We start from the raw sequence: 72,089 nt of genomic DNA on the forward strand, positions 1-72,089 counted from the left end.
GTTTAAGAGACTACTAGACAGGTATATGGAGGAATTTAAGGTGGGGGGTTATATGGGAAGCAGGTTGAGGATCGGCACAACATTGTGGGCTGAAGGGCCTGTAATATGCTATACTATTCTCTGTTCTATGTTCTATACTCAGAAGTATGTCTTCCTAGAGAGTGAGTTTAAAAGTTTGAGAAGGAGGAAGATGAAAGGAAAAGAGTGAAGTTGGGTACTGAAAGAGAAATAAAAACACTGCATTAAGAGAAAGAAGGGAAAAAGGAAAAACATATAAAATGAAAGCTAAAGATTGAAATTTGTTATCTACTGCATGGTTAAATGTGATATTAAGTAGCCCGCGTGGCCTTACAGAGGAGTTTGAAATCATGTAGGGCATAAGCACCCAGTCTTTTTCCCAGGCAAGGTGAATCAAAACTAAAGGCATATGTTTATGGCAAGAGGGGAAAGATTTAAAAAGGAACCTGAAGGAAGCTTCTGATAAAGATGGAATTCAATCTGGAAAAGTGTGAAGTGATACACTTTGGAAGATCAAATTCGTGTTTGCTCTCAGTAAGTCCTTAGGTTGTGTTGGTTGTTAATGTAAGCAACATATTTTACTGTGTGTTTCAATACACACATGATAAATAAATGAACCTGCATCTGAATCTGAAGGCAGAGTATAAGCCTAATGGTTGCATTCTTAGCGACGCGGAGGAACGGAAGGAAGTCTGAATCCATGAATCTCTCAAAGTTGTTGCACAAGTTGATTGGGTGGCCTTCATTCATTGGGAAACTGAACTCAAGAGCTGAGAGGCAATGTTGCAGCTCTATAAAACCCTGGTTAAACCACAGTTGGAGTATTGTGTTCAGTTCTTCATAATAGGAAGAATGTGGAAGCTTTAGAGAGGGTGCAGAGGAGATTCACCACATGCTGCCTGGATTAGCAAATATGTCTTATGTGGAAAGGTTGAGCAAGCAAGGACTTTTCTCTTTGAATTGAAGGAGGATGAGAGAAGACTTGATAGAGGTGTATACGATTATAAGAGAGATAGGCAGAATGGACAGCCAGTGACTTACTCCCAGGGCAACAAAGGCTATCACCAGAGGACATCCTTTCAAGGTGAGTGGAGGAAGATTTAGCAGGGACGTCAGAGGCAGTTTTTTTTACACAGAGAGTGGTAAGTTCCTCGAATACACTGTTGAGAGTGGTGGTACAGTCAGATTAATTAGGAGCATTTACGAGACTCTTAAATAGGCACATGATGAAAAGTAAAATGGAGGGCCCTGGGCTGTGTAGAGGGAAGGGTTTATACAGATCATGGTGTAGTTTTACGTAAGTCGCTACAACATTATGGGCTGAAGGGCCCGTACTGCTCTTTATGGAGAGGGTAATGTGTGCATGGAGTGAGCTGCCAGCAGAAGCAGGTACAATAACAACATATAAAAGACATTTGAACTGGTACATGGATAGGAAAGGTTTAGGTCCAGGGTTCCCAACCTAGGGTCAATGGACCCCTTGCCTAGTGCTATTGGTCCACGGCAAGGCCCAAGGTTGGGAGCCCCTGGTTTCAATCGATATGGTCCAAACACAAGATAATGGGACTAAATTAAATGGGCATCTTGGTTGGGAGGGCAAAGTTGAGCCAAGTTTTGTGTTCCCATGCCGTGGAGTACTCTGCCTCTGCTGGTATTCATCTCTTCTTTTGAAAATTACTAATGGCAACACACTTCAGACAAAGCTGCAATGTGCAACTATTACTGTATCATGATCTGGTAGAAAATTCTGAAGATAGATTTTTTGATTTATACTTTTAAAATCTCCAAGAACAATGTAGTATTTGAAGGAGAGAAACATCACAGATGTGATTGCTTTATTCTACGGAAAATGCACAAAAATTTAAAAAAGGAACTTAGGCTCATCCAGCTTCCTGTGCTTAGATAATGGACATCTTTGTGAAAATATAATAATTTCTTGAAACATAAATATCTCCCTACATCATACAGTGAGCTTCAATATATAAAGAATCTCATCCTTGCAGAATTGCTGAATAATTTTTACATTAATAGTTTTCAGCACTTTTAAATTTTCCATTATTTTGCTAGTAAGCTTGTTGATAAGTGTGCCAACATATAGACATGGTTGTGCCAACCATCCACTTAAGGTTAATGGAATCTTGATATCTACACATTCACACGTAGGCTCATCCAATTAACTGGAACAGACGCAAGGAATTTGTTCCCTATGTCGTAGCACAGAACTATTCCCAATGTTGCCATTCCTTGCATGAAAGCATTTTCCTGTCTTTCTCGAAACTTGGTCTTGCATCATGGCTGAAAGTCAATTGTCATAAGCAGACCAAATTTCTTATGAAGTGAAGCTTCTGTCTGCAGTACATAGTCAAGATGAAAGAAAAACGTAAGAGTCTGGCACAGCATAATAATTAGACTAGTGTATTAAGCGAGCTTCTAAGTATCTGCAAGTGTTCTTGCAATTCTGCTTGGTACTTTCTTCAGTGGAATTTTATATGGGGACATTTATTCATCGAGAACTCTTGTAAAATTTCCTGAAGGTTAATTTGCAGGTTGAGTTAGAAGTAAAGAAAGCAAGTGCAATGTCTCCAAGATGACTAGAATATAAAAACAAGGATGCATTGCTGAGGCGTTAGAAGGCATTGCCAGACTGCACTTGAAGTAGTGCAAGCAGATTGGAGCCCCTTTATCTCAGTAAGCATGTGCTGGTCAAAGGGCAGTCATGAGAATTATTCCTTCAATGAAAGAGTTAATGTATGAGGAAAGTGTGGTGGCCCTGGGCCTGAACTCATTGGAGTTTAGAGGAATGAGTGGGGACCTCATTGAAACCTATCAAATATTAAAAGGCCTAGATAGAGTACATGTGGAGAGGATGTTTCCTATAGTTGGGAAGTCTAGGACCAGAGGGCACAGCCTCAGAATTGAAGGATCCCTTTAGAACAGAGATGAGGAAGCATTTCTTTAGCGGAGGGTGGCGAATCTGTGGAATTCATTTCTACAGGTGGCGGTGGAGGCCAAGTTATATTTAAAGTTGAGGCTGCTAGGTTCTTGATGAGTAAAGGTGTCAAAGGTTACAGAGAGAAGGCAGGAGAATAAGTTTGAGAGGGGTAATAAATCTAGATGGATTGCATGGCCTAATTCTGCACATATGTCTTACGGTCTAAAAGTTGGAGAGGGAAAAGGAAGATGAAAGGTCAGTGGATGGATTGTCAGTTGCATTTCCTTTTCGAGTCATGCAGCCTAGAATAAATCTATCTGGCCCATTATAGTTGTTCTAGCTACTGGAAGAAACTAATGCATTAGAACAATACACCCACAGCCTTTCACGTTTCTCTTTTCTCTTTCTTTTTTGAAATAATTGCTCTACATTCCCAGAATGATCCATCTCATTTTTTTTATCTACCAATTATTTTAAAGCTATGTCCTTGCAAACGCAATATTTCTATTTCTATTTCTGGAAATGAACTGAAACTCTTCGTAATTACTCTGTCACAAGTTCATCATTAGAGAGTAGCTTTATTTGTTGCGTGCATACTGAAACATCGGAACATACAGTGAACTGTGTCGTTTGTGTCAACTCAAAGCAGTGAGGATGCTCACAAGTGCTGTCATACTTCTGGCATCAACATAACATGTAAACAACTCACTAATCATGACTGTTCACCTTTAGAACGTGGGAGGAAACTGGAGCATCCAGAGGTCATTGGAAGAACATGCAAACTCCTTACAGGCAGTGGTGGGACTTGAACCATGATTAGTTATTGCTGGTGCTGCTAACTGCTGCATTACCATGCTGCTCATTTTTAACCCCTTAATGAGAGCATTTTCAGGTTACCACGCACTTGGTGCCATGTAAACCACTGCATCTCCTCGGAGAACTTGACTTCATTTCCAAGGCCTTTGAGCACTAAACTTCTCAGTTGAGGTTTAACCAGTGATTTATAAAGATTTCATGAAAGGACCTTACATTTGTGCTCTGTGGGAAGCTTGTCTTTGGTGACCATTGTGTTGGCTATTGCTTGCCTTCTCCCTCTTACATTTGGTTTTCTTGTCTTTAATGACAACTGTTAAAGTGCAGGTGATATCTCTGATGCCCAGAGCATTTGCAGCTCTTCATCACTGGGAACCAAAGGTAGATTTCTCTCCATACCTTAATCTTAAATTCAAAATTTCCAAATGTGTTTCTAAAAACCTTTGAAGATGTCTTTCCACCTTCAAATATTTGTGTATCTGAACTCTCAGTTCAACATTTGAAGAATGTAAATTTATTATCAAGGTTCACCAAATAGTACGCAGAGATTCATTTTCTTGCAGGCATTCACAGAGGAACAAAGAAATAGAATAGAGTCAATGAAAAACTACACACAAACAAAATTGCTGACAAATAACCAATGCGCAAAAGAAGACACTGTGCAAACTCAAAAAATAATAATAGTAATATGTAAGTAAATAGTACTGAGAACATGAGTTGTAGAGTTCTTGAAAGTGAGTCCATAGGTTGTGTTCAGTGATCAGTTCAATGGTGAGGTGAGTTAAGTTGTTCTCAGATTCCAGTGTGATCCCTTACTCCCTAAAAAATGATACCACTTAGCCTCTTCTCTTTCTTTTTCCCCACAATGTACCATTCCAAGTAAAGAAATCTTGCCACATTAGTCAATCGGAAGACCCAATGAATCAATAACAGCTGGACATCCCAAATGAACTTAGAGTTTGTGGATATGATTCCCAGTGCACTGCATTCTACCAGGCGTCCATCATGGCTAGGTTATTTTATTAGGCAAACAAACAAGAGGAACTCATCAGGTGGAGCAGCAGCTGTGGGGGAAAGGAATAGTTGACATGTTGGGGCAAAAGCTTGCACCAATCTTGATTTCATCTTGGTTCAGGCAATGAAGCCAGCTTCATAGAAGTGACAGCTAGAAGATTGTGTAACTCCTGGTTGTTATATCACCTGCTTGAGTTTACATGAAAGGTTGTTGACCAGTCTGTCAGCCCGCATGTCAATTTACCACCCGTTTGTGGTGTTTATGTCAAAGATTAAAGATAAAGAATACCTTTTTTTATCATATGTATGTTGAAACATACAGTTAAAATGTGTTGTTTACATCAAATCAGATCGGTAAGGATGGTGTTGGGACAGTCCACAAGTGTCACCACACTTCCAGCGCCCATAATACATTACTGTATGTCTTTGGAATATGGGAATCTGGAGCACCCGGAGGACAAGTCACAGGGAGAATATGCAAACTCCTTACAGACAGCAGCAGGCTTCAAACCCTGATCTTAGAGTCGGCGCTGTAAGAGCATCACACTAATCGCTACGCTACCATGACACCATGTTCAAAGGATGGCCACCATTTCATAATCATTCTCTCCTATTGCTGTAACCCTGAAGAAGTCTTATCTGGTCCTTGCTGGCATGCCAGTCTCATTGCTTGATGGTTGTTATGTTCGATATTGAGGGATAGTGCAGAGCATACCAAGATGCCAGCTTGCAGGATATTGACCTGAACTTTATTGACAACCCTGCTTGTACAATATGGGAAGAATATGTGGGAGTTGCTAACTTGACGCTCAACCCAGCCTGGATGGAAAGCGGCCAGATTCGAACTCGGGACCATTTGCCTCGAAGTCCGGTGCTGATGCTTTAAATTTGAAAATAAAGTAGCATTAATCTTGCTTCATTCCCATTGACTTACTGTGGCCTGCTGCCTACTGCCTCACATTTCTGCTTCCCACAAACATGCTGTTTGTAAACTTGCTCAAGTGGTACCAGCACAATGAAAATGAAAGGAGAATTAAGGATGGACACATTTCAAATAAACTGATTTCTTTTCCCACATGTTGGCAATGCTTAATAGCTTACTGTATCAATTTGTCTCTCTCATCCTGTTTGCCACAGCAGCTGATCAAAGAGCTGCTAAATCTGTTCTCAGACAGCACAGGGGTTTGCTTGAACAATATTTAATTCAACTTCAAAAGGTTCTATAACAATGATTTATACTTGCAGTCTTTTAATATCAATTCATTTCCTGCAATGTCTTTGTTAAAAGTGACGGAACAGGACTGTGCTGGTGGATTTGAATGCTAGTAATTCCTTGATTGGCGTGCGTTGTAACTAATATCCATAGCAAGGAAATGTATTGTAAAGCCCAGAAGTAGGTATGAGAGGCAATAAGTTGATTTTTACACAACAAAACACTATAATTCAGAGAAGAAATCAGTAGCTTTGGCAAAATCTGAATATTGCCACAAAACATGTCATGTGTCATGGTTATCATGGCCTGTTGCTTCTGAGTCTACTCTGAGCAGACAAGATGTAACCATAAGAAAACCACATTGCTTTGATGTTAGGTTTGTGTGAAGACAGTAGCATGCAATTCCAGTTCCGGACCATCGCATGCAACAACTGGTGCATTCCCAAAACAGAATTTGGAGCTTTGGATCTGTGCCCACATCCCCCTCTTCCTCTCATTCTTTGGACAGTTTCCAACGATCAAGTGAGACTTTCTTCCACTGCAGTTATGTGGGTTCTAGGGTGGCCAGGGCTGCAAACGGTTAAAGGGCAGGTGGAAGACTGTACATTATTTCCATTGTTTACTCTGGGCTTCTGTACTCTCCTGAACTCAATGTTCTTCTGAATGCTTCTTCTCCACTTTAAATAATCAAGGGCTAGGGATTCCCATAAGTCCATGGGGAACTTACACTCTGAGAATATCCTTGGATCATTCCTCCTGTCCAACTAGTAATCTCTGCAGTGATGGAACTTGGAATAGGGAGTCTGGTGTAAATGAAGTGCTCTGCCCATTGGAGACAATTGAGTGTAAAGCCTTTATTTTGGAAATGTCAGTTGACTATAACTTAATTTATTTTACGAGAGTATTTGAAGGATAATGTTGGTGGTACCTTTCCAGAGCTCTGAGGTGTGTTCTGTAGGTAACACATGCAGGTAGGTGTGGATAGCCTTATGCTTTATAGCACGATGATCACAATTGGGTTTCAGTTCCTGCCAGTGGCTGTAAGGAGTTTGTATGGTCACCCTGTGACCATGGGGATTTCCTATAGGTGATCAGGATTCCTCCCACATTTCAAAGATGTATGAGTTAGTAGGCTCTTGAGAGTAATTGGGCTGTATGGGCTCATTGGGTCAGAAGGGCCTGCGACTGAGTTAAATCTCTAAAAAATAAAAAAATTATAACTTTGCTGATAGAACACAAGCTTTGTGCCCAGTCTGAGGCCGTGATACATGGGGGAATAATTTTAAGGTGATTGGAGCAAAGTAAAGGGTACGTTTTTTACACAGAGCGGCGGGTATGTGGATTATACTGCCAGAGGTAGTGGTTGAGGCAGCAATTTTAGGGACATTTAAGAGACTTTCAGAAAGGCACATGGATGAAAGAAAAGGGGAGAGATATGGATTGATCTTAGAGTGGGTTAGAAGGTCAGCACAACATCAGGAGCCGAAGAGCCTGTACTGGCTGTATTATCCACATTCTACCTTCTTGATTTTCAACAACTCTGTTGTTTAAGTGCTTAAAGCCTGCACTTGTACACTAAAGGAGATGGTGATGTCTGCCTTTGTAGAATGTTGGCTGTGATATGAAAAATTGCCCATGTTTCATACCTTAGCATGGGTCTTTATGCATGTTGCAGTGGCCACACTTTGGTTGACGATCTTTGCTTAGTGGATGTTTAATGTAAGGCCCATTCCCTCATATAAACGAGGAGCCTAAGCTTCAAACACGCAGAAGTTATCAGTGCGCGCCTCGTTGACTGAGATCATACTGAATGTTGTTCTGGGCCGAAGCCAGCAAAGATTGAATTGTTTCCCATTTGTCTTGTCTTGCCTGTTAGAGCTGAGGGCAAGCGTCACAGCAAAACTGTTGGAAAAAGTATCGGTAGATGGAGCTGACTTGTTTAACAACAGCTTACATGAGGTTGGCTTTGTGGGTGATCTAGTCATCAAGAGCTGAGTATGTTCTCAGTCAAAGGATCTGCCACATGGCAGGGTATGAGCAGGTCTGAGAGGAGCTACGTTTGAGAAGGATATTCTGTCGTCCTTTGTCAGAAAAGGAGGCAAAGGCTCTAGTAGAACTCAAGACACCAAGAAGCATGATAGCAGCTCATATTTTGCCTAGGTAGTGTTCAACCTGGCAGCATGAGAGCATCAGAGATTCCCACCACCCAGGTCATGTGCTTTTCTTGCTGCTGCCATCAGGTAGAAGGTACAAGAGCCTCAGGATTCACACTACAAGGTTCAAGAACAGTTACAATCCCTGAGCTGTCAGGCTCCTGAATAAAAGGTGATAACTACACTCAACTTTACTTGCCTCATCTTTGAAATGTTCCCACTACCATTGATCTCACTTTCAAAGATCTCATTATGTCATGTTCTCATTATTTATTGTCATTTATTTATATTTGCATTTGGACAGTTTGTTGTCTTCTGCTCTCTGGCTGATCTTTCACTGATCCTGTTATAGTTACTATTCTATAGATTTGCTGCATGTGTCCACAGGAAAATGAATCTCAGGGCTGTATATGGTGACAGATATGTACTTTGCTAATAAAATTTACTTTGAACACTGAATTCTCCAACTTCTGGTAAAATGCACTGTCTCTCTGTCCCTTTTCACTCTCCCCCTGATCTACCTATTTCTTCCTGCAGTCACATCAACTAGCATATCCTTTTTCTTTTCCCTCCTCCGACCCACACACTCTTCTCACTGGTTATCCTCCCTCTCTGTTCCCATCCACACGCCCCACACACCTGACAATTCCACGCTCCAATTTCTTCTCCTATCAGATTCTGCCATCTTCCACCCTTTGTCACCTCCACCTATCACCTCTGACCTTCTATCCCTGTTTTCACTCCACCCTCCACCCTATTACCTCTCATCACCTGCATGCACCTACCACCTGGCATCTCTTGGTCTACCCCTTCCCTTCATCTTTTCATTCTGGCTATCTCCTTTCTGCCTTTTAGTCCAGATGAAGGATCTCAGCCTGAAATGTTGACCACTCATTTCCCATCATAGATATTACCTGACCCTTTGCATTTCCCACCATAGATACTACTTGACCCTTTGCATTTCCCACCATAGATATTACCTGACCCTTTGCATCTCCCACCATAGATATTACCTGACCCTTTGCATTCCTCCAGGTTCTTTGTGTGTAACTCTTGAGACTCCTCTTGTATTGTGTCTCCAGATTCCAGCATCTGTAGTTTCTTGAGTGTCTAAGAATCATACCTCATGGTATTACAGGAAAGATTCTAGCATAGATAAAGCAGTGGCTGACAGGCAGGAGGCAAAGAGGCCCTTTCTCTGGTTGGCTGCTGGTGTTCCACAGGGGTTTGTGTTGGGACTGATTCTTTTTACATTATTTGTTAATGATTTGGATGATGGAATTGATGGCTTTGTTGCCAAGTTTGCAGACGCTATGAAGTTAGATAGAGGGGCAGGTAGTTTTGAGGAAGTAGAGAGGCTACAGAAGGACTTAGATAGACTGGGCAAGGAAGTGGCATTTGGAATGCTGTCAGGAAGACAATAGAATTGATTAAGGAGGCATTTATCATGAACTATGTTCACTTCTGTCTTGCTGAGTTTATGAACAAATTTGCCTTTGGAGAGGTTTGTCAACATGACTCTACCTGTAAACTCAGCTTTGAGAGTAATGCTTTCCTTGTATGGTCATGCACTTTGGTGGAAGAAATGAAAGGGTTGACTATTTTTAAATGGAGAGAAAATACTAGAAACTGAGGTGCAAAGGGGCTTGGAAATTTTTGTGTGGGGTTCCCTGAAGGAAGTTTGAGTCTGTGGTGATGAAGGCAAATTCAATGTTAAAATTCATTTCAGGAGACGAGAATATAAAAGTAAGGATGTAATGTTGAGACTTTATAAAGCACTAGTGAGGCCTCATTTGGAGTATTGCGAGCAGTTTTGGGCCCCTTATCTTAGAAAGGATGTGACTGAATGGGAGAGGGTTCAAAGTAGGTTCACGAAACTGATTCCAGGATTAAGTAGCTTGTCACATGAAGAGCATTTGATGGCTCTGGGCCTTTATTCACTGGAATTCAGAAGAATGAGTGGTGACCTCATTGAAACTTATTGAATGCTGAAAGGCCTTGATAGAGTCGATATGGAGAAGATGTTTTCTGCGGTGGGAGAGTCCAAGACCAGAGGACATAGCCTTAGAATAGAAGGGCATCCTTTTAGAATGGAGATGAGAAGGAATTTCTTTAGCCAGAGAGTGGTGAATCTGTGGAATTTTTCGCCACAGGCAGCTGTGGAGGCCAAGTCTGTATGTATATTTAAGGCAGAGGTTGATAGATTATTGATTACCAGGGCATACAGAGAGATAGCAGGAGACTGTGGCTGAGAGGAAAATTGGATCAGCCATGATGAAATAACAGAGCAGACTCGATGGGACAAATGGCCTAATTCTGCTCCTATGTCTTAAGGTCTTATTTCCCTTCGGTAAGGGTAATTTTCATATACAGCTAAATATGAACTAATCTTTGGAATGTGGGACAAAATTGGAGCACCCAGAACTAACATAGTTAGTCATGGGAGAACATATAGCATCTTCTCCCTTCTGTTTCTGTCCTGAGGAAGGGTCCTAGCCTGAAACGTCAACTGTTTATTCATTTCCATGGATACTGCTTGACGTGCTGATTTTTTACAGCATCTTGTGTACGTTGCATGGAAGATGACTATGCTGAAGTTAGAATCAAACCCAGTTCACTGGAACTGTAAGACCAGTGTGCTACCTGGACCATCTCTGCTGCCAGGATCAGAATGGTTAAACAGAGGTATTTCTGTATTTTTCCAAGGAATATCACGTCACCAGCCTGAGCAAGAAATGCACAAACAATACTGAACCATGCAAATGAAACAGCTTTGCTTTTCCATTCGGAACATATTCCAACAAAATCCATAAATCAGATATGAATGAGCATGGAAAACTCAGAGCCCTATAGGGGATTTATTGCATACATTTGTGACTGCTAGGAAATGGGCCAAGCAAAGAATTGTGCAAACAAAGAAGGGAACCTTGATATAGAAACAGTCTATTGAAAGTGCACTGAAAATAAGTCATATTTCCAAGCATACCACCGCATTGTCCAGCATGCTAACCGACAAAAGTGAGTTCATTTATATAATATTAGAATATTTCATCAGTTGCCCTAAGATCAAGGACATGTTGAATAATGTTATTTTCCCCTCACAAATAAGCAGCTGCTAATTTTCCATGAAATACTTACCTTTAGTTCCCAAATATATGTGTGACATCACTCTTTATTTTTGCTGCCTGTAAACACTAAGTAATTTCAAAACAAAAAAACAAGCCTGAATAGTCATGATATAAATAAGCATCTTTGGGATTAGAAATCAGTTGGAACAATGGGCAAAGATATTACCACTTGTTGCTTAGGGACCATTTTATTCATGCGATGTTGGTAGAAGCTTTGGGCACAGCGGTCAGGACAATGCTGTTATAGCTCAGGGCATTTCAGAGTTTGTTCAACTCCGGCAACGTCTGTAAGGAGTTTGTATGTTCTCCCCTCTGTACCACACGGGTCCAACATTCCAAGGACGTACCAGCTAGTTGGTCATTGTAAGTTGTCCTGTATTAAAGAAGTGGGTTGCTAGGTGATGAGGCTATTTGAGCCAGAAGGGCCTGTTCTGAGTTGTATCTGTGAATAGAAATAAATAAAATAAATAGCACAAGTTACAGAACCAACATCCGGAGACATTGACCATTGATTGAGAGACGTGAGTTTGAATCCTGTCACTACAACCGGACCATTAATTGTTGGGAATGAAAGCTAGTCTGAAATGCAAGGGAAGATTGGTAGCTCAGGTTGGCTGCTTGCTTTTAAGGTTGTTCATCGAGCTTGGAGGTAGTTTGCACACGTTTCGTCACCAGTCGAGGTGACAACATCAGCACGCAATTGAGTGTTGTTTCTGCAGAGTGCTTGCGTTTATATCGGTCTGACTCATTGTTCTGATCGGTTGGCTTGTCACACTGGCCATTAGTCTCCAATCGATCATTCATCTATATTGTTGGCTGCGACCCAGCAGAGACTAGCAGACAGTGAGGTGGCCAACCAATCAGAACAACACGATAGACCAATAGAGATGTGAGCGCTTTGCAGAAACAACACTCAAAGAGATGACGAAACATTTGCAATCTTATTCCAGGCTCAGTGAATAACACTATAAAAGTTAGCACCAGTAATGGTGACCATGCAAATACTGGATTGTTTGATGAAAATACTCATTTACTTAACTAATGTCTTTCAGGGAAAGAAAACTACCATCTGTATACACTCTTATATAACTCCAGACCAAGCAATGTCATTAATTCATAACTCCCTTTCTAATTTTGATAAAGGATGGTTCATAAATACTGGCACTTCCAATGATATCTATATCCCATGACAACATCAAAGCAAAAGGAACAGAGGATTAATAACAAAAGCTTGCATTCCTTTAACTGTAGAACACTGAGGGGGGAGTTTAGAAGAATGAGGGAGGATTCGCATTGAAAACTATCGGATATTGAAAGGCCTAGATAGAGTGGACGTGAAGGGGATGTTTCCTGTGCAGTGAGAGTCTAGGACCAGAGGGCACAGCCTCGGACTAGAAGTACATCCTTTTAGAACAGAGATGAGGAAGTTCTTTCGTCAGTGAGTGGTGAATCTATTGAATTCATTGCCAAAGGCGGCTGTGGAGGCCAAGTCATCAGCTACATTTAAAGCAGAGGTTGATAGGTCCTTGATGAGTAAAAGGTTACGAGAAGGCAGGAGAGTGGGGTTGAGATGGAAAATAAATCAGCCATGATGGAATGGCAGAGCAGACTCGGAGTCAGAATCAGGTTTAATATCACTGGCATATGTCGTGAAATTAGTTGTTTTGCTGCAGCAGTACATTGCGATACATAATAACAAAATTTTTTAAAGTGCAATAAATATATATATAAATTAAATTAAATAAGCAGCACAAAAAGAGACCCAAAAAAGAAAAAAAATAGTGAGGTCATGTTCATGTGAGGTCATGTACATTCAGAAATCTGATGGTGGAGGGATAGAAGTTGTTCCTGAAATGTAGAGTGCATGTCTTCAGGTTCCTATTCCTCCTCCTCGATGGTTACAATGAGAAGAGAGCATGTCCTGGGTGATGGGGGGGAGGGTCATTCATGATGGACAGAATGGTCTAATTCAGCTCCTGCAATACTGTGCATAAGTCTTAGGGAGCCTATGACCACTGCATGGTACTGTAGCAATGTTATGTATTGTACCATACTGCTACCACTAAATCAAACCACTTCCATGACCTATGTGAGTGATGATAAACCTGATTCTGAGTTGGGTCTCTGTTGTGGACTGAGAGTGGGAAGGGGCAGGGAGAGGGGAATCATGGTTGGGAAAAGGGGAAGAGAGAGGGGATGGAGCAGGAAGCACCAGAGAGACATTCTGTAATGATCACTAAACCAATTGTTTGGAATCAAATGACCCTGCCTCGTGTCTTAGGGCTGGGTATGTCTGCGCCCACACCAACCTCTGTCCTGGCATTCCTTCTCTGCCACCTGTCCCACACACCTACTGCCATGCTCCACTCTCTCCATTCCCAGCATCCTTTGCTCCCACTATGTTGGAAAACTTGCTCTCCATTCCATGTTGACAAACTCAGTACTGTGCAAGATTCTTAAGCACATTAGCCTTAGATATATATTTAAAGTTGAAAGTAAATTTATTATTAAACTACATACAGTATATGTTACCAAATACAGTACTACCTTGAGATTACTCTTCATGCAGGTATTTACAGGACAAAAAGAAATACAGTAGAATTTTACAAAAAAGATAGTCATAAACAGACAAAGACTGACAAACAACCAATGTGCAAAAGAAGACAAAATGAGTAAATAAAAACAATACTGAGAACATGCGATGTAAAAGATCCTTTCAAGTAAGTCACAGAATCAGTGCTTTATAAAGGCCTTTTCAAGTAAATCACAGAATTGATGTGCGTGAAGTTATCCATTTAGAAGCATGATAGTTGTAGTGTAATAACCATTCCTGAACATGGTGGACAGGGCCCCAAGGTTTATGTGCCTATTGCCCAATGGTAGTAGGAAGAAGGGAGCGCACGTTTTGTTGACATCTTTGATGATGGATGCTTGTGACAGTGCTCCATGTCAGTGGGCTCAATGGTGGGGAAAGCTGAGATGGTCTGGGCTGCATCCACCACTTTCTGTGGCCTTTACCATCCTGGGCATCGACAGCAAGCAAAACATATTGGAAGTCAGAATCCAGTGACTCTAATAGGCCAGGATATCTGGAACATTTGAGACTGAGATATCAAAGGATAGCTCTTCTTTGATAGCTTGTCTTAAATATACAATGCGATAGCAGCTGCAGGTTTGTAGCACTTGTGAAATACCACTCACTGACGATATATGAATGGATTTTCTGCGAGTGGGACAGATACAATCATGTTGTGCACTGAATGCAAGCAGCTGAGAGTGAACTGTTGCTGAAACAAAAGGAAGAACTGCCGACAAGAGGGAATCTGCAGATGCTGGAGATCCGAGCATCACACACAAAATGCTGGAGGAACTCTGCAGGCCAGGCAGCATCTATGGAAAAGAGTACAGTCGATGTTTCTGGCCAAGACCCTTCGCAGAGACTGCAGATCAGCTTTGAAAACTAATAAATGAAGACACACACTCAACTTTTCAGGACCAGCTTCTTCCCCTCTGTCATCAGTTTTCTGAACAGACAATGAACCCATAAACACCACCTCATTATTTTTGCTTTCTTTACACACTACATATTTAATTATATATATATCTGATTCTTATTCTGTAAACTTCATATTCAGGTGCTGGAAATCTGAATCAAAAAACCAAAAAATGCTGGAAATACTCGGGCTTTCAGAGTAGATATCTTTCCTGCTTGCCTATCCCCAAAAGTTGCCTGAACTGCTGAACATTTATAAGGAGAAGCACTGTTGACGTTTCGGGCCGAGACCCTGCATCAGGACTAACTGAAAGGAAAGATAGTAAGAGATTTGAAAGGAGGAGGGAGAGGGGAAAATGCAAAATGATAGGAGAAGACTGGAGGGGGTGGGGTGAAGCTAGGAACTGGAAAGGTGATTGGCAAAAGGGATACAGAGCTAGAGAAGGGAAAGGATCATGGAATGGGAGGCCCAGGGAGAAAGAAAGGGGGAGGGGAGCACCAGAGGGAGATGGAGAACAGGCACAGTGATGGGCAGAAAGAGAGAGACAAAAAAGGAGGAAGGGGGAAAAAGCTAAATATTTCAGGGATGGGGTAAGAAGGGGAGGAGGGGCATTAATGGAAGTTAGAGGTCTCCAACCTGATGGCATGAACATTGACTTCTCTAACTTCCGTTTATGCCCCTCCTCCCCTTCTTATCCTATCCCTGATACGTTTAGTGCTTTCCCCCCTCCATTTTTTCTCTCTCTCTTTCTGCCCATCACTCTGCCTGTTCTCCATCTCCCTCTGGTGCTCCCCTCACCCTTTCTTTCTCCCTATGCCTCCCGTCCCATGATCCTTTCCCTTCTCCAGCTCTGTATCCCTTTTGCCAATCACCTTTTCAGCTCTCAGCTTCACTCCACCCCCTCCAGTCTTCTCCTATCATTTCACATTTTCCCCTCCCCCTCCTACTTTCAAATCTCTTACTATCTTTCCTTTCAGTTAGTCCTGACGAAGGGTCTCAGCCCGAAACATCAACAGTGCTTCTCCTTATAGATGCTGTCTGGCCTGCTGCGTTCCACCAGCATCTTGTGTGTGTTGCTTGAATTTCCAGCATCTGCAGATTTCCTCGTGTTTACTGCTGAATATTTTCTGCTTTTGTTTTAGATCTAATTGAGCAGTAGAATAGATTCCAGGGTCTGAATGACTTATCCTTCGTTCCATGTTAACGACCTGATAGCTAACCTGTCATGAATACTTCATGGAGAGAATTACGTAGTTTTATTTTGAGAAGCTATAAATGTAATTAAAGAAACACAAATGTTGAGAAACATTATGCATGTCTTGAAAGTAATTCTGTTAAAATTATCTAGAACTATACAGAAAATGGCATGGAATAAACTGTCAGTAAATGGAAAGAATAGCATTGATTATCGATTGCTAGAATTTAACATCAGCATGTGTTTAAATACTGGTGCTTAATGTTTCAGAAACAGAATAGGGTTTAATATCATTGGTATATGAAGTGAAATTTGTTGTTTTGTGGCAGCAGTTGAATGCAAACAATAAAAAAACCGTAAATTACAGTAAGGAATATATAGAGTATGTATGTAAATTAAATAACTGGTCCAAAAAGAGAGGCAAAGAATAAACACAAGAGATTCTTCAGATGCTGAAAGTAACACACACAAAATGCTGGAGGAACTCAGCAGGTCAGGCAGTATCTACGGAAATGAATAAACAGTTGCCATATCGAGCTGAGACCCTTCTTCAGGGCTGGAAAGGAAGGGGGAAGAACCCAGAGTAAAATGATGGGTGGAGGGGAAGGAGAATAGCTAGAGGGTGATAGGTGAAGCCAAGTGGCTAGGAAAGGTAAAGGGCTGTAGAGGAAGAAGTCTGATAGGAGAGAAGAGTGGACAATGTGAGAAAGGAAAAAAGGAGGGGCACCAGCAGGAGGTGATAGGCAGGTAAGGGGATGAGGTAAGAGGCCAGAGTTGAGAATAGAAGAAGAGGGAAGGGTTGGAAATCAATGTTCTTGCCATCAAGTTGGAGGCTACCCAGATGGAATATGAGGTGTTGCTCCTCCACTCTGAGAGTAGCCTCATCATTGGCAAAAGAGGAAACCATGAACCACTATGTTGGAATGGGAATGGGGATAGGAATTAAAATGGTTGGCCACCGTGAAACTCTACTCTTGGCAGATGAAGCGGAGGTGCTGCATCCACCAAGGGAAAAGATAGTGAGGTAGTGTACACAGGTTCTTTGGCCTCTCAGAAATCTGATGCCAGAGGGGAATAAGCTGATCCTAAAATGCTGAGTGTGTGTCTTTGCACTCCTGTACCTCCTCCTTCATGGTAGCAATGAGAAAAGAGCAGGTCCTAAGTGATGGGGATTCTAAATGATGGATTCTGCCTTTTTGAGGCATTGCCTTTTGAAGATGTCCTTGATGCCAGGGAGGCTAGTACCCATTTTTTTTCTGATCCTCCATCCTCTGATGCCACCAGTGAGAATGCTCTCCACAGTGTATCTGCAGAAATTTGCTAGAGTCTTTGATGCAATCATGTGGCACACAATGATACCACGTGGTTTTTTTGAAGTATTTTGCTGCATGGTGAGTTCCTAGTCTCGGCCATGCTGTCTACGATTGTGTGGGAAACTTGGGGAAGAAAAATGATTTGCTTGATCCTCCATGTGATTCACAGCAGATAGCGAAATGTTGACTGGAAGCTGTGGATGAGCAAAGTGGTGGAAAGTAGGAGCAAAGGCTAACGGAATGCAGAGGCACAAAATGAAATAGCAATAATTTCCTGGGCATCAGCTGTCTGGAAAAGTAACAAAACAGTTCACTTTCTCTTTTGATCAGAGCAGTGACTTCATTTAAAAATACAAATCAACATTCTCCAGCTGATTGTCTGAGAAGAACGATATATGCATTGCTGAGAATATGACTGACACGTTGGAATAATTCTGATTATTATAGAATAAATTATTTTCTTTTCTTTCTTCTATCTCTTTCTCTCTCCCTCTCTTATTCTCTTTATCACTTTCTCTCTTAACCATATAGCCATATAACAATTACAGCACGGAAACAGGCCATCTCGGCCCTTCTAGTCCGTGCCGAACGCTTACTCTCACCTAGTCCCACTGACCTGCACTCAGCCCATAACCCTTCATTCCTTTCCTGTCCATATACCTACTCAATTTTATTTTTAAATGACAATATCGAACTTGCCTCTACCACTTTTACTGGAAGCTCGTTCCACACAGCTGCCACTCTCTGAGTAAAGAAGTTCCCCCCGTGTTACCCCTAAACTTTTGCCCCTTAACTCAACTCATGTCCTCTTGTTTGAATCTCCCCTACTCTCAATGGAAAAAGCCTATCAACGTCAACTCTGTCTATCCCCCTCATAATTTTAAATATCTCTATCAAGTCCCCCCTCAACCTTCTACGCTCCAAAGAATAAAGACCTAACTTAAGGTCTTAAAGACTCTTTCTCACTTTCTCCTCACTCTCTTTCTCTCTTTCTCTTTCTCTCCCTCATTTTTTCCTCTCTTACCCTCTCTTCTCTCTTTCTTTCTCTCTCAACCTCTCTCTCTCTCTCGTTCTTTCTCTTTTCCCCTCTCTCTGTTTCTCCCTCTTTCTTTTATGTCTTCTCAATTGCCTCCCTGGGTTACTTGAAGCTCAGAAATAAAAAGACAGAAGGGAGGCACTTATTTCTCTTTTAGAAGAAATTCCTGGTTATGACTTGTGATCTGCTTCCATAGGATGGATCTTGATGAATACTATCATAGTTCAAGTGAAAAAGGAGATGATTAAGTTTCAGGAATTATAACAGCACTAGCATCTTACTTTTGCATAGCATCTTTAGCGATGAAAATGTCCTGAAAAGTACACATAAGCTACAGAGAAGTGAACAAAGCTTGATTTTAATGTGGGTCTTAAATGGGGAGGATAAAGAGGTAACAGCAACACATGCAAAATACTAGAGGAACTCATCAGGTTAGTCAGCATCTCTGGTTGGGAATCAGCAGTCGACGTTTTGGGCTGAGACCTTTCATCAGGACTGGAAAGGAAGGGGGAAGAAACCAAAATAAGAAAGTGGGGGGGAGGGAAAGATCACAGAGGGAGAGCAGTGAGAAAGGGTTTCACTGCCCTCCTGTCAAAGAGAAGATTTAAATGTCTTCAGGGTAGGCGTAACTTTAAAGAGACTTTGCAGTGGAGCAGCAAATCACTGCCACAAGATGCACCAGACATGGAACACTAAAGCGCTTTTGGAGGACTGTGACATTATTAGAACTGTTGAAAATTTTCTGTGCTGGAAATAAAAGAGCTTCCTAGATTAAACTCATTTCTTAGAATCATCTGTAGCTCTGGAACTCACAAATCTTCAAGTAATTCCTCAGGTCCTAAATGTGATTGTAGTTCCCGCATGTACCATCTTTTCAGGTAATGAGCTCCAAACTTCAAAGTTCAAAGTTCAAGGTAACATTATTATCAAAGTACGTATATGTCATCATATACAGCTCTGAGATTTATTTTCGTGCAGACATTCACAGTAGAACAAAGAATTACGAAAACATCAATGAAAACTATGCACAGAAAAAACAAATAACCAATGAGCAAAAGAAGACAAGCTGCAAATGCATAAAAATAATATTAGAATAAAGAGTTACGATAGGATTAATGAAAAACTGCATGCAAGCAATGACTAATACTGCACTCATCCTTTGGAGCATAAAAATATCCTCAGCTCCTGTCCATTTTTCAGGATAAAGGTTGGGCATGCTACATGGGTGCCAGAAGCATGGTGACTGTTGTGGATTGCCTCCATCACTAACTTGGACTGTGTTGGTCATTGATGCATATAACGCATATTCCTGTATGTTTTGAGGTTTCGATATACATCTGAGAAATAAACCCAACGAAGGGTCTCGGACCGAAATGTTGACAGTGCTTCTCCCTATAGATGCTGCCTGGCCTGCAGTGTTCCACCAGCATTTTGTGTGCGTTGTTCTGAGAAATAAAACTATTTTCTTCTCTTATCTGTACACAGCACCTTAGCATTGTCAATAACGCTTCCCAACCGTTCAACAATCTCTCTGTGGCAGGAGGTACCGTAGCATTAGGACAAGGGCTGTTAGGATGGGAAATAGCTTCTTCCCTCAGGCTGTGAGACAACTGAATCCCTGCCACCACCCAGGTCTTATCACGAATGAAGCCTCAGTAGTGCTATACTGTTTACTTTTTAACTTGAGTCGTACATACATCTTATTATTTATTAAGTTCTTTGTGGTAATATTACTTAATGTGTTGTGTGTGAGTTTTATGTACTGTGTTGTGCACCTCGGACTGGAGAAATGTTGTTTCGTTTGGCAGCAGACACACTGAGGACCGAATGTCTCGGAGCCCAGAGCTAACAAAGCAAGAAGATCAAGGTTTAAGGTAAATTTATTATCGAGGTATGTACAATATATGTTACCTGACATTCTGTTTCTCCAGGCATTCACAGTGAAGCAAAGAAATACAATAGAATCAGTGAAAAAACTATACACAAACAAAACTTGACACGCAACCAATGCTGAAAAGAAGACAAACAGTGCAGGTACAAAACAAATAAATACTATTACTACAACTAACAATAATCATAAATGAATAAATAGTACTGAGAATTGAGACCTTCTCTTCTGCTATGATGAGGCCACTCTTGGACTGGGGGAGCGGTGCTGCATGTTCAGACTGGGTGACCCAATGCCTGGTGGCATGAACATCGATTTCTCTGACTTCTAGTGGTTTTTTTCCCCTTCAGCCCTCCCTCCTCTGCAGTTCCCCACTCTAGCTCCTCTCTTTCCTCTTCTCATCACCTGCCTATCACCTCCTCCTCTGTCCCTTTCTCCCATAGTCAGCTCTTCTCTCCTATCAGATGCTTTCTTGTCCAGCCCTTTACCTCTTCCACCTATCACCTTCCAGCTTTTTACTTCAGTGCCCCCCCCCCCACTCACCTGGCTTTGCCTATCACCTTCTAGCTTGTACTCCCTCCCCTCCCCCCACCTTCCTGTTCTGACATCTTCCTGCTTCCTTTCCAGTCCTGATGAAGGACGACTTTTCATACACTCCTTTAGATCTGCCTGACCTACTGAGCTCCTCTAGCACTTAGTGTGTGTTGCACTGAGAATTTGAAATGTGGAGTTCCCTGAAAGTGGAATCACTCCAGTTCAATACTGAGGTGAGTGAAGAACTATGTCAGGCAGCATCTCTACATACTTATTTACTGCCCATTACACCAGGGGCATTTAGGGTAGCAATGAAGCTTCTCTATCTCTAGCAGGGTTCAGGACTTCCTTCATCATGTCAGTAGCTTCCTCTCACTATCAGTCATGAGAGTCCCAGCTGGAGACTCAGGAATACCGTCACACTCAGATGCAGAAGAGCTCTTCATTGCTGTTCACACAACAATTTTGTCTTACTGGTCAGTTGTTGGCTCTGAGCTGAACCCCCGAAACTGGAGGACTGGTGGATCACTGTTGGTCTGGCCTCTACCCTTTGACCTATTGGGCATGGGTGATCCTACCAAGAATCAAAGCCTAATTCTCTGGCTCCAGCCAACATAGCTCTTCTGGTCATTGAGGCATGCAAGCCTCCAAGACCTATGGCAAGGTTGTGGTCCTTTTGGAGCAGGCAGTTTATGCTATGGAAAAGAATAAGCAATTGTTACTTCGGGCTGAGACGCTTCTTCATGACTGAAGACATCCTACACTGGGAGTGCTTAAGTGGTAAAAAGCAGATTCTGGTGGGAGAATTCCTGGAAACCTTTTCGAATCTTCTTCAGATAGTTCCACGTGGTCACTATCACCATCTGACCGGACCTCCGTGGAACAACTAATGTGAAAGACGGCACTGTTTCAGTGCTGCATTCTCTGGGTTTTGCATTTTAAATGTCGTTTTAGATGATGTGTTTCAGTCTTCATAAGAAAAGCCTGTAAACAATGCTGATTTAGAGACCTGGGCACCACTGCAGTTGCCAGGAAAGGCTTTTTCTTTCTACTTCTACAGTTCAAGTGAGTGTCAGCAGTCTTGTTTGAACCAGGCGCCTAAGAGTGAAATGTCAGGATATGTAATGCAGGAAGCAGCATTGTTTGAATACATTAAGCAGTTTTCAGGTCAAGTGGAGAGCACAAGAGTTCCTGTATACCTACATGCACATTCTTAAAGTGGCATCATATGTTTTTACTTCATAAAGGAAACAGAACAAATGTGTCTCATAACTCACAAGAGCAAAAACAGAGTGGTGGCAAATCTGTTCTTTCTTCTGGTCTTTTTTTTGTGAACCTCTGACCATTTTTCAACTGCTAAATTGTTAAGACATCCATTGTATGAAGTGAATCCTGACTTACAGCTTTTAAGCTTGGACGACTGGCATTTCGAAGGCTTCTAAAGTACCTATTATGCTCGTGTGAAGAATTTTCTGACCCACAAGTTATGCCTTGCTGACAATTTCAAATATTTAGACTTTTCTGTGGCTCATTTATCTTCCCCACTTGAGCATTTACTCTTTGAAACCCTTTTAGAATTAATGTCTTTTTACTTGTCAGGTGCGAGGGAAATTCTTTGGTCTTACTGAGAGAAAGGAGACAAGGTTTGAAAGGAACATCATCTCAATTTTCAAAGGTACACATTCTAAAAATATTTTAATTACAATGGGCAAAGCACAGTGATAAGACTTATAGCCATTCAACATCTAGATCCAGGCTTAGCTTTGGAAGAAAGTGCATCCTTGTAATTAATTAGTTTTGGGATACTTTTTGGTTTCTGAGAGCTTATCAGTTCTTACTCTTTAAAAATGTATATTTTATTCACCTTGATTTCAAGAACCCTGCAATGCTTTCAAATGTTCCTATAGACTGTAGCATTGACCACAGACAGTAGTATGTCCTACAAGACCCTAAGGCTTAGAAGCAGAATCGGCCATTTGGCCCACTGAGTCAGCTCCGCCAATCCAACATGGCCAGTCACTGGGTATATCTAAAGCGGAGGTTGATATGTTTCTTGATTAGTAGTGGTCCAAAGGTTATGGGGAAAAGGCAAGAGAAAAAGGGATGAGAGAGATAGTATATCAGCCATACTGGAGTTGTGGAGCAGGTGCAATGGGCTGAATGGCCTAATTCTGCGACTATGTCCCATATCTTAAGGTCTTGTGGCCTTAAGGAGTGTACACTGCTTGAGTTCTGCATTCTTCACAGTCCCACTGCCCATTTACTGAGACTCTCCAATTCAGTGTCCTCTTCCACCCTCTTTACAGTATGATTTAGTAAAAATAATAACCAATATTAAAGGAGAAGAGGGATAATTTGAAAGAAAACAGAAGTGTTTGAGGAATTGAAGAAGTGAAATTATTTTTCTCTCCATTTTCAGCTTTTGCCATTCACCATCTCTGAAGACATAATGAGATTAGACCTAAAGATCAAAGATGATCAGTTTTGGAAAAATGAACAATGAAATTTAACCCAGACAAATGTGAGTTGATGTATATAGGAACATTAAACAAGGTCAGGACATGTGCAGTGAATGGTAGGGCCCTAGGGAGTGTTGAACAGTGAATTCTTGGGATACAAATATATATTCTCACTATGATACAGGTAGATGAGATTAAACTAAATTAGATTATAAACATGAGAAATTCTCCAGATGCTGGAAATCTGAAACAACATATTGCAAAATTCTTGAGTAACTCAGTGGTTCAGGCAGCATCCAGGGCACTTAATAAACAGTTGATGTTTTGGGTTGAGACCTTCCTTCAGGACTGGAAAGGAAGGGGGAAGAATAAATGGTGGAGGTAGGGGAAGGAGGATAGCTGGAAGGTGACAGTGAAGACAGGTTGGCAGCAAAGATAAAGGGCAGGAGAGGAAGGAGTCTGATAGGAGAGGAGGGGTGATAGGTGAAGCCAGGTAGGTAGCAAAGATAAGGGTAGGAGAGGAAGGAATCTGACAGGAGAGGGGAGCAGACCACAGGAGAGTGGACAGGGGAAGGCAATAGGAAGGTGAGATAGGAACCTGGGGTCCTTGATGGGTCCAAACTGAGAGCCCTAAAAATGGAGCTGGAAGCCATGTGGAACAAGATGGCAGTGAAGACAAGCTCCTAGGAAGGATCCTGGGCTGTGGTAGCAGGTCTGGGTGAGGACAAGGTTGAACAGTTGACGGGCAGTAGAGACCACAGAAGGGAGCAGAGAGATTCAGGATTTAAAGTATATTTATTATCAATGTGTGTATGCAGTATACAACCTTGAGATTTGTCTTCACAAAGACAGCCCCAAAACATGAAGCACCATGGAATTCACTCAAAGAAAACATCAAACACCAGTCCAGTAAAAAAAAGAATGAATGGTAAAAACGAGCGAAAAACACAGAATATGAAACAACAAATCAAATACCTGAAACAGTCTAGAAATGTTCAGTTTAGTTCAGTTCGTTTCCCATGTTAGCATTGTGTCGTTCTGTGACTGTAGGCCTCCAAGCCAGTCCACGTCGGTGAAATTTGCACGAAATAGCAACTATAAAAAAGAGTAACCAGAAACCAGAAGCATGAATAACATAAACTACAGAGTCCAATCCACAAATTAATCATCAGATTAAACCTTGAGAGGGTTTTACTGAACTCACGTTTATGAGAAGATTTAAACTTCTTCAGGGCAGGCATCCCTCAAAGAGACTTTGCATGGATCAATCGATTAGTTTAGATTTACCTTTATTTGTCGCATGAGCAATGAAACAGCAAAACTTTCAGTGAAGTGTGTCGATAGCATCAAATCAAATCGGCGAGGATTGTGCGGGGTGGCCCGCAAGTGTTGCCTAGCTTCCAGCGCCAACATTAACCCTGACCGTATGCCTTTGTCTTCAAATGATGCTGGTGGTGTTTGTCCCCACCGAGGAGATCAATTAGCATCCTGTTGATGCCTGATCTTTAGCTGCCCCTCTGTACACAGCAATGGCGGACATGCTTGGCAAAGCCACAAATGCAAGGAATCTGAAGCATCTCCCTTGGCTTTGAGCCAGCACTGCTGTTGAATCTGCAGCTCCTTCCCTGTTCTTGCCTTTGAGATAGCAGACTCTTCTGAGAACTGTTACATTATTCTGATGGTGACATTTAGATCCTGTTGACCATGAAGTGAGACTTGATGTGCATTACTGAGTTTGCAAAGAATTTAGCAATATTAGAACATTATCTTAAATCTTTATAAAATTTCTTAGAAATCAGAAATTACTCCTTTATTGCATACTATGGACAATTTTGCAACGACCATTTTAGTCTACCAACCCACAATTCTTTGAAGTGTAGGAGTGTGAATTCTCTCAAAAACTATGAAATTGGGCAATAATTCGTTAAATGTAGTATCGTGGAATTTACAGAACAATTTGATTGTTCAGGGGCAACCTCAATTAAACATATTGGGCGTTCAAAGGCTTTGATTGAGTTTCCAGTGATGGGGGAGTCTAAGACCAGAGGACACAGCCTCAGAATAGAGGGGCATCTTTTTTAAACAGAGATAAGGAGAAATTTCTTTAGCCAGAGAGAGGTGAATCTGTGGAATTTGTTGCCACAGGAGTCTGCAGAGGCCAAGTCATTGGGTATATTTAAGGCAGAGGTTGATAGATTCTTGATTAGTCAGGTCATGAAGGGATATGGGGAGAAAGCAGAAGATTGGGGCTGTGGGGGAAATGGATCAGCCATGACAAAATGGTGGAGCAGAATTGATGGGCCGCATGGCCTAAGTCTGCTCCTATATCTTATAGTCTAAACAAAACAATGTTCCCCCATTTCTAAGGTGCAAAACACAGCGATGACTTCCTCCAGCTTTTTCCATGTAGCACTCGGATTTCCAGCATCTGCAGATTTTTTCTTGTTCAAGGTGCTGGAGGAACTCAGCAGGCCAGGCAGCATCTATGGAAAAGGGTACAGTCGATGTTTCGGCCCGAAACCCTTTGGGCAGCCCTCCACGCTGCTGATCTCCACCACACATACTGTTTCTGTCTCTTTCTCCCATGGGTGGCTGTAACAGGCAACACTGTACTTACAATATTTTGCATTGCCAATGTCCAACAGGGCCTTGTGATCATGACAAACATGTTTAAGACAAATAATTGCACCACTTGTTAGACCTGGAGAGGCCAAGGGCTCTGCCATTTTTCTGGAAACAAGGCTCATAGATCGCACCTTCATCACCAATTTACTTTAGTGATTGCAAGCATAGGCACAACTGATGATGCTTTATCTGTGTTACTGGCCTAAATCAACTATCACCATTACTGCCCTAATTAAGCATACAAAACTCCTGCAAATTAGCCCCAATTCTGATTACAATTTTTAAACAGATAAATCAGATGAGCTTATTTAACAAATCAGAAGTTGCAGTGGGAATATCCAGGGTAGCACAGTAGCACGATTGGTAAAGGTTTTGCCTCAGCACCCAGTGCTACTTCTTTATTTCAAGAAATAGACTTTATTCACAGCAAAAATATATATGCTAAAGGAGAAACGGTGCAAAGAAATCTTTACATTTGTGGCCATTGCATTCATTACAGTAACCTCTCTTTTAAAAAATACAACAAAGAATCAAAGCTGCATTGCCACTTGTGTGGCCCCCTGGGGTGATACATTCTTTTCATTGTTCGAGGGGCTTCCCCACCCAACTCCGCTCCTCCGTGTGTGGTAGTAGAAGGAGCCTAGACTGTGGTCCTTCCCTATGGAGCACTGGCATTGGCTGCATCCCTCAGCATGTACTTTTGCAGCCCGGAGAGTGCCAGCCAGCAGCATTCCCTTACAGACATCTTGCAGTAATGGAAGACCCACAGGCTTCAGGCAGACCACAGGGCAGAGTCCTGATCGCAGTGCTGTCTGTGTGGCGTTTGCACGTTCTCCCTGTGGCTGCTAGGGTTTTCTCTGGGTGCTCTGGTTTCCTCCCCACATCCCAAAGTAGTGATGGTTAGGAGGCTGATTGGCCACTGTAAGCTCACCTGAGTGTGTAGGTGGTTGTTAGAAGTGGAGGGTGGTGTTGGAGGATAGGTGATGAAAATGGGGGGGAGGATTAGTGTAAATGATCAAACAACCATGCTTGTCATGCATGGCCTTGTGCCTTACTGTCTGCCCGCATCACACTTTCTCTGTTACTGCCGCACTCTCTCCTGCGTTCTGTTATTGCTTGCCCTTACGTTAGATTCAGATTTATTTGTCATATATATATTGAAATGCGCCATTTGTGTAAACAACCAGCACACCCAAGAATGTGCTGGGGGCAGCCGACAGATGTTGCTGCACTTTCCAGTGCCAACATAGCATGCCCAACGATGTCCAACACAAGTAGGAATGGCAACATCCAACAAGACAACAATAGCAAAACAAATCCCTCTCTCATCCCACCCACCCAGACAACCCCAGGACAAGCTACCTCAAAATGATCTGTATGGATGGCTTGAAAGTCCAAGTTAATGGCTAGTAACTGATTAATTATTGGACAGCGGAGCCTTGGTGGGCTGAAGGGCCAAGGTCCTATAACCATATAACCCTATAGCCATAATGTATTACTGTTCACAGCCTATAGTCAGCATAAGGGGGAAAGGGACTTGGGAGTCCTTGTGCAGGAGTCCCCCAAAGCTTAATTTGCAGGATGAGTCAGTGGTGAGGAAGACAAATGCAATGTTAGCATTCATTTCAAGACATTAGAATATAAAAGCAAAGATTAAGTGTTTATGCTTTATAAGGAGCTAGTGAAGCCTTAATTGGAGTATTGTGAGTAGTTTTGGGACTATTATCTAAGAAAAGTTGTGCTTACATTGGAGAGGGTTCAAAAGACACTCACAAAATTGACACCAGGATTGAATGGCTTATCATACAAGGAGCATTTGATGGCTCTGGGCCTGTACTTACTTGATTTCAGAAGAATGTGGGGGGGGATCTCATTGAAACCTATCAAATCTTGAAAGGCCTCAACAGAGTAGATTTGGAGAGGCTGCTTTCTATGGTGGGGGAGTCTAAAACCAGAGGACACAGACTCAGAATAGAGGGATGTCCATTTAGAATGGAGTTGAGGAGGAATTTCTTTAGCCAGAACTCAAAGCCTTATCCTGGGAACAAATGCGGCAGAGACAAAGGAACAGGCAGCGATATTAATTCTGATTCTAATACAGGAAATTATATTTTTTTCTTCATTGACATCATTAAACTTATCAGTACACTCACTTACCATATTTAGACAATGTCAACATAACATCAATTTCCCATTCCCAAGCATTCGATTAGTGATACAATTGAGAGGTTACTTCACAGGACTCTGTCACCAGGGTGCCATACTTGGTCTCTTCTCACACCCCGAACATTTGCAGCAGCTGTACTGAGCTTCCATATAGTCCTCAGTATGGGTTTTCTCCCGGTTCTCTGGTTTCTCCCACATTCCAAAGATGTACGTTTAGGGACACAACCTCAGAACAGAGGGATGTCCATTTAGAATGGCGGTGAGGAGGAATTGATTTAACCGGGGGTGGTGAATCTGTGGAGGTTGTCACCACAGGCAGTTGTTGAGAGGTTCTTGATTAGTCAGGGCATGAAGAGTTTTAGGGAGAAGGCAGGAGTTTGGGGCTGAGAGGGAAATGGATCAGCCATGATGAAATGGCAGAGCACAATCGATGGACCAAATGGCCTAATTATGCTCCTCTACCTTATGGTCTTAGACTGAGGCTACATCCACACTAGTCTGGATAATTTTGAAAACGCCGGTTTCGCATAAAAACGATAGGCGTCCACACCAAGCATTTTTAAAAATATCTCTGTCCACATTAAAATGGATATTTCGGCGAATCTCCTCCTACTGCGCACATGCAGGACACGTCTACTGAAAACAAGCAACATATTTGGTGTCGAATATCACCCTGAAAGCGTTGGTGTGCGTTTGTTCAGTTACTGACTAGAAAAGCTTAAACGACAGACAGCTGTTGGCTCTCATGCAGGAGGACTTAAAAGTAAAAAAAAAACAAATACTGGAGCGTATGGAGGCAACTGACAGGGAGTTCACGGATCTTATGACCCAGCTGATGATGAACATTGAAAAACTGACTAACTTTGTTGCATTAATAAAGCCCCTTGTTAAATGTATAAAACATGTCTGCATCAGTATTATCTTGTATTTCCATACAATATTACATTAGGCTGTTACACATCTATTGTCAGAGATGTACATGCATAATTAGGTAAACCACCTTCATACGGGCAAGGACAGAAAACAGGGCAAAGTGAGTATGCTTATTTATTCAGTAAGTTATGAGTCAAAGTATTTGGTGAGTACATTTCTAACTCATTTCTGGCTTCAGTCTTGTTGCCGTCTGTTCTAAAATTGTTAGGTTGTGTTCAAGAAAACAATGAAATGGCGCGCTGCCGTCACCATCTGTTCCGGCACGTCATGACAGCATTTTTAGATTTCTCCGCTTACCCCGTCCACACTGCTCCGGCCAAGTGGCGTTTTCAAAATTACACACTTTTGGGGGGCGTTTCTGAAAAGCTCTGATTTTGGGGGACGGAAACGCTGTTTCAGTGTGGACGGAGGGTAAAAACGAAAAAAAAAAGCTTCGGTTACAGATTTATCCGGTGTAGTGTGGATGGAGGGTAAAAACGAAGAGAAAAAGCTTCGGTTACAGATTTATCCGGTGTAGTGTGGACGGAGGGTAAAAACGAAGAGAAAAAGCTTCGGTTACAGATTTATCCGGTATAGTGTGGACGTAGCCTGAGTAAGCAAGAGAAAACTCTCAACTTGCAACATGGTTTTGTAATGGTTAGTGCAAAGCTTTACAAAGCAAACTGTAAGATCAGGGTGCAATTCCGCCACTGTCTGTGAGGAGTTTGTATATTCTCTCCAGAGCTCCAGTTTCCTCTTGCATATCAAAGATGTACAGATTAGATTTAGTAAGTTGTGGGCATGCTATGTTGCTGCTGGAAGCATGCTGACAATTGTGAGCTGCTGAACATAATCATCATTGATTTAATTTGATGCATTTCACTGTATGTTTCAATGTAACGAATAACACTAACAACGTTAAATCAACACATTTAATTAGGAATGATGTTATTTTTGCAATTCAGTTAGTATTATATCAGCCTAAGTGTGAATATAAAAACAAACACGTCCTTTAAAATATTCTGGATGGATCAGAATACTGGGCTGTGACATTTGGTAAGAATGGAAGCGTGGAGGCGACTCGGATAAATGCCAGGGATGCTAATCACTTCTAAAAGTGCATTGCATACGTTAACCATGAAAATGAAAAAAAACCTCACATTTTTTGTTTCTTAAGGGCAATTCAAAATCTTCACAGAAAGGAAATTAATTTTTGAACTTCAGCCAGTTTTCAGGGAGGGAAATAGATCAGACAATTTGATTCAATAGGTTTTTATGTAAAGCATTATCTCAACTAAAAAGTAATAGCCTTGAATCACCTCCTTTACACATACTTAATACGACTGCAAACTTCACACTATTTCTATTCAAGAAGGATAGGAACATCACCTAAACACTTACAACTGCTATTTTGCAGAATAGACCTGAGGCAGCATGAGGAATGAGGATGAGATGCAGATTCATGAGGTTCTCCATATGTTTGGTCTACATTACAAAGAGATGACCATGGAGGAAAGCTCATTCCAGGCTGCTGGAGTGATGTGCTGAGGGATGCACTGAAGCTTGGTGTAGCTACTGTGGTGGGGAAGGACCATATTTTAGGGTTCTTCCACTACTGGACAGAGAGGGACAGGGTTGGGTGAGGAAGCCCCTCATTTATTGTAGTAGTGTACCACCACATGAGTGGCAACAGTCCTGTTAACTGAGTCTCTGTATTGGCTACATTACAGACAGACATACTTTATCGATCCCGAGGGAAATTGGGTTTTGTTACAGCCACGCCAACCAAGAATAGTGTAGAAATATAGCAATATATAACCATAAATAATTAAATAATACTGTTAATCATGCCAAATGGAAATAAGTCCAGGACTAGCCTATTGGCTCAGGGTGTCTGACACTCCAAGGGAGGAGTTGTAAAGTTTAATGGCCACAGGCAGGAATGACTTCCTATGACGCTCAGTGTTACATCTCGGTGGAATGAAACTCTGGCTGAATGTACTCCTGTGCCTAACCAGTACATTATGGAGTGGATGGGAGTCATTGTCCAAGATGGCATGCAACTTGGACAGCATCCTCTTTTCAGACACCACCGTCAGAGAGTTCCTTGGTAGTTATATGTACAGATCCCTGTTCTAAGTTGATCACCTTTACCTGTAATACTTCTAGCATTAAAGTACACATGCTTTGAATGATCCATCCTATCATATATATTACTTACCTCCTGTCTGTTTTACTGGCCCTGGCATCTACCTTCTTCTCCAACCTTCCACTATCTGACCTGGTGCTCTGGTTCCCATCTCCCTGCCAAATTGGTCCAAATCCTCCAAGTAACACCAGCAAGCAAACCTCTCAGCCGGGATATTGGTTCCTTTCCAGTTTAGATGCAACCCCTGTGCAGGTTACCCCTGCCCCAGAAGAAGTTCCAATGATCCACGAGCAATGATCCAATAATCTTGCCCCCTGCACAGGTTCCTCCGTGACACATTCATCTGTACTACTATCTTATAGCACGTGCCACCTCTTTCCTATCTTCCTATACTTTCTGCACATGACTTTTTCCCTTTCTAGCTTTCAATGATGTCAACCTCCCCCTTGAGAATATTCTGTAGTCACTCCCATGCATCCTGATCCCTAGCACCTGGGAGGCTACAGCTGCTGAACCCTGATAGGTCACCTTCCAGTGGTATCCAAAGGGGTATACTTGCTGTTGAGGGGAATGGCTCCTCTTACTTCTCTTGGTGGTCACCCATCTACTACCTAAAACCTGCATTCTGGGTGTGACCACTTCATTAAAAGCTTCATCTGTCAGGTTTCCAGCGTTCCGATGGTCCTGAGTACATTGGCTCCAGCTCCAGTTGCTTGACCTTGTCAGTCAGGAGCTGAAGCTGGGTGCACATCTGGCAGATGCAGTTAGCCATCAGGGAGACTCAAAGTACCCAGAACTTCCACAGCTCACAGGAGGAGTATTCCACCATCTTAGCTACTCTGCCTACACTGAACTTTCTCATTCCTACCATCACGGAGGAGGTACAGGAGCCTGAAGACACACTCAATATTTTAGGAATAGCTTTTCCCTCTCTGCTGTGAATGGCCCGTGAACACAGGAACAATACTTCACTATTGTTGCTCTCTTTTTGCCCTTCTTGCATTTTTAATACATTGTAATTTATTGCATGTTTTATGTATTGCCCTGCACCGATGCCACAAAGCAACACATGTCTTGACGTACACTCACTGGCCTCTTTATTAGTTACATGCCTGCTACGTGGGTAACAGATTGCTCTCCATGTTGTACTGCCCTGCCTACCATGTCACATAGATAGCCTGGATGCAGCATCCATGCAACCCCAACCAATCAAGGGATGCAGCATCCATGCAGCAAGGGATGCAGCATCCATGCAGCAACCCCAACCAATCAAGGGCCTCATGTGCCTTCTTGATAAATGCATCAAAATGTTGGGCTCAGGATAGATCTTGAGAGATGTTGACATCCAGGAAATTGAAGCTGTTAGCACCTTGAAGCTTTGGGTTTCTAGCAGAGCTCTTCCTCTTCACATTTGCATTCGCTTTCCCAGCAGCTTATCACGTTCGGAACATCCTCTGTTTTCGAAGGGAAAGTACCCCAACGGGCAGCAGCTGATTTGGACAGAGGCTGTGAGTTCAGCAAAGAATCCATTCACAACTGCCAAACCACTCCCTGCAGAGTGGTGCAATTTAAAACCACAAGGGAAAGCCCCAGGCTCTTGCCACATTATAACAAGTAACTAACCTGAAATTAGTTAATGGCTCCTTTAATATTGCTGGGGAGATTTGGAACAAGCTGAGGAGAGGTTATTGACGGAAGCACAGAGCTACAGCCTATTTAGTACTAAAATGCCTGTTTCACATTCTCTGTCGGAAAATCCCTGCACACTTGTGTCTTGACAAGTTAACACCAAACCTATGCGAATGGTTGCCCGCAAGAAAATGAATCTCAGGGTTGTATATGGTGACATATATGGACGTTGATAATAAATTTACTTTGAACTTTGAACCATGTTCCTTGTACAGGACTCCAAGCATCAAAACGAAAGCACCTCTTTATATTGGCTGTATCCTCAGTAACTTTCAGTCCAGGTGAAAGGCCTTGACCCTGAAGTGCCAGTCATCCATTTCTTTACAGAGAGGAGGCGGAAGAGCTAGAGGCCTGGTGCCAGGCCTCTTCCACAATATTAGCAAGGCAAAGGGGATGATTATTGATTTCAGGAGAACTCACACCACTCTTTACATCGGCAGCACAGCAGTGAGCAGTTTCAAACACCTGGGAGTGCACATCACCCACAACGCTGATGGACCCAGAATATGTCCTACACAATCAGGAAAGCTTACCAATGCCCTTAATTTCTGAGGAGGCTGAAGGGAGTGGGACTGCGCACACCTGTAATGTCCTTCTACAGATGTGCAGGAGAGAGCGTCCTCACATAGTACATCGCTGCAGGGTATGGGAACGGCACTACAGTGGACAGGAAGGGTCTACAGCAGGTAGTTGAAGCAGCCCAATGCATCACTGGCAGCAGCCTATTCAGTCACCAAGGATATATGTTTCAAAAGGTGCTGGAAAAGGGCCAGTAACATCATGAAGGATCAAACCAACTCTGCCGTTTGCCCCACTCCCATCAAGGAAGGAGGCTATGTAGCATCTGCACCAAGACCACCAGACTCAAAAATAGTTACTTTCCCTAAGCAGTAAGGCTGATCAACACCTGCAGCCACTAACCCACTAGCACTACTTTGTCATTTCTAGTCCAGTCAGGGGTACCCTAAGTTCAGACACAGCTGTACCTATGGACATACAATTAATCTACGTATATAAACTACCTTACACATTTATATTTCTTGTATGTTTTAATTATTGTATTCTTTATCCTATGCTGCATCAGAACTGGTGTAAGAATTATTTCATTCTCCTTTACATTTGCATACTGGAAATGATATTAAGCCAACTTGAATCTTGAAAAGCACGAATGTAAGGCTGAGTATTTCTAATGCCTTGGTCAGAATGTGCTTGGAGTTTTGTGGCAGTTTTGGGCACTTTTCTAAAAGTTTAGTAGCACTGGGCCTGTACTCGCTGGAGTTTAAAAGAATGAAGGTGAGTCTCATTGAAACCTATTGAATATTGAAACAGTTGACGTGGAGAGGATGTTTCCAATAATGGAGGTGTCTAAGATCAGGGGGGCACAGCATCAGAATAGAAGGAAGTCTCTTTGAACAGAGATGAGGAGGAATTCCTTTAGTCAGAGGGTGGTGAATCTGTGGAATTCATTGCCACAGTCAGCTATGGAGGCCAAGTCATTGGGTATATTTAAAGCAGAGATTGATTGGTCCTTGCTTAGTAAGGGCATCAAAGGTTCTGGAGAGAAGGCAGGAGAACTGGATTGAGAGGGATAGTAAATCAGCTATGATGGAATGACAGAGAGACTTGATGGGCCAAATGGACTAATTCTGCTTCTATGCTATTTATGGTCTTATGGGCTTAATGTTGCTGGTGAGAAATGGTGCAAGGCGTGAAGACGCCATTGGCTGAGGCACCAGCATACCATTCGCTGCTACACCTTCTCTGGCTGACCCTGCCTGCACACTCATGCCTTAACAAGTTGGCATCAAGGCTATGCAATGGTACAGCAAATGGCACCGTATTCCTTGGACAGGACTCTAGGTATCAAAATTAAGCACATCTTTATACTGTCTATCTCCCTGCTATCTTACAGTCCAAATGGAAGGTCTAAAATGTTGATCATCGATTTCTCTCCCGACCCGATGAGTTCCTCCAGCATCTTGCTTGGTAAACCGCAGGCACTATCCAGCTTAGAGGGCTCAGTTTATCCACACCCAGTGCATCACCCAGGGTTTTCCCTTCTGACAGAGAAGCCAACGCAGGTGATAATACTATTTTGTGCGCTACTCTTCCAGTGTCCTGAGATTCTGAAACTGAGAGCTACTTCATATTTGCCAATACTTAGAGAGCATGCAGAGGAGATTTTCCAGATGCTGCCTGGACCAGGGAGCATGTATTATGAGGAGAGGTTGAGTGAGTTAGGACTTTTCTCTCTGGGGCGGAGGAGGCCGAGCGATGATTGATAGAGATGTACTCGATGATAAGGGGCATAGATTGAATGGATAGCCAGCGAAACTATTTTTTCTCAGGGTGAAAATGCTAATATGAGGGGGCATAATTTTAAGATGATTGAATGAAAGTATAGTGTAAGATATTGCAGTAAGTTTTTTTTTTACACAGCATGGTGCAAGTGTGAAATGCCCTGCTGGGGTGGTGGTAGAGACAGATACATTAGGGGCATTTAAGAAATTCTTAGATAAGTACATAGATGATAGAAAAATAGAGGGATATGTATAAGAGAAAGATTAGGTTGAACTTGGATTAGGTTAAAAGGTTGGAGCAACATTGTGGCCTAAGAGCCTGTACTGTGCTGTAGAGTTCTGTATTGTGTATTCTAGTGTGCATCTTTCGATCATATGTGCCTGCTCTTATCTTTAAGTCTTAACACACGCACAAAATGCTGGAGAAACTCAGCAGGTCAGGCAGCATCTATAGAGAGGAAGAAACTGTCCTGAAGTCTTAAGTCTTGTCCTTCGGTCATTATGTTCTTTATAGTTGCAAGAAGTCACTGCATCTAAAATGTGAATTCACATGAATATCTCTGTGCTTCATGTGTGAAAGTACAGTGTTCCTTCAATCCATGACGGTTACCTGGATGGAATTATTATTTGCATAATCAGCAAAATATGTTGTCAGAGGAAAAGTGGAAATTTGGATGTGGGACAAGGAATTTTTTTTGTAATGATTAGTTACATTAAAGGACCTATTTTTGTTAGCCAGCACCCTTTCCGTTAACAGGAACATTTAATCTCCCTCCCTGCCATTTTGTGACTTTGAACTTGGAAATTCAACTGAAGATGGAGAATACCAGAACACAACATTGCAATGAGCACTAATTACAGTTCTAGTAGATGTGAAATTAACTGAGGATTTTAAAGAGAGTAAATTTATTCCTCGTAGGTATTGCCAAATAAACCACATAGTAGCGTCATCACATTGCTCTTTGTCTTTGAAATTCAATTCCATTAAGTTCAGTGCCAATAGTTATGATAAAATTTACCAGCACCATTATGTGGCACATTAATGCTTCATTCTAGGGATGAATTTCTAGGTAGCCTCTTTTATAAATATATAAACTCTATGAGCCAGTGTGCCCCAGGAGATATTCTTGCTTCTTGGATTATGCCTTTAGTGAGCTGGGAATGTTGGTTAATGGAATGTTTGAGTTTCCATCTCATACATACCTCATTGCACATTCAAGCTACAGTCAGACCTTTCACTTTATTGCTAACATGTGGAGACTGGTCGAACCGGCAGTTCATTTTACCAACTTCTGAGCTCCTTTGTTGATGATTCCAGCCTTCGATCAGATCCCCATTCCAAGGAGATTTAACACACACACACGCTCACGCACACACATGCGCGCACACACACACACACGCACACACACACACGCACACACACACACACACACACACACACACACACACACACAAAGCGAGTGGGTTAGGGTTGGTGGGATGCAACAATGTTAAAAATCCGAAACCTGGCTCCAACCAACATTCTCCACCCCCACTGCCATGATTAATGGAGGTGGGTTGTGGTGCTGGTCAACTGATCTGCTTGGAGGAGATGAGTTGGCTACCTAGATGTTATAATAAGCTGTGTGTTCAGAATCAGGCTCTATTTTAAGTCTAGTTCTGCCAGCTAGGCTTGAGAATCCCAGTATTGAAAACGAAGCCAGGATAAGGTGCCTCTCTGCTCACCGTCTGGATAGAATTTAACTCTCTCACTCTTGTCAGCTCCCGAATCACCACGTCTTCGCAGAATCCTGCCATCCGCTCTCTAGTTTTGACTTTCTTTAATCTCTGCTATCCCTTCAATCCCCTGAGTTTGGCTCCTTAGCTTGAGGTCCCAAGATTCCTCAAATTCAGCCTCTGCTATACCATTAGGTCGAAACCTTTATTTTCCTACATTTACATTCTCTGATCTGCCCTCTGCCTCCTCTCCTTATCTTCCTCTTTGTTCTGCCTTTTAATCTTCTCTCTGGCTTCTAATCTACACCTCTTACCTCTCTGGTCTTCCTTTTCTTTCCTTTCTCTCTTCTCATCGGTTGGGGCCTTTTGCCCAAAGACCCCTAACTCACGCTTCTCAAACTGATTGGCCGCTGCTAGAAAACAGAAAATTGCAATCTGGTTTCTCTTAAATTTGATGACTCCTGATCCAACTGCAAGATTTTACACTCCTCTCACCAAAGGCTAACTTTTACTCATTGTTGCTATTTTCTCTAGCAGTAGAAAAGATGACGGAACCAGTGAAGATGGTGATCAATACTGACTGCTTCTAGTGTATGAGCAAAGCCTTCAGATGTCAGAGGAAAAGAAAGACAAAGACCTTAAACCTGATGCCACTATTGTGGTCAACTGGGTAACAGAAGTCCTTCCCCCACTGTATAATTTGGAGATGTGGACTACCTTGGACGAGAGAGCATATCTTATGAGGGAAGGACGAGTGAGCTAGGGCTTTTTTGTTTGGAGTGAACAAAATGAGGGACAACATGATAGAAATGTAGAAGGTGAAAGGAGGCCAGTGCCTTTTCCCCAGGGTGGTAATGACACGTACCAGAGGACATGCTTTTTAAGGTGAGGGGAAGAAGTTTAGGGATGTCAGAGGTACGGTTCTTACACAGAATGGTAAGGGCCTGTAATGCACTACCAGAGGTGGTGGAAGAGGGACATTTAAGAGACTCTTAGATAGGCACATGGATGTAAATAAAATGGAGGCATATGGGCAATGTAGGAGGAAAGGGTTATGCTAATCTTGGAGTTGGTTAAAAGATCAGCACATTATTGTGGGCCAAAGAGCCAGGAATATGCTATACTGGTCTATATTCTATGTCAGGTTTTCTCAACTGGGGTTCCTCAGAACCCTAGGGTTTTGCGAAAGGTCGCTAGGCGTTCCGTGAGTGATCGTGATTTAAAAACAATCTTTTTTTTTTAACTTGGCAGAGCGTGCAATGCTAGTGCTTGCAGTGGTGGGCAGTGACTGAGCAGCCATTAGAAATCTTGTTAGAGATCACTCATACCAGTGTGGCAATGCACAGCAGGACCATGCTTATCTGGGTGAGTCCAATCACAGTTTCTGATGGAAGATATGGGAGGTCGTTGATAATTGTTGATCACAGTATCGCACAGAAGCGGGGGTGGTAGGATGATCAGGAGCATGAAGTGCATTTTCTGAGTATTGAATGGACATGCCCAACTTGGGCTGTGACGTTAGCCTCTCCCTCTTGTGTTACCTCCCCCGATTTCCACTTGTGCGCTGCTATCTGGCCAATGGGAGCGAACAAATTCTACTGGAGTAGTAGAAAATTGGAGGGACATTTTCATTCTAAAGAACGGATTTTTATGTGCTGCAACTCAGCTGCTGGTCTGCCGCTTATCTGAAGATCAACCCAGAACTGAGTATTTGTGCAGCAAAAAAACAAGCGCAGGTTTCACGTGCTCGGTCTATATTTGAGCCTGATCACGTCACTTAGTAAGAAAATTTTTTTTCAAAGTCTTGTATAAAATTGTGTCTTAGGCTATATTTTTATTTATATTGTTTTGGCTTATGGCTTTTAGTAATATTAATACTCAACATGGTCAATAAATTTTCATGTTGCAATGAGCAATTTACCACCTTTATTTAAATTAAATCTACCGAGCCCACCTTTAGAAAAATTAAAATCCCATTTTGGCTTAAGCCAGTTACTTAACAGAGACTTATTGTGTATGCCTTATACATTTTTAAAATTTATGAAAGGGAAAGAAAGAGATTAATTTCAAGAAAGATGGGCTAACAATTCATTCTCTACTCAAATGAGCATTGACAATTATTTTTGTATTATTATATTTACAACTAATGGATCACCAAATGTACCGTGAGCTGCTGATATAATAATTTTTAATGCAGGGGTTCCCTGAGACCTGAAAATTATTTCAAGGGTTCCTCCGGGGCAAAAAGGTTGAGACAGGCTGTTCTATGTTCGAACCCATAAAGTACTGGAAGCGACCAATAGCCCCCCTCTCCATAAAACCCTTCAAATCCACTGGTAGAATGTGTGAACCACTGTCAGGGCCACCTCCAAGTCCAATATTCCCAAAATTGAGGCTCTATTCACAATCAACCAGCTCTGATGTGCATATTGAATCAATCATATAGCAAACTCATGAGATCATTGCTGATGGTGTGGAGTTGGCCAGAAAAGATCCTTCGAGGGTGGTGTCAAAGCCTTCTTGAGAAAGTATGATTTTAGGTCATGCCTGGCCCGTCACTTCTCTAAATGGAGAAACTGAATCTGGGAAGGCAAGTGTTTAAAACAGGAGGATGCAGAAATGGTAGGAGTAATAGAAGGAGAGCACAATATTCCAAACAACCTACCTGTCTGGTCCATCAGATTCTGCTGCCAGGACTCGAGGACATAAGACTGGGAAAGCTTAAGGATGGACATTATTTCTCGAAACATAGGCGACTGAGGGGTGAACATAGAGGTGTCTAAAATTTTCTACCCTGGCACACAGAAAACTGGAGTAGAAGCAAGACTCCCTGGTGCATGAGGTTCTGCTTAAGATGTACTCACTGGAGTTTAGAAATATGAAGGGGGATCTCAATGAAACCTTTTGATCATTACAAGGCCTGGATAGAGTGGATGTGAAGAGCATGTTTCCTTTAGTGGGGGAGTCTGGAACCAGGAGCACAACCTCAGAGTAGAAGGACAATCCTTTAGAACAGAAGTGAGGATGGAATTCTTTAACCAGAAGATGGTGAATCTATGAAATTCCTGGACACAGATGGCTCTGAATGCCAAGTCATTGGGTATATTTAAAGTAAAGGTTCATAGCTTCTATATACAGACAGACAGACAGACATACTTTATTGATCCTGAGGGAAATTGGGTTTCGTTACAGTCGCACCAACCACGAATAGTGTAGAAATATAGCAATGTTTTAAAAAACATAAATAATTAAATAATTACATAACAATAGGTAAATTTTTCCAAGTGGAAATAAGTCCAGGACCGACCTATTGGCTTAGGGTGTCTGACACTCCGAGGGAGGAGTTGTGAAGTTTGATGGCCACAGGCAGGAATGACTTCCTATGACGCTCAGTGTTGCATCTCGGTGGAATGTGTCTCTGGCTGAACGTACTCCTGTGCCTAACCAGTACGTTATGGAGTGGATGGGAGTCATTGTCCAAGATGGCATGCAACTCAGACACCACTGTCAGAGAGTCCAGTTCCACCCCCACAACATCACTGGCATTACGAATGAGTTTGTTGATTCTGTTGGTGTCTGCTATCCTCAGCCTTCTGCCCCAGCACACAACAGCAAACATGATAGCACTGGCCACCACAGCCTCGTAGAACATCCTCAGCATCGTCTGACCTCAGTCTCCTCAGGAAGTAGAGACGGCTCTGATCCTCCTTGTAGACAGCCTCAGTGTTCTTTGACCAGTCCAGTTTATTGTCAATTCATATCCCCAGGTATTTGTAATCCTCCACCATGTGCACACTGACCCCTTGGATGGAAACAGGTGCCTGAGCCCTCCTCAGGTCCACCACCAGCTCCTTAGTCCTTACTATATTAGTAAGAGCATCAAAGATTATGGGGGTGGTGAAGAGGGCTTTTGGAACGCTGGCCTTTATAAATCAAAGCATTGAGTACAGAAGTTGGGATGTAATGCTAAAGTTGTACAAGGCATTGGTAAGGCCAAATTTGGAATATTGTGTGCAGTTCTGGTCACCGAATTATAGGAAAGATATCAATAAATTAGAGAGAGTGCAGAGACGATTTACTAGGATGTTACCTGGGTTTCAGCAATTAAGTTACAGAGAAAGGTTGAACAAGTTAGGTCTCTATTCATTGGAGCGTAGAAGGTTGAGGGGGGATTTGATCGAGGTATTTAAAATTTTGAGAGGGATAGATAGAGTTGACGTGAACAGGCTGTTTCCATTGAGAGTAGGGGAGATTCAAACTAGAGGACATGATTTGAGAGTTGGGGGCAGAAGTTTAAGGGAAACATGAGGGGGTATTTCTTTACTCAAAGAGTGATAGCTGTGTGGAATGAGCTTCCTGTAGAAGTAGTAGAGGCCAGTTCAGTTGTGTCATTTAAGGTAAAATTGGATAGGTATATGGACAGGAAAGGAGTGGAGGGTTATGGGCTGAGTGCGGGTAGGTGGGACTAGATGAGATTAAGGGTTCGGCACGGACTAGGAGGGCCAAGATGGCCTGTTTCCGTGCTGTGATTGTTATATAGTTATATGGTTATATGAATGCAGGAAAATGGAGTTGAGAGGGAAAGTCAATCAGCCATGATGGAATGGTGGATGAGACTCAATAGGCTGAGTGGCCTGGTTCTGTTCCCATGTTTTATGGTCTTATGATGTAAAAGGAGAGAACAAGAGAGGTAAACCCAGCATTAACAAATATGCAGTGAACAAATTGATCTTTAGAGGAAAAAGGTGGAATTTCATTTAGAGTTAAAAAAGCTTGCAGACCTTCAAAAATATCAGGAAATGGAATCCTCCCACATAATACTGGTGGTGCCGTCTTGATTGTCCCTTCCAACACCAGGCGTCACTATTCATGGCTTCAAAACAATCTGAGAGTTGTGTTCTATTTCAGTAACAGGAAGTAGAGTTGGTTGGGGGTCAGGGTCAGGGTCAGACAATACTGTGTGCCTTGCTCCAATGATAACAATGCAGATGGCCCAATATATCAAAAGATGACAGGAAAAGTGTGGGCAGGTCACTGCATTTCCTTTGTAACCCTCCATATCTACCAATCAGTTTCACCCAGAGTTAGTCATTTAAAGGAAGTGCATTCTCATCCTGCTGATAACTTTGTTGGTTTAGGATCCGAGTCAGGGTGGGTGGGGGGTGTTGTTTAACGTATCACCAGCAAGAGATCAATAGTGATGATGTGCGTGTGGCCAGATGTCTCTTAGATTGGGTTGAACCCCTGGTGCTCTTTGGGTACATGGAGTAAAAACTACTGCCACGACTTTATTATTTCCTGTCAGAGTCACCTTATGTGCAGACCCTCCTGTGCCTAGCATCATGTTATGGACATACAATTAATCTATCTATATATAAGCTATCTTATGTATCTAGATTTATTGTGTTTTTTTAAATTACTGTATTCTTTATCTTACAGTGTTTTTCTTGTGCTGCATTGGATCTGGAGTAACAACTAGTTTGTAATCCTTTACACTTGTGCACTGCAAATGACATTAAACAATTTTGAATCTACAAAGTGGTGTTTTGATTGACTTCTATGTTTTAACTCGATCAGGATTCAATGCAAATCCAAAGCATATATTCTTGCCAGTGTTTTATACATGGATGGCATATTAAATAAACTGAATATTTAGACCTCAAACCATTAGACCTCAAACAGAAATTGAAGATTAAAGAAAAAGACTGAAGACTGGCTTTATTTGTCACATATTCATTGAAGCATACAGTGGAATGCATTGTTTGCATCAATGACCAACACAGTCCGAGATGTGCTGGAGTCAGCCTGAAAGCACTGATGCCAACACAGCACGCACACAACTTTCTAACCCTAAACTGTAGCTCTTGGAGATGAGGAGGGAGTCTAGAGCTTCTGGAGGAAACTCATGGGGTCGTAGGAAGAACATGTAAACTCCTTACAGACTGTGGTAGAAATTGGCCCCTGATCTTAGTGCCGGTGCTGGTATAATGTTACTCCAACCTCTACCTTACCATGCAACTCCTATGATATTATTGTGATATAAAGATATTTTTTCTGAATATAAGAAAGATAGAAAAATATTTTGGTATTCATTGGTGCTCTTTCAAGGGCTCAGATTTAAGGTGAGAAGTGAAAGATTTAGGAGGGACCTGAGGGACAACTCCTTCATGCAGAGGGTGGTGTGGATATGGAACAATTTGCCAGAGGAAGTGGTTGAGGCAGGGATGATAATAACGTTTAAATGACATCTGGATTAGAATATGGGTACGTGGGTTTAGAGGAATATGTGGTCATAGAGAATGACAGCACAGAAAACAGGTCCTTCAGCCCATCTAGTCCCTGCCAAACCATTTAATCTGCTTAATCCCTTTGACCTGTACCTGGCCCATAACACTCCATACAGCTCCCATCCATGTACCTATCCAAACTTCTCTTAAACTTATCTACCACTTGTGCTGGCAGATCATTCCACACTCTCAGTACCCTCTGAGTCAAGAAATTTCTCTTCATGCTGCCCTTAAACATTTCAGCTTTCGTCCTCAATCCATGTGACCTCCAGTTGTAGACTCACACAACCTCAGTGGAAAAAAGCCTGCTTGCATTTATCCTATCTATATCCCTCACAGTTTTGTATAACTCCATAAAAGCTCCTCTTAATCTTTTACATTCTAGGGAAAAGTTCTAACCTAGTTAATATTTTCTTATAACACAGGTCCTCCTATATGGACCAAACATAGGCAAATTGGACTAGCTTGATGGAACCACAGTCAGTATAGTTGAGTTGGGCTGAAGAACCAGTTTCCATGCTGTGTGACTTCATGTTCTGTTGACCTTAAACAGTCTGGCTTACATGTGAAATTGGTTTACTGATGTCACAGGTACTGAGATGCAGTGAAAAGCTTGTGTTTGCCTACCATCCAGGCAGATCAGACCACACATAAGTACATCAAGATGGAGAAAAGAAAGCAGAATGCAGAATATAGTGTAGTAGCTGCAGAGAAATTACACTGCAGATAGCCACAACCACCACAATGAGATATGTTGGAGATCAACAGTTCATCCTTAGCATCTGAGAGGTCCATTCAAAGGTCTGATAAAGATATAGGTTTGTAAAGGTCAGCTTTATTTGTCATATGTACATCGAAACAAACAGGGAAATGCGTTGTTTGTGTCATCGTTTCCAACGTGCTGGGAGCTTCCAGCAATAACATAGCATGCCCACAGCTCACTAACCCATAAGATCATAAGATGTAGTGGCAGAATTAGACCATTTGGTCCATCAATTGTGCTCTGCCATTTCATCACGGCTGATCCATTTCCCTCTCAGCCCCAATCTCCTGCCTTCTCCCTGAAACCCTTCATGCCCTGACTAATCAAGACCCTATCAACCTCTGCCTTAAATATACCCAATGACTTGTCCTCCACAACTGCTTGTGGCGACAAATTCCACAGATTCACCCTCCCCCCCACCCCCCGGCTTAAACAATTCCTCCGCATCTCCAGTCTAAATGGATGTCCCTCTGTTCTGAGGTTGTGCCCCTAACTGTACATCTTTGGAATGTGGGAGAAATCCAGAGAACCTGGAGGAAATCCACACTGAAGGCTATATGGAAGCTCGGTGTAGTTGTGACAAAGTCTTGGGTGTGAGAAAAGACAAGCATGGTGACTGAGCCCTGTGAAGTAACCTCTTAATTGTATCACTAATGGAATGCTTGGGAATGGAAAATCGATGCAATGTTGACATTGTGTAAATTTGATGAGTGAGTGTACTGATAAGCTTAATGTTGTCAATGAAGAAAAAAAATCATTCCCTATAACCGAATCAGAATCAGTTCCTGTTCCTTTGTCTCTACTACATCTGTTACCAGCAACACACATAAAATGCTGGAGGAACTCAGCAGGCCAGGCAACATCTAGGAGAAGAGTACAGTTGACATTTTGGGCTGAAACCCTTTGGCAGGACCCTTTTGGTCCAAATCGTTGACTGTACTCTTTTCCTAGGTGCTGCTTGGCCTGCTGAGTTCTTCCAGCATGTTGTGTGTGTTGCTTTGTTTTGCAGCATCGGTAGATTTTCTCTTGTTCACATCTGTTCCCAGGATGGGGCTGTTTTCAGGACATCAGAGAAGTCCTCCTTCTTCAAACAACAGGGTTTATGTTCTTCCATTTCCCAGACATTTGCACTCATCCTATCTTCCCGCTGCCTTAACAGTGATAGAGTTCTTCTTGTTCTTACCGACGAGCCCAGGAGTCTCCTCATGCAGCACATCATTCCTGACAACATCCACCATATCCAAAGGGATCCTACCACCAAACACAACTTTACCTATCCCCTCTCCCTCCGCTTCCCACAGGGATTGCTCCCTCCATAATTCCTTTGTCCATTCGTTCCCTCCCCACTTAATCTCACTCCTGGAACCTATCCTTGCAAGCAGTCAAAGTGCTTCACCTCCTCCCTCACCTTCTTTCAGGACCTCAAACAGTTGTTCCAGGTAAGGCAACATTTCACCTATGAATCTGCACCTGTGATGCAGCCTCCTTTACGTTGCTGAGACCTGTCTTAAGTTGGGGGACTTCTTCGAGCATCTTGCCTCATCCGTCAAAGGCAGAACTTCCTGGTGGCCCAACATTTTAATTCCAATTCCCATTCCTGTTCTGACATGTTGGTCCATGGCCTCTTCTTGTGCCATCTCACGTTGGAGGAGCAACACCTTGTATTCCATTTGGGTAGCCTCCAACCTGATGTCATGAATATCGATTTCTCTTTCTGGTATAAAATAATTCTTTCCCCTTCCCCTAAAAATAGTTAAGAGATCTGGCCTCTTACCTCTTCGCACCTGTCTATCATAGCCCTGTGGTGACTCCTCCTTCCCTTTCTCCTATGGTCCTCACTCCTCTGCTTTCACTGGGGAGGTGATGTTGATGGACATGTGAGAAGCCAATAGGTCACAGAGAAATAAATGGGGATACTCAAAGTTCAAAGTATGCGACTATACACAACCTTGCAATTCTAACCTTACAGGTAGCCACAAAACAAAGTGACCCAATAGAACCCATCTGACAAAATGAAGACCATCAAACACCCAACGTGCAGAAAAATAAACAAATTGTGCAAGCAGTAAAAGTAAACAAATAACGCTCAGAACTGAAGTTCACAGAAGTGAGTTAGTTGCAGGCTTCAGCCTCAGTTCAGTGCAGAGGCGAGTAAATATTATGCCGCAGCGAAATGAAGACTGGCCCATCCCTCGCCTCCGGCACTGACATGCTGACCTTTTCAATATGGCCCACCACTTAAATCGGCCAAACCCCAGGTTGTTCCACACTCTTAGGTCCAGGCCCTGCTACTTCGATGTGCTCTTGGACCCATACCGCAACTTTTCAATCTAGCCTAGCACTTAAGTCTGCCAAACCTCAGGACATGAGACAGTGCAGAGTCGATGGGCTGAATGACTTCTACATCATAAACCCTGAGAAATGGATTTATGATTCAGAGTTAAATGGGCTTAGGAGCTTCACACTCAAAATGCTGGAGGAACTTAGCACGTCAGGCAACTTCTATGGAAATAAATAAACAGTTGATGTTTCAGGCTAAGACCCTTCATAGGACCAAGGAGTGTTACCACATACCACAATGTTTATTAAAGTACACAACTGATTCCTATGAACAGTGTAGGTACTAACTGCATGGAATGTAATTTTCCTTTCCAGTCCTTTGTGTATCTGTTCACCACCACATGGAGGCACCCAATACATTGTGTCATTCTTCGTGCAGCTGGTCAGAAATGGAAAGCAGACCTTCTGAAGAAGAAAGTGGGAACAAAAGGGGCACTTTCTGATTGGCTGCCGGCAGTTTGCAAGGGTCAATATCGGGACCTCTATTTTTCACATTATATGTCAATGATTTGGATGATAGAATTGATTGCTTTGTGACCTAGTTTACAGACAATACAGTGAGGGGCAGGGAGTGGTGAGGAAGCAAGGCGTTTACTGAAGGACTTAGATTGGAAGAATGGGCAAAGAAGTGGCAGATGGAATATAGTGCAGGGAAGTGTTTGGGAATGCACTTTGGTAGAAGGAATAGAGGTGTTAACTAGTTTCTAAATGGAGAAAATATTCAAAAAGGAGAGGTGCAAAGGAACTTGGGATTCCTTGTGCAAGATTCCTTAAAGATTAACTTGCAGGGTGTCAAAGGTTATGGGGAAAAGGCAGGAAAATTGGGTTGAGAGTGATAACAAATTAGTCATGATGGAATGGTGGAGCAGACTTGATGGGCCAAATGGCCTAATTCTGCTCCTTTCTGTTATGGTCTTGTGATCTTATGTATAAAGCTACCAGTGCTGTGACTTACAGCAAGCTTCAATTGAGGTAATCCCTTCTTAAGTTAAATACCGAGGTATGAACATCACAAGAAGCTCCTGGTTTAACCATGTTGATATCACAGCTAAGAATGCTCACCAAGGCCTCTACTTCTTCAGGAAATTAAAAGAATTTGGCATGTCCCTGTCAACTCTTCCCTGTTTTCATCAGTGCACTGCCTTTTATCTGTCTAGATGCATAATTGCTTTATATGGCAACTGTTCTGCATGTGACTGCAAGAAACTGCAGAGAGTTGTGATACGCCTCAGCACATCACAAGATCCAGCCTCCTCCTCTCCACGGACTTTTTCTATACGTATCACTACCTCAGTAAAACAACCAGCTTAATCGAAGATCCCACCCAATGCAGATATTCTCTCTTCTCCGCTCTCACATTGAGCAGAAGATACAGCAGCCTGAAAGCATGTACCACCAAGTTCAAGGAGAACTTCTAACCCACTGTTATCACTTCAATTGACCTCCTGTATGAGGACTCTTGGGCTCATAATCTACCTTATTATGATCTTGCACTTTACCAGTTACCTGCACTGCAGTTCATAGATTGTGCTTACACTTTATTCTGCATTGCTATTGATTTATCTTATTGTAGCTCAATGCACCGTGTAATGATTTAATCTGTATAAATACTATGTAAGACTGGTTTTTAACTGTATTGTGATGATAGTAAACCAATACCAATAACAATGCCAATACCTTGCACACTAACTCTCCTCCATACACACCTATCCAGTTATCACTCCCTCCCTTCAATAGACAATAGACAATAGGTGCAGAAGTAGACCATTCGGCCCTTCGAGTCTGCACCGCCATTCTGAGATCATGGCTGATTCAATCTGATAGCAATGCTAAGGAATTTAAGAGGTTTTTAGAAAGGCATATAGATGATAGAAAAATGCAGGGCTATGTGGGAAGCACACACAAAACGCTGGAGGAACTCAGCAGGCCAGGTAGCATCTATGGAAAAAAAAAGTACAATTGACGTTTCAGGCTGAAACCCTTCGACAGTTTCCCAGCATCTGCAGATTTTGTCTTATTTGGGGTTATGTGGGGAAGAAGCTTTAGATTGATCTTAGAGTAGTTTAATAGGTTAGTAGAACATTGTGGGCTGAAGGGCCTGTAATGTGCTGTAATGTTCTATGTTCCATGATCTATAACTGTATGTACTGTAACCACAGTAACAATTGAAATACCATCCCTAAACCATGCCAACATCCTTTCCTCTACAGCTCGGGGTCCTGCCACACTGATTGACCTAACAATCTGCACCCTAGGCTTCTCTTTTCCATTCTATGTCAATTGGACACCAGACCCATCTCCTACTTACTTTGCTCTGAATGTGTCATCAGTGTCAGGCTTACGAAGGACTGGCCATTCAATGCATTAATGGTGAAGGCCTAACCTTTATATTGTGTCGCCTTTAACGCAGCTCAGAATTTTGCGCCCTCGTTGTAAATACTGATGGATCACAATGCATTGCTGATTTAATAAGAATCTCCAGACATAAAATCCTAGACTACTTAACTTAAATGAATTGTTCTCAGGCAAGATCATGTCCACTCTGTTCTGTGTGTGGGTGGTAACTTTTGGCCTCTGTATTGAGAAATATTTCATTTCTAGGGAAGAGGGAGAGAGATAGCTACCATGTGAACCAAGTAAAATCACAGTGAGTTATGCCGATCATTTTGTCTATGAATAGCAAGCACTCCCAAACAATGCAGAGAACACTAATGGAGAACTAAAGCAGATGTGAAGGCAAATATACTTCAATAATTTCTCTGCATTGTTTACTTTTTTGCAGTTAAAATATTCATACAGCATAAAAGATTGTTCCTGCCCCATAGTACTTAAGTAATCTGTATCTAAAACATATTTGAAAAAGAAAACATGGTCCATAAGAGTAAAACAATTAAATGTTGTAGAATTGCCAATGAAGCAATTAAATAAAATCCTGTTTTGAGTAGTGCAATGGAACATAAAAGTGGCATTCAGGTACAAAATGGGAGGAATGAAGATTGCCTGTTGCATTCCGAAAGGGTCACAAGGTCAGAATGACATCCTTTGATAACAGAGCTACTTGGCAGCAATGAAGGAAACCGCACCAAAGATTCCAACTTCATTTTCACATTTTTGTTTGGTTTTAACTCATTTACCTAATGAGCCTGTGAAATCTCCAGAGGCTGGTGTGTGTGAAATATCGCAGGAGATCAGCAGTTTCCTAGATACTCAAACCACCTCCTCTGGCACCGACAATCACTCCATGATCAAAATCACTTAGATCACATTCCTTCCCCATTCTGCTGTTTGGTCTGAACAACAACTGAACCTCTTGACCATGTCTGCATGCTTTCATGCATTGAGTTGCTGCCACAAAATTGGATGCTTAGATATTTGCATTAATGGGCAGTTGTACATCTAATTATCATATCTCTCACCTATGCAAGCTAATATAAAAGCGATTTCTGAGGAGGTTACAGAAGTGCAGATTCATCTGTTGTGGCCTTGACAAACTACCCTCAAGTCAGTACTCATCTGCAAGGCCACCAAATGAAGCACTGGCTCTATGTGATAAAGCTATCCCATACCACTGATCAATCTGCTAAAGGCTTGAGAGAATATTGTCCTAAAACCACTATTTGAAGACTGGAACGGACTGATCCCCACGCTGTGACACCCAAGAATATTTATATCTAAGTATCCAAGCACCACCTCTCCTTGATTCCTTGGTTACAGATAGATTCTCAGACCACCAAGAATTCTGGAGACAGTTTGTGCATTAGGATTTATTTCATTTCACTGTCCCAGCATAGTACTAAAGGAGTGCCCCTCAGCTGGCAGTGATGCCTTTTAATGAAACTTTAAACCAACTTTAAACCGCTGCCTTAGGTAGGCACAAAAGCTTCCATGCATCTCTTGGAGATGGGCAGATGAGTCATCTCCTGTGACACAATCAATCTATATCTCTAAACAATTTCAATTGACAGAACAAACAGTTATTATTATCTTATCGCTTGTGGAAACTTAGGACAGAATTGGCTGCCACATCTACTGTCTTCCACAGAAGGTTGTACGCCAAACTCTTCTCGGAGGGTCGTCACCTTGCTGTGGCGGAGAGCCTTGTGAGTTTCTGAGATCCCGAGCGTGATGTCTGGAGCATAGCATTCTGGTGTTTAGCTCCTGGTAGGGTCACCCACAGTGATAAAGTCAAGGGGAAGGTTCCAGACAAAGAGTGATCCAACTAAGACTTCAACAGTAGAGCTACCGGAAGATGATGGCACATCACAACAGTGAAGATGGAGGAAGGCCGCGGCAGTAAAGATGAAAGAAGGCTGCGACAGTGAAGATGGAGGAAGGCCGCAGCAGTGAAGATGGAGGAAGGCCGCGACAGTGAAGATGGAGGAAGGCCGCGACAGTGAAGATGGAGGAAGGCCGCGGCAGTGAAGATGGAGGAAGGCCGCGGCAGTGAAGATGGAGGAAGGCCGCGGCAGTGAAGATGGAGGAAGGCCCCGGCAGTGAAGATGGAGGAAGGCCCCGGCAGTGAAGGATCCCCCAGTTATCTTGCGTTCCATGCCAATGGACGCTGACTTTGACCTGTCAAACACTTGATGGCTGCCTGTGCATCAACCTCCCCACATTAAAGAAAGTCATGCACAGGTATTTTCCATTAGGGGAATCTAACCTAACATCGCGGTAACGTGAATCCCTAATTGGCCTCCACAACCACCTGAGGACCCAGTAATGGACAACCCTTTTGGAAAACATCATACTCGACTCGAGTGATGGTACTACTACTAAAGGTAAAGATGCACTTTCAGCATTTATTCAGGTTTGAGTCATCTGAGCCATCATACTTATTGCTTGTTGCTCCTGTATTGAGATGGTTTCTTCCAGAGGTAATTAGCTCAAAATTTGAGTTTCTTTGTTACTGATTCAGAATGATGCTGAAGGAGGGTGTTTGGTCTACCAAGTGCATGCTGACTCCTAGGAGAGCAGTCTTATCAGTTGCATTCCTCCTCTTCTACATCCCCATAAACTTGTGGCTGATTTTCTCTTACATCCTCATCAAATCCCTTTCAATTCCTTTGCCAATACTTACACCAATATTCTCATTGTAACCGTACTTTACTTAACTACTGCCCATTACACTACAGGCAGTTAGGGCAGCAATGAAGGTCCTCCATCTCTGGCACTGCTTAGAGCTTCCTGCATTGTGTCAGTAGCTTCCTCTCGGTTTTCACTACTGTCAGTCGTGCAAGTCCAGGACGGAGACTCAGGAATATCATCACACTCAAACGTAAAAGAAATCTTCATTGCTGTTTCGATAACAATTTTGCTTTATCAGTCAGGGTTGTCAGCCTGCTGGACAGGTGAGCACTTTTAGTCTGACCTTTACCCTTTGACCTGTTTGGCATGGGTGACCCTACCAAGAGCCAACGCAAAAAGCCCTGACTCCAGCCAACGTAGCTCTCTGGGTCATTGAGGCACAGAAGCCTCTGAACCAAGACATGGTTGTGGTCCTCTTGGAGGAGTGCAATCATGCACTTATTCAAATAATCTGGCCTTTCCTCACCTGAAACCCCACAAAACATCATTCAGGGATCAAGTTACAAAGAAAGAAACATCCAGCATCAGAAGGCAGCACCTGTCCACCAAAGCAAGATAAGGTGGTTTCTCACAGTTAAAATGAACACTGGCTAAAACGTTGGCATTCTCCCAGCAAAGCTACTGCCCTGACAGGGAAACATAATTCACTCAGATTAAAACCAGGCCACAGAGATGCCAGTAATTATTTATAAACAACAGACTGCGCTCCACACACGGTGCCAGTGTATGTATGCGATGACCGATTGTAAGTCCCTTAATGTCCTTGTAAGCATGAATAGCTGATTCCAGTATTTGAGGATTACAAAGAAGAGGCCAAGCCCTAAATAATATAAATGACTTTGATATCAAACTATTTCTTTTAACCACATTAAAGACTAGTAAGAAAGGTCACTAATCCCTTTGATAAAGGTAAGGCCATACAAATCTATCAAAAGGTATTTTTTCTGGATTTAAGGTCATGTCAGCTGTATGTATTATAGCCTGGTGAATTAATGTCTTACCTGTCTTACCTTTTGACTGTGCTAAACCATGGTCAGGTTAGTTGCCATTCTGCATTCTGAATTTTCAGAAGGGATGTATAGTTATAATTTAAACAGGATTTCATGCCCCTAGTGATGTCATTTTATAGATAGAGTACATGGCTTCAACACATTTCCATTTCCTGTCTAACTTTTAACTTGAAAATGATTCTACAAAGACTGGAATCTCTGTGGAGATTTGTTTGAATTAACTCTAACTGGGCTGCAACTGGAGCCTCACGTACAGTTTTGGTCACCTCGTTATAGGAAGGATGTCAAGGCTTTGCAGAAGAGGTTTAACAGGATGCTGCCTGGACTAGAAGGCATGTACTATAACAAGAAAATGAAAAAACTTGGATGGTTTTCTCTGGAGTGGCAGAGGTGGAGGCTAATAAAATTATGAGGGGCATAGGCAGAGTAGACAAAAAGTACCTTTCTCCCAGGGTTGAAGTGTCTAATACCAGGGGCAGGTGAGAGGGGGTAATTTTAAAAGAGATGTGAGGGGTAAGTTCTTTTACACAGAGAGTTGTGGGTGGCTGGAATGCACTGCCTGGGGTGGTGGTAGAGGGATTTTTAAGCAACATTTAGATAAGCACATGAGTGTGAAAGTAGTAGAAGGATATCGTGTAGGTAGATGGGATTAGTTTAGTTTAGTTAGTTGGCCATAGGGTTTCAAATTTAATTGGTTATGCACAACATTGTGGGCTGAAGGGCCTGTTCCTGTACTGTACTGTTCTACGTATACTATATTTTCTATATTCTAGGATTTTCCACGTTTGTAAAGATAGTAAACATGTTGGCAAACCCTGCTCTGTCAATGTTACATTTTTTTTTAGTGCAAGAGGGAACTTCTAGCACTACTCAGCATCACCCAGGGTAGGAGAAACAGTCAGGGTTACAGATCTATGATCTTTCAGTGTTACACTGCTAGAGACATTGACTTCTGTCCGAAGTGCTTTTTTAGCATCTTTCCCAAATATATCTCAACACGTTCCTAAAGCCTCTTTCTGCAAATGGCAAAGAGAGGGAAAGGATGATGGGAAAACAGCTCAGTGTGCAACAGTTTTGTCCTGGATGAGAAAGTTTTGGCTCAAAACCTCGGTGAGGTTGGCAGGTTGGAGGCCCAAAGGTGGGTGTCCTGGACTTGGAGGCCTGAAGGTGGGTATCCTGGAGTTGGAGGCCCAAAGGTGGGTGTCCTGGAGTTGGAGGCCTGAAGGTATCCTGGGATTGGAGGCCCAAAGGTGGGTGTTGTGGGGTTGGAGGCCTGAAGGTGGGTATCCAGGAGTTGGAGGCCTGAAGGTGGGTGTCCTGGGGTTGGAGGCCCAAAGGTGGGTGTTGTGGGGTTGGAGGCCCAAAGGTGGGTGTGAGGCCTGAGCTCGACAGGTCCAGAGTTGGGTTGTCCCAACCTGCTGGGGAGGGGGGGGGGGGGTAAAGGGGTAGGAAGAGGTTTGTTTTGCTCCTAGTGATTTCATTTGTCTTGTTATATATATGTTGGCTGTGTTTTGCCTTGTAATAGGTATGTTGGCTGTGTGCCGTTCTGCTGAACATTGTGGGCATGCTAAGTTGGTGCCAGAAGTATGGTGACACTTGCAAGCTGCCCCCAGCATATCCTCAGACTCTGTTGGCTGTTAATGCAGACGTATTTCACTATTTCGATATGTGACTAACATATCTACAGTCAGTGGCTACCGATCAGAGACATTCAGGTCTGGTGACCAAGAAAGTTAAAGGAGCTCCGGGTACGAACTCTAAAAAGCCCTCTCACAGGCAAAGTGGGAATTTCAGTCTAAACGTGAATCAATGAAGAATTCTTGACAGTTGTGGCAAGGCTTGAGTCACCTCTTATAAAGTAAAATCAATTGATATAGGTGACAACAGGGTCTTGCTTGCAAATGAGCTCAATGCCTATGCTCGCTTTGACCATCAAAACATGGAGGACCATCACTAACTTCCACAGCCTCCAGTGATCCTGTGATTTCAGCCGCTGAGGCGGATGTGTGAGCATTCTTCAGGTGGCCGAGCCCATGAAAAGCATCTGGCCCGGATGTGGCAAGTGGCCAAGTACGATAGACAAGTGCTAATGACTGGATGCTGATCAGGTTCTTGATAATTATTGCTTATTTATTTATTATTATTATTTCTTTTTGTATTTGCATAGTTTGTTGTCTTTTGCCCACTGGTTTAACACGCAGTTGGTGCGGTCTTTCATTTATTCTATTATGGTTACTATACTTTATGGATTTATTGAGTATGCCTGCAAAAAATTAATCTCAGGGTTATATATGGTGACATATGGGTACATCGATAATAAATTTACTTTGAACTTTGAACTACTGACCATGGAATGACTGTTGGTGCCAGACAGGGAGAGGGGGATGGTGGAGGTGAGTTGAGTATCTCAGAAACTGCCGATTCCACGCACAACAGTCTTTAGCACAGATTCCCAACCTGGGGTCCATGGACCCCTTGCTTAATGGTATTTGTCCATAGGAAAAAACAGGTTGGGAACCCCTGGTCTGTAGAGTTTACAGAGAAAGATAACAAAAAACAAAAAGAAAACTTCAGTGAAAATGCCTTGTTAATGAGCGGGGTCAGAGGAGAATGGCCAGACTGGTTGAAGCTGACAGGAAGGCGAGGGTAACTCAAACAAACAAGTGTGACAACAGAGTTGTGCAGATGAGCATCTGAGAGTGCACAACACTGAGTGGATGGGCCACAGCAGCTGAGAACCACTCTGTGGCCACTTATTAAGTTGTGGAGGCACCTAATAAAGTGGTCACTGTGTGTATATTTAGGCCATCAGTGAAACTTAATTGTAAAGGACACCTTTCCTGATGAACAATGATCGTATCTTCAGCCACTCAGTCCTCAGAAAGTCCCTCCCACAGCATTCCCATCTTATCACTTTCTCTCACCAGTGAAGCCACCTTTACTTTTATGTTTTTATACCTTGCTCAACATCCTTTCTTTCATCAGTGACCTGTAAAACATTAGTACACACAGTAAAACATCATTCCATAAGTAACATGAATTCTTTAAAATTGTGTTAATCAAAACTGTGCTTTAACTTAATTCTGGATTAATGAGATGCCTTGGCAGGGATAACTCTAGTGAATACTAAATATAATTGCTCAAGGCTCTTTGGAAAGGAAAACTGTTCCAGAGATTAATGGAATTGTTTGTCATTTGCTTGACTTTGACAATAAGAACAAATGCATTTCATTAGGAGTGTAGCATTTGAGGAGTGGCCACCTTTAGTGCTTGGTGCCGCCAATTCTGACTCTCACTACAGCCAAACGTCGGCGTCTCTTTGAGGTTGTATTCTTGCTTTCAATTTAAACAAAGTGGTTACAGAAAGCAGATGACTTATTAAAATGTTTACTGAGTTTGTTGGAATGTTTGCAATCTTAAACTTAATATTTAATGAAGCCGCCACACACATACCTTCCTTTTATTTGATTTGCACTTTTCAAATGATTATTTGCTGTATGATACACTAACTATTGCTTTATTAGGTGCAATCACTTGGAGCTTCCTGGAGAGGGAGAATTTGCATCCTGATACCCTCGTTTGTTTTGCATGGATGCTCATAGCTCATATGCATTCAGTGTCCACTTTATTAGATACAGGAAGTACCTAATAAAGTGGCCACTGAGTGTATGTTCATGGTCTTCCGCTACTGTAATCCACCCACTTCAAGGTTCGACATATTACATGTTCAGAGATTCTCCTTTGCGTTCCGTTGTGGCAACGCATGATTATTTTGAGTTATTGTCGCTTTCCTGTCAGCTTGAACTGCTGCTACTTGATGTTTGTTTTGATTTTGCACTGCTCTCGTAAACTCTAGAAACTGCTGTGCGGGAAAATCCCAAGAGATGAACAGTTCTGAGATACTCAAACCATCCCATCTGGCACCAATAATCATTCCATGGTCACAGTCACTTGGATGACATTTCTTCCCCATTCTGATGTTTGCTCTGAAGAGCAACTGAACCTCCTGACCACATCTGCATGCTTTTATGCATTGAGCTGCATTACCAAGCAGATGTGCAGATCTACCTAATAAAATGGCCACCAAGTGTATATCCATCATCCACCTTTCTTCTGCTCTTTGAAAATTTACCAGCCCAAAAGCTATAACAGTAATTATCGTACTGAACAGGAAAGTAGGCTAAGAGGATGAAAGGAGGAGGGAAGCATACACATAAAGATAGAAGTAATAAAATAATGGTAACAAACATTTTGAAAAGGAAGATAGGGGCCAATTCATAGAAACTAAGTAAAAATTGTCCTTTCATTTTGATTGCACATGTTAGGTTGAGTTTGAGCTACACAGCATGGCAACAACTTTGGCTCAACTTGTTCCTGCTGACCAATATACCTACCTAGCATCTGCCTGCACTTGGGGGCCATGTCCACTGAACATTTTCCATCTACGAACCTCTCCACATTTCTTTTAAATCATGTTAATTGTACCTGCCTCCATCACTTCCTTTCACAAGATCACAAGACAAAGGAGCAGAAGTAAGCCGTTCAGCCCATCGAGTCTGCTCTGCCACTCCACCATGAGCTAAACTATTCTCCTGACTAGTTCCAACTTCCGGCTTTTAAATGACCTATGGACCAATCATTCCACAGTGTCACCACCCTCTGTGTAAAAACTTGCCTCTCAGGCTCCGTTTAAGTCTTTCTCCTTTCACCTGAAACCTGTGCCCTCTTCTTTCAGATTACTTATCCAAGGGGAAAGACTGTGACTGTCTACCTTATTTATAAAATTGATAGATGGATGGTATGGTCTGAGGGCTGCAATCCCAGACCGCATGTGCTTCTGTAGTGAGTTTGGAGTGAAGAAATGGGATCATCCCAAGCTCCTCAAATAAATCACAAAGGATTCCAAACATTGAGATCCCAATGGTTTTCCAGTAGGTACTGTATATACTAATATATTTTTCAAAATATTATTTCTCTGAAAGGACTTCCTGCTATGATACTATTGAATCAACACCTCACTTTTCAAAATCTGACCAGCACAAACCGTCCTTTAGGAGGTGCACGATCCAAACAGATAAAGGTGGGGTTTCTGAGGGTCATTTGAAAGAATTTGACTAAACGGGGAAGATTGTCCTCTTAAAACAGAGACTCCACCCAAGAATAAAAGGAGGATAGGATTATCTAGTAATGTCTTCACAAAACCCTTCATGGTATGCTGCTTTTATTTATTTGAATATAAATGGTTGCGATTAGTGTGACAGGGCATTGTACTGTGTCAAGCCAAGAGGTGAAGGAGTACAGTCAACCGTTTTGTAGCTTTGCCAAGATCAGTGATGTCTGACAAGATTTAATTGATTTTACAATCTGACTCAAAGCCATAATGCTGAATAGTTTTCTTCATACATGGAAAGAAGAAATATAGGAATGAGCAGTGTCCTTTTGTGAAGCAGAGATCTTTAATTATTGCCTGTTAAGTATATGACAGGCACTAGTTTAATGGGCAGGAGAAACATTCAACAGCAAACTCTTCTATCAGGCGTCCATGCAGACTGAAAAGCTATAATTGGTGAACTTTGATGACATAAAGATCTATGAGGTGAATCATTTCTCTTAATGTTGGATAAGAAGGATAAACCTATTCTTCTTAGAAAGAAAATTACTTGGTAGAATGCATCATTTATGTTGCCAGGAACATAAAATCAACAACACAGAAGGAAGAAATTTGTCCCATTGAATTATGAAGCAGACTTGATGGGCTGAATGGCCTAATTCTGCTCTATGTCTAATGATCTAACATGAGATAATCTCCTCCATTTTCTACATATATGTGTGCCTACCTAAAAGACTCTTAACTATCTCCTCCCTATCTGTGTTCAGCTTCACTCCTGGCTGTGTATTCCAGAGACCCAACTTGATTAAGCATTCTCATTGTTCACAGAATTCATTACACATTATATGTAAGAAGTATGCAAATGGAAAATGTCATTACATTGCCATATAATTCATAGGTTCATAAATAGTGAGTACTGGGTGATAATAATAACATATTTTTTAAAGAGCAGAAGTGGATGGCCACATTGGAAAGATAGACATGTTCGATTGCGCAAGAGATAACTGGATATTTGGATAAAACAAAAGAGATGGTTGTTGACTTCAGGAGGGCACGGAGCGACCACTCCCCGCTGAACATCGACGGCTCCTCGGTAGAGATCGTAAAGAGCACCAAATTTCTTGGTGTTCACCTAACGGAGAATCTCACCTGGTCCCTCAACACCAGCTCCATAGCAAAGAAAGCCCAGCAACATCTCTACTTTCTGCGAAGGCTGAGGAAAGTCCATCTCCCACCCCCCCATCCTCATCACATTCTACAGGGGTTGTATTGAGAGCATCCTGAGCAGCTGCATCACTGCCTGTTCGGAAATTGCACCATCTCGGATCACAAGACCCTGCAGCGGATAGTGATGTCAGCTGAGAAGATCATCAGGGTCTCTCTTCCTGCCATCACGGACATTTACACTACATGCTGCATCCGCAAAGGAAACAGCATTATGAAGGACCCCATGCACCCCTGATACAATCTCTTCTCCCTCCTGCCGTCTGGGAAAAGGCTCCGAAGCGTTCGGGCTCTCACGACCAGACTATATAACAGTTTCTTCCCCCAAGCTATCAGACTCCTCAATACTTGAAGTCTAGACTGACACCTTGACCTACTGTCCTGTTTATTATTTATTGTAATGCCTATACTGTTTTGTGCACTTTATGCAGTCCAGTGTAGGTCTGTAGTCTAGTATAGCTTTCTCTGTGTTTTTTTTATTACGTAGTTCAGTCTAGTTTTTTGTACTGTGTCATGTAAACCATGGTCTTGAAAAAGGTTGTTTCATTTTTACTATGCAATGTACCAGCAGTTATGGTCGAAATGACAATAAAAGTTGACTTGACTTGACTTGATATTGCGTACTGAATGAACTGAGCAGTAGATGAAGCAAATGGAACAGCCAATGCAAAGCGAGTGCCAGAATTGCTGAGTATAATTGATAGAAGAGCATGCAGTTTGCTAAGAAGTTTAACTGCTCCAACCAAACTAGATGAAATGAGGTTTGCTGATATCATGAAAGTAGTGCAGGGACATTTGGAACAGAAACCATTATTGATTGCAAAATGATTTAGGTTTCATAAGTGGAATCAAAAGTCTCTCTATTTTGGCAGAAATGATCCAAAGGGAAACTAGAAAATATCTCACACTGTCTCCGGTCTATATAGTCACTCAAAATGGCTGTAATGTTCAGCAGAAAATTCAATTCCCCCATTTTTACCAGTGCTGGGATGAACTTACCCTTGACAGAGGTTGTCTTATGTGGGGATTGAGAATGGTCAAAATGAAAGAGTTGGCTCGAAGCTTTGTCTGGGATTGCAATGCCGCACTCCACAACTCCACACTAGCTATGCTGTTCCTGGATCGTCCCTTGTGCTCATACTTGGATCTCCTCAAACCTAAATATCAGGAGTAGGCAAGGCAAACAGCTGAGGCAAATTGACGGCTCCTCAAGCAAGGGGGTTCAATGTATCACTCTTGGACAAGCAGTCCTGGCAAAGGACTGCAGAGGTGATCAAAAGAGGGCACTTATGAAGATTAAGGACAGAACTTGGCTTCTCTCCTACACGTTGAAGATTGTATCTGATGTCACCTGGTGATGACACATCGATCAGTTGAAGAGAGCAGAATCAATTGTTAGAAATGAAAGTTGCCAACCATTATCAACTTCTTGCAGTCTCAGAGTCAATTCCTACAATCACCATGTGGAGGCTCCAGAACCTGACACTGTTTCACAGCCACAAGTCTCACCTATCAAGCAGAGTAAACCCACTTGGGAGGAAAGATGTTATCCCACAAGATTAAGAAATCCTCCACAGTGATTAAATCTTTAGGCCTGAATGGGACAATTTTAAATTTACTATATATTAGTTGCATTATCTAGTAAACTGTGGAATGAGATAACTAGAGAGCAATAGATTACATATCTGAGGTTAGGGACATGTTCGGCACAACTTTGTGGGCCGAAGGGCCTGTATTGTGCTTTAGGTTTTCTGTTTCTATATTTGAGTTTGAGATAGATCGACTTCCTAAAGTCTATCACTATCTCCTTTGTCTTATCTAATGTTCAGCTGCAAATGATTCAGCTCGCACCATTTAACAAAGTCCTCCACCAGGGCCCTGTGTTCACTCCCTGTATACAATGAAAAGATATAAAAATTTATAAAATGATTTAATAATGCAAAAAAAAGGAACAATGAGGTTGTGGTCAAAGACTATACAGAAATCTGATGGTGGGGTGGGGGGGGGGGGGAAGAAACTGTTCCTGAATCATGAGTGTGGGTCTTCTCCTGAACATTCTTGGCATGTTATGTGGTTGCCTGAATATATGGCAACACTTACGGGCTGGATGTGTCTCCAGCATATCCTTAGGTTGTGTTAGTTGTTAACCTAAATGACCTACTTCACTATGTTTTGATGTACATGTGATAAGTAGGTGAATCGGATTCTGATCTGAATTTGAATTCAGGCTCCTGTACCTCTTCCCTGGTGGTAGTAATGGATTGTAAGAGTGGCTCTAAGAGGGCATGTCCTGGACGGTGAGGGTCGTTAATGATGGTGGGAAGGGTTGTGCCTTTGAGGGGATAACTACACTCAATTTCACCTGCCCCATCATGGAAATGGTCCCACAAACTGTGGTCTCACTATCAAGGACTCTTCATCTCAAGTTCATGCTATTTATTGCTTATTTATTTATTAATATTATTCCTTTCTTTTGTACTTGCACAGTTTGTGCTCTTTTGCACACTGGTTGAAGGCTCAAGTTGGCGCGCCTTTCGTTGATTCAGTTATGGTTATTATTCTATTATGGATTTATTGAGTATGCCTGCAAGAAAATGAATCCCAGGGTTGGATATGGTGACATGTATGTGCTTTGATAATAAATTTACTTTGAAATTTGATGGAGTTGGCTCAATGAGCTAAATGAGCCTTTCTTCTATGCCATTAGGAAATAGGGAAATACGTACAGTTTCTGTCACAAATACAGTTTGTAATAATTGATCTGGGAGCAGCAGTGAGTGCTAAAGTTGGAGCTCCATTCCTTACCTACTGTTAACAACCATTGCTGTAATCTTAAGAAAGATTGTTCAATCAGTGGCTATACTTTTTGGAGTTTCTATTTTATCCTCTCATCATAATATCGTGATTTGAAAGAATTTCTGCTTTCTTTACTCATCTCTAGAATACTCATTACTGTTTACTGACTCATGGATTGACATCAAAGTGTTCATTGAGCTGTCTGGTACAGGACGAACTTACTGAGTTAGGTATATATTTACCCATAAACACAATGTACCAGTGTACAATGATTGTCCACTTTTATACTGAAGTTGTAATGCTTTAGTGATTTTACAAAAAAAACATGTATTTGATTAAAAGTAACACAGTGTATCTTGAACCAAGCCTCGTTTGACAATATAGGGAAACACTGCAGCCAATTTATTCAAAGATCTGCAATCAGAAATGAGATAAATAAAACAAGGAGTCAAAGAATCATAGAGAAAAGAGACTGCTTTTGCCAACACTTTGAAATATCTAGCCAATTAGCAGCACTGAGAATTTATGCAATTCCCTTTGAAAGTCATTGTTGAATCTGCTTCCAATTCTTTTTCATACAGTTCATGCCAACATATAAAAAAAGTGTTACCTCATTTCACCTCTGGTTCTTTTGCCAATTACCATAACATCTTGGCCTCTTTTTACAAAAAGTCACCATGAAGTCTGGTTCTACCAGCCATCAAGGCCCATCCTTCCATTTTCCATCCTCCGATGTTGTGAAATACGAGGTAAGAGTGCTTTAGCCTCTGTGACTAGGCTTTTCTCTTTGCTCCATTGCTACCCTTATTGATTTTTAAAGTCTTTCTATCTCCTTTCTGAAGCCTCCGTTGGTCAGGGTTGACCGTAGATATTGCGTCCTAGCTGTCTAGATATGCAAACCTGGGCAGCACAATATGGAGAGCAAGCTGTTGCCCAAGTAGCAGGCTCCCCCCTCCATGCGTCTGACGAACCCAAAGGAACGGCAGAGACCGATACAGTTTGGTATAGAAGTCTCGCAAGAGTTGCCAGTCAGCTTTGATCTCAATATACGTCTGTCTCAGGGACTCCAGCTCTGGATTTTTCCCTCAGGGTTCACTCCCGAAGCTTTCCGCATGAGTGCGTATAGCCGCTAGGCAGCGGAGGTTTGAGATCAGAGTTTTCCTTCCCCGAGATGAGCTGCTAACCACAACTGATGAGCCCCATCTGCCCGAAGTGGCTTGTTTTAAGGTGCCAGTAACCTGCCTTTGCTCCTTCTCCAGTCAGTAGAAACAGTTTCACTGGGCTCAGTAGCTAAGCCACAGGTGAAGGCCAGGAGCTGATCTTAGTTGTCAGAGGGTATTTGAGGTGCATGCCTTTGGGAGCATTTAATAGATAATGTGAGCTTGTCCCCAGCTTGTCTCCCGGCTATAACAACCTTAAGGAGCTATCTCCTTTAGAGATAATGATTAAGGACCATCAGACCATTGCCTCTTCCACAATCACTAACCTCATTACCTCTGGAGATCTCCCACACACTGCCACCAAACTCATAGTTCCCTTACCCCACAATGCTTGATTTTACCTCCTACCCAAGATCCACAAACCTGACTGTCTGGGTAGGCCTATTGTTTTGTCTGTCCACTGAACTCATGTCCACATACTATCCAGAAATGATTGAGGGAGTTTGTCTTATTTGTATGTACCAGGACAATTGAATGCCAAATGTTGGATTCTTCTCATTTTTATTGTGCTATGTGTTGCCTATACTCGCTTGTTTCCCTGTAATAAAAAATGCAGTTTGTAAAATATCCCTTAAATCCAATATGCAAATTTTATATGTAAAGTCATGAATTAAAATGGGATCTTCATAGTTCTTGAAATCGCCAAAATTTGTTCATTTTCAGGCACTCTGCTGGACACCACTCCCAAAATGGCTTCAGCTCTCATTGGCATATTCTTGAGCAAGTGCAAAGAGCTGCTACGTCCGTTCTAACTGCCAGGAGGAGAAAGAGGCTGCAATGGAGAGGGAAGGAGTGTGCATGTGAGTGTCTAACTTTAGTCAGTGTGGCTCTGACTTCAATCGAGAGAGTAAATCAGGTAAAATAATATGACTCAAGATTTACCTTATTAGTAAGCTCTATTTCTTTGCCTTGTGAAATGTAATCCTGTCAACACTTTGTGTGCCGCAGAATCATATGAGAAAGGGTGGCAAAAGTGGTCAGTGTTACTAATATATTCAATTCACAGGTAAAGCCCTCACAACTATTGAGCATATCTACATAGGAAAGCAGCATCCATCATCAGAGACCCCCACAACACTAGGTCATGTTCTCACTGCTGTTATCAGGTTGAAGGTACAAGAGCCTCAGGACTCTCCCCACCCAGGTTCAAAAACAATTACTACCCCTCAACAGACAGGCTCTCGAATGAAAGGGGATAACTGCACTCACTTATCCCGTCACTGAAATGTTCTCACAACCAAAGATCTCACTTTCAAGGACTCTTTCTCTCATTACCTGATGTTCTCGTTATTTATTGCTATTTATTTATATTAGCATTTGCACAGTTTGTTGTCTTTTGCACTCTGGGTGATCCTGTAATAGTTACTATTCCATAGATTGGCTGAGTATGCCCACGAGAAAATGAGTTGTATATGGTGACATACATGTTCTTTGACAATAAAATTTACTTTGAGTTTTGATATCTGTGGAAATAATGATCAAATTCAGGATTGTATCAGTAACCTTCATTGGGACATTTATAATATGCTGCTGGATGTTCTGAACAGAGGCACACAATGCTGGAAGCTGGAGAAACAATTAATCTTCTGGAGGATCTCAGCAGATCGAGCTGCATCTGTGGGGAAAAAGGAATTGTTGATGTTTTGGGGCAAAACCCTATGCATCAGGATACCCAGAACTTATCCGTGATTTGATGAGATCCAGTGCCCGCATATTGTATGTCTTTCTCCTGTTGGTTCTGCCAGATTAGAAATCTGCCAAAAATAGACTGATCCATCCCATGTCTTGTACGGACACCAGCAATAGAATCGATGATTCCAGTGACAGACCAAGGTGCCTAATTTTTTTTTTTGCCTTGGAGGAAGTCGGTTGCTTTGAAGGTTAAATACCCAGAGAAACTGTGAGCACAAATCTCTAAAGAAAACATAGATTTATGGTTTGTTAAATGAAATCCTGTTGCAAAGATTGCAATGTCAGAAGATTAGCTTTATGCTGTTTGAGTATTTACTCCTTCCGAACTTATATATTCATGGAATATAGCTGATCTACCATTTACTGCTCACCCCAAGTTTCCCATGAGCTGTTCAGTTTTCTGTGCTATTTTAAAGTAAAGTTGAGAGTCCCTTGTTATAAATAGAGGATGATGCAGAGGCCAAGATAGTTAAGGATGGCAGATTTTCTTTCCTGAAACATATCAGTAAACCAGATGAGCTTTTACTGACAAATTTCATAGCTTTTTGGTTACCTTCAGTGGTAGCAGCTTTTCAGTTCCAGATTCCATTAATAAAAATTTGTGTTTGCAGTTCAATAACCCAGATGTCTGGAACCATCTCCAGCAAATGTAGCCATCATGAAAATCAAAGAACTGGGAGACGTTGGAAATCTGAAGTTTGAACAAAATACTGGAAATACTCAGTGGGTCAGGCAGCATCGGTGGGAAGAGAAACCAAGCCAACATTGCAGGCCGAGTAGCTTTGTCAGAACACATACATATGTGAGAAAGTAACCACTATGCTTTAGACTCAGATGGATAACACAACTCATTATACAAAAGTTCAAAATTCAAAATAAGTACATTATCAAATTGTGTATATGTCATCATTTTCTTGTTGGCATCCACATTAGAAAACAAAATACAATAGAATCAATGAACTGATAAACAACTAATGTGCAAAAGAAGACAAACTGAGCAAATGCAGAATAATAATAACACCAACAACAATCAATCAATCAATCAATCAATCAATCAATATATTTGAGAACATGTGTTGTAAAGTTCTTGAAAGTGTGTCCATAGTTTGTGGAACCAGTTCAGTGTGGAGCTGAGTGAAGTTATCCATGCTGGTTCAAGAGCTTGATTGTTGAAGGATAATAACTGTTCCTGAACCTGGTGATGTGGGAACTAAAGCTCCTGTACCCCCTTCGCACTGGCAGCAGTGAGAAGAGAGCATGGCCTGGATCTAATCTAACCAAATGTGACAGTGCATCTGTTTTCATTGAAGTTTATACCATTGAATCATATCCTGCTCATCAATGTGCTTTTGATTTCCCAGAAGGTAATGTTGAATTGTACAGTTCCAATATTGCCTATTATAATTTCAAAACAGGACATTATTGGTGCTAAAACTTTATTGTGTTAATCATAAGACCTGAAAGAGTTGTACCAAACTTATTTTGCGTGATTTTGCCCACAGTATTCAAGAATTGTCCTACTATGATAATCACGAGTGGACTATAAGCATTTATAAGAATAGAAGTTTAACTAGTTGTTGAAAGTTTAACGTGTCGGCGAAGAAACATCAGGTTTTGATATGCTGTGAATGCTCTTAGAATGACTGTAAATTTTTAGTACTTTACTATGTATTTCAGACAATAACTGACCTGATCAATCACAAAACAGTGAGTAACTTACATTCAGTGCACACTTTATTAGGTACACTTGCACACATGCTCATTAATGCAAATATCTAATCAGCCAATGGTGTGGCAGCAACTAATGTATAAATGTAACAATAATGTATAAAAGCATGCAGGCATGGTCAAGAGTTTCTGTTGTTTGGACTGAACATCACTATGGGGAAAGAAATGTGATCTAAATGACTTTGACCTTAGAATGAAGGTGGTCTGATTATCTCAGAAACTGCCGATCTCTTATGATTTTTCATGCACAAAAGTATCTAGACTTTACAGAGAATGGTAAGAAAAGAAAGAGAAAACATCCGGTGAGTGGCAGTTCTCTGTTGCCGTGTTGAGGCTAAACTCAGGATGGAGGAACAACACCTCATACTCAGTTTGGGTAGACTACTATATGATGGCATGAATATCTATTTCTTCAACTTCCAGTAATTTCTCAACCCTCCCCTTTCTTGCTTATTTTCCATACCCCATTTTTTGCTCCTCTCTTACCTTTCCTTATCTCCTCACAGGCCCATCACCTCCATTTGGTGCTCCTGCTTCTCCCTTTCTCCCATGATCCACTCCCCTTTCCTATAAGATTCCTTCTTCTTCAGCCCATTACCTCTTCCACCTATCACAACTCAGCTTCCGACTTCACCAAAGTTCAAAGTGAAATTTATTATCAGAGTAAATACACGTCACCACATACAACCCTGAGGTCCTTTTTCTGCGGGCATACTTATAATTCTATAGAACAGTAATTGTAAACAGCATCTGCAAAATGTAAACTGTAAACTGCAAATGCAGATCATAAATAAATAGCAATAAATAATTAGCGTCAAATAACACAATGGAAGAATCCTTAAATGAGTGTAGTTATCCCCTTTTGTTCAAGAGCCTGATGGTTGAGGGGATCTACCCACCCAGCTCCTCCCTCACCTGGTATCACCTGCCAGCTTGTACTTCTTCCCCTCCCGCCATCTTCTATTCTGCCTTCTTCTTTCCTTTTCAGGCCTAGTGAAGGGCCTTGGCCCAGAACATCGACTGTTTTTTCCTCTCCGTAGATGCTGCCTGAGCTGTTGAGTTCCACCGCCTTTGTGTGTGTTCCTCTGGATTTCCAGCTACTGCAGAATCTCTTGAGTTTATTGAATGCTATTGTACAGTATTGCTTTTGTTCTAAGTTCATAGGATTACAGATAGACAGACAGACAGACAGACAGACATACTTTATTGATCCCGAGGGAAATTGGGTTTCATTACAGTTGCGCCAACCAAGAATATTGTAGAAATATAACAATATAAAACCATAAATAATTAAATAATAATAATAGGTAAATTATGCCACGTGGAAATAAGTCCAGGACCAGCCTATTGGCTCAGGGTGTCTGACACTCCGAGGGAGGAGTTGTAAAGTTTAATTGCCACAGGCAGGAATGACTTCCTATGACGCTCAGTGTTGCATCTCGGTGGAATGAGTCTCTGGCTGAATGTACTCCTGTGCCTAACCAGTACATTATGGAGTGGATGGGAGTCATTGTCCAAGATGGCATGCAACTTGGACAGCATCCTCTTTTCGGACACCACCGTCAGAGAGTCCAGTTCCACCCCCACAACATCACTGGCCTTACGAATGAGTTTGTTGATTCTGTTGGTGTCTGCTACCCTCAGCCTGCTGCCCCAGCACACAACAGCAAACATGATAGCACTGGCCACCACAGACTCGTAGAACATCCTCAGCATCGTCCGGCAGATGTTAAAGGACCTCAGTCTCCTCAGGAAGTAGGGGCGGCTCTGACCCTTCTTGTAAACAGCCTCAGTGTTCTTTGACCAGATTATAAGAGACCATAACATTAAGTAGCCACTTGTTAGGTGAAACAAGATCCTTAATACTGCATACTTCTGTGATTTATGTGGAAGGTCAAGAATGCTGAAATATTTATAAATAGAAACATCAGCATGGGAACCTGTAAAGGTATTATCAAAATGGTGGTTGTCCATCGTGTCCTATGATGACAGGAAACCTGTGCAGGAGAGTTTTCAAAGTGGAAAAGCCATTGCACTGGGGCACTTCCAGTCTCTCGACCTCAGAAGTCCAGGTCCAATGGTACGAACGAGAGCCACAAACTGAGGTCTTCTTTGGTTGCAGTGGTGACCATGATGTATTCTGTGCCTTGTCATTGCCCTTCGCTCTCTAGGAGTGTTGTAGTACCTCCTTCTGAGTCGTTGGGTCTCACTGTAGATTTCATCCACCTGGTCCGCTGGAGCTGATTTTGTACGCTTGGACAGGCGTGTCCCTACCTCAGGGTATGAGGCCGCCTGCTACGCTCACCTGCCTGTCGAAGTGGTGTACTGAGGTGAGGCTGCTGGCACATGCAGGCAGCTACTTGGAGCCACAGGTGAGAGCTGAGTGTCCAGTGAGGACCAAAGGTGGGTGAGTTGCCAAGGAACAGACCCAACAAGCTCCCTCACCAGAGGTGCTGCTCCTCCCTAGACATTCCATAGTCAAAGTACGTATACTGTATGTCACCATATACTTACTAGGGATTCATTTTCTTGCAGGCATTTACAGGAAAATAAAGAAGTACAGAAAATTTATATACAACTATACAGAAATAAAGACTGACAACCAATGTACAACTAATAAAAAAATAATTAAAATAAGTAATACTGAGAACTTGAGTTGTAGAGTCCTTGAAAATGAGTCTGTAGGGTGTGGAATCATGTCAGAGCTGAGGTGAGTAAAGTTATTCACACTGGTTCAGAAGTCTGATGGTTGAAGGGTAAGAACTGCACTAATTGTGCGCAACCGAAGGCTTCTGTCGCTCCTTCCTGATGGCAGCAATGAGAAGAGAGCATGCCTCGATGGTGGGGGTCCTTGGTGATGGGTTGCTTTCTTGTGGCAGTGCTCCTTGTAAATGTGCTCAGTGGTGGAGAGAGCTTTGCCTGTAATGGACTGGACTAATGAATTAGGAAAGGCAACTGGGCATCATTCAACAGCCATCAGAAAGAGCAGAATTCTGGCTCCAAAGCCTCTTGGATAGGATACCTGGAATTTTTTATTTACAGCTGGGTATTATTTATTTATTTATTTATTCATTCATTCATTTGTTTATTTATTTATTTATTATTTTAGGGTTTTTGTTTTTGTATTTTCAGAGCTTTTTAGTATTAATTATTTGTCAGTCTTTACTTATGTATTTATTGAGTTACAGTGTGGAATAGGCCCTTTCTGCCCTTCAAGCCATACAGCCCAGCAATCCTTTGATTTAATCTGTGCCTAATCACAGGATAATTTACAATGACCAATTAACCTACCAACCGGTAAGTCTTTGGACTGTGGGGAAAAACCAGAGCACCAGGAAGAAACCTCTGAGGTTACGGGGAGAACATACAAACTCCTTGCAGGCAATGGCAGGAATTGAACTCAGGTCACCTGTACTCCAGAGCATTGTGCTAACCACTACACTACTGAGTTGTTTTTCATTGATTCTGTTTTATTTCTTTGTTCTACTGTGAATGCCTATAAGAAAATGAATCACTGGATGCTATATGGTGATATATACCTTGATAATAAATTTACTTTGAGCTTTGAAAGGTGAGATTACTAAAAAAAAACAAGATTAGATAAAGTGAATCCCATGTTGCACAGACATTTGTCTTATTCCATGAAGTTGCTCGTGCATCAACTCAACTGAAGTGAGATGCATTCATGTAATTTTTTTAAGAATTCAACATCAGCAAATAAAAGTTGTTTATATAAACAATGGCTTTGAAATTCTGGTCTCCCAGCAATTATCTTAAGAGAAGCTATCAGAAATTCCTTTGCTGACTCTGCAATGAGATGCAGGGGCAATGACAGTGGTGTCAGTTATTTAACAAACAATTCCCTTGGGCATAGTTGACATATTTTATAAGTAACCTTTTGCATAGTAGGAAATGAAGGACAGATGTACAGTGTGTATTGGAAAGAAGACTAGGGATAAGAAGGTCAATGAAAATTAGAACTACCTAATTGCTTACCTGAATTTGCTCTTCATCAATAACAATTGAAGCCATATAACTAGTGAATTCTGGAGAATGGCAATTGAATTAGGTACAGACAAAACATCTATTGGAATACTGCTTTGAACTTTCTCTCTATGAAAAGTGATTAGGTTATATAAATTGCCCAATTTTCAGTCAGCCTTTTAAGCAAATAAGTAATTTCCTCTCGTTAAGTAGTTTACTTTGAACTAACCTAAGACTTATGCAGAATGATTGTTATTTCCAGAATAGATAACACTTGTATTGTATTGAAGCTTTCCTGATGACTCAATGGTAGCAATAATACTCCCATGTCTGGCGGTATACAATGTTATTAAAACTCACCTTGCAATTAAGCTTTGTGCTTGGACTCGAATGTGACATGCTTTTTTTAATTGCAGAACCAACTCTAATTGAAGTACTTCTGTCAAAGAGTTTCACAAATTGGCTGTTTGAATGGTGCTTAACACCGTTGAATTGAAAGTAAGATAAAATGACTGTGTTGATTCCTACACTTTAATCGCATATTCTTAATTTGGTCTCAGCTGACTTGGTTCTTTCTTGGTTTTGTTCAATTGTGAATGTATTGATATTTCTTCTTCAATTCCATTTTATCTAAGGAACCAGGAAACTTGTGAGATGGTTACAATGGCACTTTAGCTGCAGTATCAATTGTGGTTTATTTGGTAGCTATGTTGCTACTAATTCAGAAAGTTCAAGCCCTATTAGGAGCATTCACAGATACAAATCAGAATCAGAATCAGGTTTATTATCACTGACATACATCATGAATGTTTTTGTTTTGTGGCAGCAATAGAGTGCAATACATAAAATATTCTATAAATTACAATAAAAATATACATTAAAAATCAATACGTAGTGCAAAAAGTGATGTAAATAATCATGTAGTGTTCATGGGTCCATGGTTCAGAAATCAGGCTGAAGGGTAGCTTCTATCCTAAGCAACAGACACAAAATGCTGGAGGAACTTAGCAGGTCAGGTAGCATTCATGGAGATGAACCAACAGGTAACGTTTTGGGTTGAGTTTCATTTCCATGGAATCTGCCTGGCCTGCTGTGTTCCTCCAGCATTTTGTATGTGTTGTTTTAGATTTCCAGCATCTGCAGACTCTCTCATGCTTATTATGATTTGCAGCTTCTTGACTCTCCAACAGACCTCTTGGACAATAAGGAGCCCTCTTGACTTCCCAATCTACCTCGCTAACTCTTCACATTCAATCTCGTTATGATCTTGCACTTTATTGTTTACCTGCACTACACTTTTTTGGTCACTTTTGCACTTTATTCTGCATTTTGTTATTGTTTTATCTTATTATAGCTCAATGCTCTGTGAAATGATTTGACCTGTGTCAACAGTATGACGGACAATCTTTTCATTGTATCTCAGTACATATGACAATAATAAACCAATATCATTCCATCATTGAATGAATGTAATCTCTCATCCATCATATAGAAGTAATTCTAGAATTTGAGAAACAACCTCCTCTTATTGGCCTCTACCACTTATAAGTAGCACACTATATTCTGTGAAAGGATAGGACCGTTGTCCTAAGAAACCTGCTCTATCTTGCTCTGCAATTGATAATTTATTATTGATTACATCTCATGCTGAACTTTTAAAGAAATCCCAATGCACGAGCACAACAGCTGATTCTTTGAAAACAGTGCTTCATTTAATAAATTCCTATCTAGTAAGTGCCTTTGTCAGTTAATGTTGGGTTCAAGGAGGTTAGTAATCCACCCAGTACATCCTATTTAGATTTTCTCATGCTTCGCTGTCCTGCAATGAACTGCCTGGCACCCCTCCGAGCATAGTACTGATATGACTCACAGAAGAATTTGTGACCTTGATCTAGCCAGATGAAAATTTCTTTGAGTGTTGCCTTCCCATGTGGGTCTGCCTCATACTCTCAGCTATTTTCAGTGCCAATGAGTGCAATCTCTTATTTTCAAGCAATACTAGTTATAAATTAAAGTGGATAGTTGCTTTTACCTCTGTGCAAGATGAGTGTACAGGTTCCAAATCCTAAAACTAAAACTACAGGGAGTTAATCTAAGATTGGA

General features: G+C 41.9%; 2 long non-coding RNA genes across 3 annotated transcripts; one reads left to right on the plus strand and one right to left on the minus strand.

Annotated features, from left to right (window-relative positions):
- Nucleotides 1-10,761: 10,761 nt before the first annotated feature.
- On the minus strand, nt 10,762-24,720 carry LOC132397372 (uncharacterized). Its single transcript, XR_009513351.1, has 3 exons — nt 24,395-24,720; nt 24,166-24,285; nt 10,762-11,713 (listed from the first exon to the last, which is right to left on the minus strand). It is a non-coding gene; the product is annotated as an uncharacterized LOC132397372 (long non-coding RNA).
- Nucleotides 15,787-42,282, plus strand: LOC132397371 (uncharacterized). 2 transcript variants are annotated; one of them, XR_009513350.1, is made up of 6 exons: nt 15,787-20,183; nt 22,331-22,406; nt 23,151-23,252; nt 37,282-37,417; nt 37,999-38,112; nt 42,187-42,282. It is a non-coding gene; the product is annotated as an uncharacterized LOC132397371 (long non-coding RNA). The 2 variants fall into 2 exon arrangements; XR_009513349.1 differs by lacking the exon at nt 23,151-23,252.
- Nucleotides 42,283-72,089: the final 29,807 nt, after the last annotated feature.

The sequence above is a fragment of the Hypanus sabinus genome, chromosome 7, assembly GCF_030144855.1.
Source record: "Hypanus sabinus isolate sHypSab1 chromosome 7, sHypSab1.hap1, whole genome shotgun sequence".
In the NCBI taxonomy this organism is placed as follows: domain Eukaryota; kingdom Metazoa; phylum Chordata; class Chondrichthyes; order Myliobatiformes; family Dasyatidae; genus Hypanus; species Hypanus sabinus.